This window comes from Nyctibius grandis, chromosome 3, assembly GCF_013368605.1.
Source record: "Nyctibius grandis isolate bNycGra1 chromosome 3, bNycGra1.pri, whole genome shotgun sequence".
In the NCBI taxonomy this organism is placed as follows: Eukaryota; Metazoa; Chordata; class Aves; order Nyctibiiformes; family Nyctibiidae; genus Nyctibius; species Nyctibius grandis.
Window position 1 is genome coordinate 16,190,229 of NC_090660.1, and position 60,948 is coordinate 16,251,176.

The window sequence follows — 60,948 nt, forward strand, 5'->3', positions numbered from 1 at the left end:
GAATATGCAGGTTTACAGACCTGGATAAGTAAAAGATGGCACGTAACAGTGAGACTGAGCTGAAAATGTTTGTGTTGTCTTGATGACTGAGATTGTGGAGGTTTTTGGGAGAAAGGCTTAAAGTTCTGTCTGTGTCGTCTTTGAAGCTGATGGCTAGACACCACGAGAAGATACTGAAACAGGGTTTCATTAGGATGGCAAAGGAAAGTTTCAGTGAAAAAAAATTGTGAAAGGCTAAGGACAGCAGGGGAGAGCTACAATAGCTGCATTTTTATGTGAGATCCCTTAGCAGTAAATGATATAAAGAAAAAAGAAGCAGAATCATTGAGTCCAAGACTAATTGTGGTTGGAAGGCATCTCTGGAGGTCACTTGGTCCAAGCTTCTGCTCAAAACAGGGAGCATATCACAGTCAGATCAGGTTGCTAAGGCCGTGCCCAGTTGGGTTTTGGTTACACACAGTCTCTCTGGGCACCTGTTCGAGTGCTTAACCACCCTCCCTGTGACCAGGCATGAAACTCTAGAGGACCGTGTTGGGTGTTGGAGAATGGTACAATCATTTAATTTTAAAAGGATGATTTCAGCGTTAGGATAAAGTGGCAGAAGTTGTCAGTGAATGAGGTTTCAGAACTGGCAGGTCAAAAGCAATTTTGTATAAGCCCTTCGAGCATGGCACAGAAAGAGTCGAGACTTTTCTAAAAAACTCCCGTGAGCTCTAGGGATAAGAGAACTTAAGTTTTATTTACATTGGTAGATAGACAGTTAATTCTTATGGATTTTGCAGATGTTATCACTTTCAATGGCTAACCTGCCCATATTTCTAACCCAGGTTTATGTCCCCATCTGTCTGAAATGTTCATGGTCAGATACCTTTCCTAATGTTTAAAATATTCTGGGGAATGAGAGCCAGAGTTAGAAAGGATTTCATTTAGCCAGAATGCCTTCAACAGCAGGTCTTCTGTTTGGAGGTTCTTTTTGGCTTTCAAAATACAAGATGATAGTGCGCAACCATCACCCAAAAGCGGTCAATAAAAAAGATTTTGGTGGAAGCAGAGTTAGGCTGACACTTTGCGGTTTTGAAAATTCTACCCATAGATGACAATTGAAACTACTCAGAATATTAACTGTAATGGAAAAAAATGCATAAGTAATAATATTTGAGACTGGGAGTTACATCTCACAATCTAGTAATGCCGTGTACTTGTGTAGGTGCCGGACCAACTCAGTTTTCTCACCTCTATGCCACACACACAGAATGACACCCTGCCCAAGGCAAGGCAGAACTACTTTATTACGTCTCAGGGGGCCACAAATAATGAAACAATAGCTTGAATGTCACAAGTACACAACAAGCACGCAAAGCATGTAGGAGACTTCCAGCTAAACAGCAACCTGGACGTTTATTCAGCTGGTAAGTAAAATTTATAGTAGAAGTAGTACATTTCAGGTCCTAGGGACAGACTTGCTCCTTGTGTAAGTTCTAGATTACCTGCTGGAGTGCACCATAGTCCCTCACAAGTTTGTGCATCTAGGCTTCACTGCCAAGGTGTCAGTGAAATAGGAGTAGTTGTATTTTGAGGTCAAACTCCAGTCAAGCCGATGTTAGGATGCAGCTAAGGCGGGTACCTGGTCCCAGGAGCTGGATAGTTTTCTTCTGTTCCTTAATCTAGAAGAAACTTCAAGGCCTGTCTTTCATTTCCCAGAAGTGTAGTGCTTCTGACTTTGCTGCTGCCGACATAACTGTCACCATTTCTCCTGCATTTTTGCTGAAATAGCAACCTTCTGTCTGGTCAGCCACCAAACTAACATCGCGATAGGGTCACTGAAGGTTCATTAAAGAGAGTTATGTGTCTAAAGCCAAGAAAAGCCAAGGGCCAGTTTAAATGCGACTCTGTTCTGAAGTCACCATGGAAGAATTCCACCTTCTGTAGGAACAGCTGACATCATCACTTGCATTGGTGACCAGAGAAGGGGTTTTCCCCTGATTTTATTTCTGCCCAGCTTGTAGACGTGATCAACTAAAGAAGGCGATATTTGATTCAGTTCAGTGAAAAAGTTCAGTCTTTTGCAGCAAAGACTTCCACAGCTTGACTCAATGTATACAGGAGCACTTCCTTTGCTTCATGTTATATTCCAGTCACTCTGAAAACAGTGAGTTTGCATAGAAAATATTAATGCATAATAATATGATCTTCTGGAGAAAAATTTCAAGAGAGAAAGAAGCCATCATGAGCTCTAGAGATCAGGCTGGATTAATGCTATCATGCTATACATGAAAATAAGCACATTTATGATGGGAAATACTGAAGATGACAGACGTGAAACCCCATTACTGGAAGCACTTTACAGAGTAGAACTGCCCTGGAGATATTAAGTCTGGCTAAATTCATAAAGCTGAACAATACCTTTGGTGAGCTCAATGAGCAGTAAATACTGCTGCATAAAAAAGATCCTTATTTTGAGTCAATGTTGAAGAGCAAAGGAACAGTTGTGCCTGGTCAGACTGGTCAGATGGAATGTCCTTTTAGCCCTTTTCCAGTGGTGGCTGAGAGCAGATGCCTCAGGGGGAATTAAAAGGTAAGGTAAGGATATAGTGAGACTTTTCCAGAATCATCTTCTGGCCTTCAGTCATGTGTAGCTAATGGACTTCCATTGCCAAAGGCTTTCATATTCAGTGATCCTTTATGGATTTTTCCAGTTGCTTATTGACCTCATACAGTACCTTTGTACACACACTCTTTTGCAGCAAGGATTTCCACAGTTTAACTCAATGTATAAAGGACCACTTCCTTCATTCCAGCCTTCTCTGTGCAAGTTTTATCTGATGCCCCTTAGCTCTTGTATTGGAGTTGAGACTAGGGACAGCCATTAGTCCATATCTTACACAGAAGCATGTTCCACAGTTGTGTAGGTAATATATGTACCTGTGAATTATTCTCAAGCTCCAAAGCTTCCAGATGAACAGGTAGTTTGGAAGGAAGGCTTACTGACTTGAGATGTGTTTTCCCCATAGAAATTTTTTTATTAATTTTAAATAATATACTATTTTAATGGAAAATTATTAATTTGGTGGTAAAAGCATTAAAGTATTAACAACACTCATTCTCATCTCTCTTCATCCCATTTCTTCCCATAAGCTGGTTTGGAAAGTAGATATTTTCGTTTACTTAAAAGCCCAACTTTACTTTTATACCGGAAACCAGTTTAGCCAGAAATATTCAGCCACTCCTCTGGAAAAAAGGTCCAAAATCAAACACCTCAGCATGGTTGCTTTCCTTCTCAGTGGCTGAAGCCCAGATTCTTGGAGGGCAAAAATGAAGATAAAAGGCAGACTTTCATAAAAAGGGAAGCAAGCAGTCAGTTGTAACTAGTGTTTGACCCATCTACCCTTCATGTTTTATTCTTCTGTACTTTGGTCTCTGAAGAATGAAAGATAGTAAGGCTTGGAACTGTGATTTGGGAGCAAGAAGGGTACTGGGAGGAGTAGTGAGATGAGTGAGGGACAAAGATTAAAGGGAAGGATCAAAGGGGAGTTGGATAAATATGTACTGCAGAAACAGGGTAATCTTGCTTCCACATACACAGAAAACCTGTGCCTTGGCTGTTCGATTGAGTAATGATTCATCACTGCAACAGAATAAAGAAAACAAATTTATATTTTCTTCCTCATTCTGGCTTTGCCACATGGGCAGAGGAAACCAGCTTCTTTATTTTAAGTTTTAGCATCAAAGTTTTCAGTAGAGAATCAAGTATGTGTTGAAGGTGGCAGACTAACAGCACAGAGACCGAAATCCTCTGTGTAACCACAGAAAGGCTCACAGAGGCAGCAACAGTGTAGACTTCCCAAACATTGACATACAGCAATCTTATTCTGAGGGAATCCATCCATCCCTCCTTCCTTCCTTCCTTCCTTCCACCCTTCCACCCTTCCACCCTTCCTTCCTTCCTTACGCCCTTCCACTCTTCCTTCCTTCCTTCCACCTTTCCTTCCTTTCTTCCTTACGCCCTCCTTCCCTCCCTCCCTTCTAGAAATGGTTGAGCAACCTCTTCTGTGTCAGCAACTTGTCAGAAAACTTTCTGACTTAGGGGCAAGGGATACAGCTCTATTGATTTCAGTCAATGTTGCACTTCATGGACCAGATCTGGCTGACTGTCACCTTTTGGTTTCCAATAGAACATAACTACATTGGGAGTTTTTGAAGACAGAGACATACAGTAGTTTGATTTGACTTAGCAAAATCAGCCCCTTTTACGAAAGGTCTATTTCAAATTTCTTTCAGGGGCAGAGAGGCACTGAATGTGCAGCATGGACAGGATGTCATAGCTCCTGTTCCTCGAGAGTCGATGCTTTGCCTTGTTCTGTTTCCTGACGAACTGCAGAAAAACATTTATTTCCTGTCACGTGTTCTAAAATAATCCCCACTGTCAGAGTGAATAAACCAAAAGAGGTCTGTGTGTTTCAAAGAGCATCCTGCTGCTACATAGACTGTCCACCAAAACGTCAAATGAAAATACTTTTCTTTTGTATGATCACTCCTGTGGGTGTCAGTTATGTTTAAGTGGAGGAGGCTTCAGCAAGGAGAGGGCAAAAGAGCCAGTGGAACAGCTGCTATCTCTTTGTTTGCTGTGTGAACTTTTTTCCCTTGAGCTTCATGGGATTGGTATTTCAACTAGCATAAGCTATTGCCACCTGGACTACCACCAGCTCTGCTGCTCAGCTGTGTGTCATAGCAACACACACAGCAGAAATAAATCCTGGGAAAGTCACACCAGCAACTACCTACCCCAGGGGACATGTATCCCAATACCTACAACTTCTGCTAACCCTCCTCCTTCCTACAGCCTTTCTACTGAAGACTCTTCTTTCAGAAAAGACAAGACACAAAGTGACGTGAAGAAATGTTACTTTGCTCATCTCTTTACGTTGCTTCTCTGTTTCCTGTATTGAAGAGGCCAACATATTTGATTAATATGGATGGCAGCATTTTGCAAATATACCTGTCATAATCCTGCTGACCCCAAGGTGTGGAATGAAGGTGAATCTGGTGAAGGTGTTAAGATACATGCACTGGGTTCATGGAGTTCTTCAGGTCTAGCAAATCTGCAGTTGTTTTTTAGCTCTGGCTTTTCAGGCACGTTTTCTGGGCACTGAATCTCTGGAACCACTTCCAGAAAAAGGGATCTTGTGGTCCAGCTGCCCCAGCTCATTTTTGAAAGCAGTTTTGTTCTAGTAGCTTTTGTCTTTGCTGTTTCTTTCCTACCGTGATATTTTATGTTCAGCCCTGCAAACAACCTGGTGCCATTATGCCACAGCCATCCTATTGTTCTGTGGTGCTTCTAATTTGCATGGAAAATTATTCATGTTAATAACTCTCCATTGTTCATGTCTTATCTTCCTAAGTCATGTCAGAGAGCTACACAATACAAGCCCTGCTGTCAAAAGGCTTCTGTACACTTTAAGGCATGAAGGGATTTGCCTTCATTGAATTCAAATGAATTCAAGGCTTTTAGTGACTGATGTAAAATCAGCCAGAATTCTTAAGATCTTCTTAATTTCTCCTCACATCATGTTGTCCACCTTTGCCTCTGATAGCAGTCTTTGACCCAAATACTTCTGCCTGTGCTACTGCTGAGCCTTGTGTTTCAGAGGGAGACCGCTTGTCGTTCTGCAGGGTGATGGAAGGCGTTCAACTCGCAGTGCAAGGGAAGGGTACTTTCTCAGCTGAGGTCAAGTTAAGATATTGATTACAGATATCACTTCAATTCAGCAAACAATATTTGGCCTACCCTTGCATTTGCTGCACAGGGGTTCGCCTGTTCCTACAAACTGACAGGATAACTGCTGGTCATGTGAAGATACTGAGGCTTTTAGGTTCATTGCCATTTTTCCCCATCTGTATACTTAAGATAATGCTCTGGAAAAAAAATTAATGGTTTTTAGCAGTTAGGTTCATGAACATGTTTTCCTAATCTTCAAAAACTGCTGACATGCTCATATTACAAGAAAAAAGTTAATGTTTGATGGTCATTATCCAAACTAGAGAAGTAACACTAATATAAGATGCAATGTCTTGTACATAACTGCAGAAAACTGTAACATGTTTTTAGAGTGTAAGGGAGTGATTTAAAAAACATCAAAGCATCTTTTCAGTTGCTGTTTAAAACCACTCTTGTTTCTCAGTTTTTAAGCACTATCACTCAGCACTGGTTTTGCTTCCTAATGTTGATTTGCTTTCAGCTGAGCTTTTGTTTCACAAACTTTGTGAAACACACCTGCTTAAACAATTTGGCAATATGGAGCAAATCTGAAAATGGCTCAGTATCTATTATTTCATAACTTGAAACCCAGTCAGGTTTCTTTTGTATTTTAGTACGATATTGTAAGCCACACAGGAAACCTACCTTCATTTCTATAGTGACTTATTCTAGAATATTTGGTCAGATATTATCAACTATATCATATATTAAAATTACTCACTGTTGGCACCACTCCTAAGTACAATCCTGTCTACATGTATTATAGCTCTATTCGGATATTAAAAGAGTATAAAATGAGTTTCATTTTCTGCCAGACGACAAATAAAGTAACCATCAAAGCAGGTGAAATAAGAATGAAAAAAGACACTGTGAAATTTCCTGAAATGTCTTATTTCTTTATTTACAAAAAAATTAGGTCAAGTGAATCTTTTCTGACAAATGGTGTTCCTGTTCCTACTGAAATCAATGACAAAGCTTTACTGACTTCACTGGCAGCGTAAGCTGTTCCTGTTAGGCAGTAAAAATACAAAACCTGACTGTGCCTTCATGGACTTAAGTGTGAATTTGCATTAACCCTACCCAAGTCTAACTAGAGTTTGACTATTGCATTCCCTCCAGGTGAGTTTGACTCTTTCTGAACAAAGTAGAATTGTTCACAGTGAAGAGAGAAAAGTATTTTTGCTTACAGAACCAGGTTCCAAGACATGAGTTAATGAAACAAAACTTAGTAAGTCTACTGATAAGCAGAACATTCAGCCTGTGTCATCAGCATTGCTAAATGTATTTCGGTGGAAATATACTGCCTTTTCACAAGTAGTGCTCTGGCAGACTACACAATTTTCTCAGGTTAAGCGGAAGCTTAGACATAAGGAAGACTAAAAACTTTCTGGTCTCAGAGACAAATACGTCTGCTTGCTCCCCACTGCTCTCCCCATTCCAATTTCCCCCATTATTTGTACAATGGTATTTTTCAGAAATCTTTTCACGGCATTCCCCAAACCCCAAAAGTCTCATTAAAAAGCCTTAGTTTGAAGGCAGGTCCTTTTGTGGATTAGTAACTGGTCAGAGGATGAAAAGCAAAGGTGGGAGCTTCTGATCATTTTGCACAATTAAAGGAAGTTGCAAGAGGAAGGCAGGGGAAGGAGACCGTGCCAGGTCCTGCATTGTCCAACTCATTCACAAATGGGCTGGAAGAGATGGTGGATAGCCAAGGTGGCTGATGATACAAAGTTGTTTCCAATAGTCAAAAACAAAAGCTGCCTGAGAAAGTAGCACAGGGGTCTCACATTGACTGACTGGGTAGTAAAATGGCAGAGAAAATACAATGCTGATAAATACAAAACAGTGCGTATGGGAAAAATACAGCCCCGATAAATGCAAACAGTTCTGAATGAGCAGTTGTCACTCAAGAAAGATCTTGGAGTCACTGTAAATGTTAACTTAAAAACACCAGCTTAACATTCAGACCAGGGACTGGGTGTGCCCTTGGCTCACAAACCTGACCTGCTGGTTGCCAGAAACTGGAAGATATAAAAGGGGAAGGAAACCTCGGTACTCACCTTGTTTCTCATAAGTGTCCACTACTTGCCACTGTTGAGAGAGGATGTGGAGCTATATGGATCTTTGCTGTGACCTAGAACAGCTGCTCTTACATCCTTATGTAAAATGAACTGTTCGAGAGAGTAGGTCTAACCTGGAGTCACAAAGGAAAGTGAAACTATAGAGAAGTATACAACCTGAGAACCAATGTCTCAGGTCCTGCATGTAATCAAGTCCCAGACAAAGGATCAGAACAAACAAAAGAGCCTCAGAAGAGACCATAAGGGGACCCTGAATTAACCCTTGACAGGTTAGAAGCTTGCTGGGTGTTGCTGGTGCTTTAGCACAGGGGATGACTGAGACTCCAAACACCACAATAAAACATCACCGAAACACTTGAAGAGCTCAGAGATAGATGTGAGCAATACGTCCTCCAACTGCAAGGTGTCCAGTAGGTGCAGAATGAGACAGACATCAGCTTAGTGAACAGAGTGTATACAAGGAAGACAGTATCAGCAGTTCCAGTAGTTCTTCCCTTGGAAAAAGACACTGGTTGAAAACAAGATCAATGAGCTGACAACCTGAAAGCAAATGGGACCCATCCCAGACTAGTAATTCTTATCTTCTGTGCCATAACTTTACTGATGACTGTGCCTGTTGTGCTGGACAAGGCATATGGGATATTATAATGTCTGAAAATGTCTTTAGATTAATGACCCTGAATTTACACCATGTTCAGTGGAGTACAGGTTTACATATCAACATGAGATGTTAATCTGTACTTAACTGGGCCACAACAATGGAATAGTTTGTCAGCAGGAGGTGACGTTAGAAGAACAGGGGTTTGCAGAAGTATGGGGAGACAGGTAATAGAGGCAAACAGTAGAATCTGAAGTCCTGGCATTGTTACTGATTCCTGAGCTTGAAATGATTCACATCCCCAAAGGTACTAAACAGTTGCTGAGAGTAGTTGCAATCATACTGATCCAGGGTGTCTCAGGTGGCCATATACTTAGAGAGAAAACACATTTTTTATTATAACTTGCAGAAGGCAGGCAAGCAAGGGGCACTGAGTCTGCTGCTTAACCTAAGAACATGTAAGTGGTTTACACCTATACACCCAAGGAGGCATGTTTCTTGGCTGTAAGCATGCTCTGTGCTCTGCTTCCCACTCATCTCCTGTTCTCTGCTGCCCCACAGACCACTCACAGACAGTCCACTGAAGTGTCCTGGACATGCAGAACCCCAGATGCACTGGAGACATACTGCCAGACTTTCTAGGTAACCAGGTAGCTTGGAGGCAACTTTGGAGGGACTCTGTTGCCACAGTCAGATAACTGCAACAGGCCAAAACAACCAAACCAAGTGAAAACTCTGCAAGGAAGATCAAATAACTAACTCTGGGTGATAATATTGTTGTATCAAGAGCGAGCTACCAGTACAAGCAACAGTGCAAGGGCCTCAAGAGTAACTGAATGTTCTTGGAGAATGCAGTGAATATATTGGAAATGTAAGTCTTTGGATTGTGTTTTTCATAAGCAGTATTTAAGGGCTACTGTCTTAGATTTTGGCTGAGAAAACAAAATATGGAGTAGAGAACTGTAGCTTTAACTGTTTTCAATTTTCCAAACACAGGAGATCTTAAGACATATCCCATTAAGCAGAAGCTATTGGGAAAATGTCATCAACATAAAGATCTCTGCGCAGTGTTTTGGCTGGAGGCAGGCTGTGGTTACTGAATACCACACTCCACACTGAGTATCATGGGATGGTGGAGGGATGGGGAACTACCTCCTGGCACTGAGCACAGCTGCTTCTGTGGCTGATTCAAAGATTCCTGCTGACTTTGTCCGGTCACAGCCTAATGGCTCTCAACTGGTGGCTGAACATCTCAATGATGTTCACCAAGTTTCAACGGGAACTTTAAAACCGGCCTCTTTTTACTCTGAAGAGTTTTCATGGACGGTATAAGAGAAGTTCAATGGATATTATGGTCTATTGGCTTCCTGCAGAGCGGTGTTGTGAAGGCTGTGTTCCCCTAAGATTACATGTATATGAACTGGAAGCAGAGGTTAGGTTATTATAACATTATTTTTCCATTTGAGGACACTTTGACGTGCGAGAAATGAATACATAGTTAGCTTATCAAGGGAATGCATTTGGATGTTTTCGCTCACACTCAGCAATGGACTATTCTTAGTAACTAATAATATACATGTGCCCTGCAGCACGCTTTTTGATAGCCTTGTTTCTCTTCTTTAGGGATCTAATATTTTAGCATATTTACGAAGAATCCTAAATTAAATGTTTTACTCTTTTTATAACATGGCAGTTTCTCACAGTGAAAAATAAGTAGAGATGCTGCTAGAATCAATTTCTTCTTATGTATGCATTTCAGGTGAAAGTGTCAGGCTGACCTGGTAAATATGTGCAGGTCAAAGCAGTATAAATTAAGGGTTAGAACTGACTGCTATAAACATTAAAGAAATTATGTATTTTTTAACCACTTAGTGAAATCAGAATTTTCAAGGCCTATTATTTTTTCTGTCTCTGTTTTCTAAATTTTTAAATGAAGGACCTCACAGCAATCCCAGTATCTGCCCTTCATTTGCAATCCATCACAAGTTTTAAGGTGGATTCTTTTTTTTTTTAATAGCCTGAAGTACATACAAACAAAAGTAGCTGCTGGCAGGTTTAGAGACAGAGAAGTGCAGTAATTTGGTACACGGTTGCCATGGCAGCTAACCTACATCTAAATTATCCTATACGCTTTTCTCAGCCATTCTCTAGCACTGTTCCTCCTGTCTGAATGGTCAGTTTCTTCTTTTTGAAACCCGCGTTCCGCAAAGCCCTCCTTTGTGCCACTTTGGGCTCATCTGCTGGCTCAGCCCTTTCATCCTGGCGTACTCCATATTCTGTTGATATTACCCATTAATGGAAGGGGAAGCGAGAAGAGTACGAGGCAGAAGGAGATTACGGTCTTCCAGCTACTCTGCCTGTTTAGAGCAGCTTCTTGAAAGCTGATTTTTGCTGAAGTAAACCACAGTGGTAACTCCCTTCAGTTTCAGGACTTAAAGCTCGCTGCAACATCACTGATTTTGATGAAATTACTGCAGATTCACAATGACATAATAAAAGCTAAATTTGGCCTTAAGACAGTGAATTTATCAAATGATGAATAATTCTGGTCTGTGGATATATGGCAGTAAATCAGGGTTCTATCTCTTCTGTCCAGAAAACAGGCTTTGAAATGCTTTAGCAATGTTTATTACCAAGTAGAAATATTAAAAGAAAGGGCAATGAGTCCTCCAAGCTCTTTCCCTTCCATTGACCTCCTTCTCAGCACAGTTAGAAAACCAGCCCAGTGCTATTTATGGATTTTAAGCTTTCGTTATTTATTTCTGGTGAAACAGTTGCTTTCTGTCAAATCACTCTGTTTCAGCGGAAAACCATTCCACTGGCTATTTCTGACCAATCATCCTTTTTATCTCCCTTCTTGCCACCTCTGAGAACTAAGTTGTGACGCCGCTTCAGGAGAACCCAGCCCAGGTCTTATCAGTTCCTGACAGATCATGGATAGCCGACGTGCCTTCTGCCTGTGGCTGAATGTGAGCTCAGAGTTTACAGAAAGTGAGATCAGAAGACAAGAAGTAGAGAGTATTTACTTACTTATTTTTAACGTAGTAAGCTCAACATACTGTCAAAGCAGAAGTTTTGTCGAATTTTTTTAAGAAGGTTCAGTTTCAGTATCGGTTTGGTTGCTTGTTAGTTTTCAGGCAATTGCCTAGAAGACGATCACTGCTGCTGTGAAGACTTGGCACTGCCAGATACATTTGTGTGCAAAGTGAAGAAGTGGGGATTACTCAATTTATCATCCTCATATCACAAAGAAGTAGAAAAATCCCCAGATCTGTAGGGTTACAGGCCATGCTAAAGTGATCTCTCTTTTCAGGGATACTGAAAGCTATGAGATTCAGCAAGAGTTTTTTGCTCTTGTTTTCTGAGTTCATTTATTCAGTCCAGTCACCTCAGGATATCTTGCTTTTTAAAATGGACTTTCAAAATATTAAAAACAGTGCAAATACTAAGCCCAAGGAATAAGATCTTGGGAAGTGACAATGAATAAACACTTTATGATGATTTAGGCTTGCTGAAGACCTGCCCCCATAAATGCATCATGTGGTAGTTTATTAAAAAACAGCTGAAGAACTAAAACAGTCAGGTTTTGGAATAACTGGCAAGAGAGGCAGGTCTGGCAACAGTATCAGGATTCCCTCTCTAGACTTGTGGAGAGGAAAAGGAGATACTATACATCATGGTAAATGTTTAAGAGAGAAGTGGATTTCCTCCCACTGCTTTTTAATCTCGGTATGTTACACTCTCCCACTCTAATTTTGCTCTTTCACTGTAAAAGTCTGCATGCATGCAATAAAATTCTAATAAGGGAAAGCACTGCAGGCTGAAGAAGGCATCCTGAAGGGAGACACAAAACTTGAAAATAAAACAGAGAATCACACTTCCCGTTCAGGAGAATGGGAACGCGTGACACTTCCCATTCAAAAAAATGTCAGATGACTAAGTTATACACATGCTTGTATTCCATCTGTATTGTCTGATATAACAATTTCATGTGAGTTGCCCATGCACAGTACTTTTCAGGGCTCTTCGCGAAGATCAGAAATATTGTTGTTTGCATTTTACAGATGGAGAAAATGATTTATGGGGAACTGAACTGACGAGCCCAGACTTCCAGCATATTGACTGCAAAGCCTTCCAGTTACCATGGACCTCTTAGCACAACACAGATGCCTGCAGTTATCAGAGATATTATTTATTGTTTATCCTTTTGTTTCACAAAAATAAACTACTTGCTGGAGTTGCTGGCAAGGAATTCTTTCATTTTGGGGGCAGAATGTGTTTAGTAGTTATTATGGCAAGCTGTGATTCATACCTTTTGGACCTTAGTCATATTTTGCATGGCATGAGAATAAGATATATTGCATTCTGTAGAGCTTTGCCAATGAAATATGAAAGCCAATATCTGTGATAAAGCTCACTGCTCTGCTTTTCAGCAGTATTGAGGGGAAAAGGAGGGGAGAAGTGCAGTACATTGAGTCAGGTGGCTATCCTTCCTGGCCTTACAGAGAGACCACTCTGATGTTTTTGTGGCCGCTGATGACATAACACACACCCGAAACTCTGTGGAGCCTCAGGGAGGAGAAGGTTCAGGAATGGTTCAGGAGCAAAAGCAGTGTCTCCCTGGTGTTCCCCTGTTCCACTGTGAGCTGAGGCAGGGCCAGGCGTACTGCTAAGTCCAAGAGGCTGGTGGGGGTGTCATGTGGTGATCCCAAATGATCCAAGTTGAAGCATGTGTTGGCTTCCTATTGCCCTGCTGGCACGGTTCCGTGGGGGAGACCTGGGTATGCAGAATGCAGCGGGGGCTGGCTCACACTGGTTCACTTAACATGTAGCTCAGCAGTGCTCCCAGGGCCACCCAATTCAGAGCAGAAGTGGCCTAGCCTCAGCAGTCCACGCTGCTTGCTTTCCTCTTACAATCCCAGGATAAGATTATTCAGCAAACCTCTTGCTAGCACCCTGCCTCCTCGCTGGTCACTCGACACACCACTGTCACGGAAGCTGGTGCTAAAGTGCCTGCCAGCTGCAGACTGCTCGAGAGCCTGTCCTGCCTCAGCTGCCCTGGGTTGTGCTCCTCCAGCAGCACTGCTCTTGGGCATGTTCTCTTCCCCTGGAATTCAAGCCTCTGTGGTAATGACAGGGGTGTTTCAAGGCAAGAGTTATCCAGATTCTCAGGCAGTTAAAATGATGCCTTACCTCTTGTCTTTCAAGCGTGTCATTGGCTTTTGTGGGAACATTACGGGTTTTTGAAGACATGGCAATCCAATGACAAGCAGGTGGTCCTGCTCCCTGTCTCCATGTGCGCTGGTCTGACCCCATGGGGAGCGGGCTGTCACCCTCCAGCTTTCTATGGGGTTAGTTCTCTGAATGAGTTCAGTGTTGGGTCAGACAAGTATTGGGGTTGCTTAAGGAAAGGGTTACAGCTGTACCATTGAGGGTAGCATGGAGCATGTGCAACCACGTCTTTGGCAACAGCCGGCATTTGATTGCAGCTGGAGGTTGTGAAATCGTCCCCTTACAGTGTGCTTGTACTGCCTCTATGTAACAGTCCCCTATCACTCATCTATCCATCATTTCAGAGTTCATCCATCAGTTATTTGATACCTGGCTTTGATGCCTGTCGGCTTTACCCTGTTCTCCGTCTTTCACCCTTCCACTGCCTACCTTGGGCTGTAGATGCCCCTGACCTGCCCAGTCCTACCGAAGTGTGTCCAACAAATGACGTCTTGACATGACAGAGCTTTGAGTCACAGGTGACACACGAATACCCGTGTAGTTATGTTTTGTTGATTTTTGTGGGTTTTTTTTTCAGTGTAGTGTTTGTTTATGTAATGACAGTAGGATATTTTAAGTATTTCTATAAAATATTACAAAGTTGCACACTGATGCATGTATAAATGCGTAGGGAACCTGTCGGTGGCTACAGAGCAGCATCCCTCTTGTCTTTGTTTTGCATTTGAGCCACTAAGGATTTCACTTTTTTGGGGGGTGTTATTGGGCTGGTTAATGGGAGAGATCTTATGTAGTAGTGTCCTGTCCCCGTGTATTTAAACTCTGTGTATCCCTTAAGTCCTTGCCTGCACTCCCTATTATATTAACTCTTTGGAGTAAATTTCCTTCACTAACGACCACATCCCCAATCACCACACTTCCCAAAACACGTCCCTGTGGCTAGCGGCATATGACTGTATCATGCCATGTTTAACTGTGCGTCAGGGAGCAAAAGCATGGGTTTGGAAGGACTGTGCGTGGCTTTGAAGCCACACCTGGCAAGGGTCTGCAATGAGCATCTTTCTGTACCTGCGGAGGGGGTTAGCCCTGATGGCCTCCACAGGTCCCTTCCCTCCTCAGCCAGTCTGCGATGTTTCCTTCAAACTATTGGCTTTCTCCTCTCTGTTTGTCTCAGTTAAGGACACGAACATCCTTCACGTACTTGCCAGCCTGCCATGCCAGCAGCGCGGCTGGGATCAGAGAGCAGCAGACCAAGGCGGCATGCTGTGACAGGACACAGGTCGCCTCGCGAGGCCCCGCTCTCCGGGCAGCCCGGGCCTCACGCCTGCGGCCAAGCGCCTCGCCTTGGCCTGACGCCTGGGCACCCGCACGCCGGAGAGACACCGGCTGGCAAGCGGGAGGCTGCAGCGCAGCCCCGGTGCCCGAAGCCTGGTGACCCCGCCAGGCAGGCCACCGCGCCCGCCACGGCCCGTTGGAGGTCGAAACGAAACCGGTTTCGGTACCGCAGAGGCAGGCAGGCAGCACCTGCCCGCTCCGGCACCGCGTGCCGCAGCCCTGCCCTCCCCGGGCGCACCGGCAACGGGCGGTTCCTGCCGGGGAGCCGCAGCGCGGCTCTGCGGGGCGGCACCCCCAGGAGACGATCCCGACCTCGACCCTGACCCCGCCGCCGGCGCTTACTCATCCCCTCAGGAATGGGGCGAGGCCGCGCCGCGCCGGGCGCCCGCTGGGTGCCGCCGGCCGCTGCAGGTGGGGCAGGTCTGCGGCGCGGGGGTTGCCGGGAGGTGTAGTTCCGGCGGGCGCGCGGCGGCCGGGCGGCGCGGCGGGGCGGACTACAAGCCCCAGGGCGGCCCGCGGCCGACGCGCCCGGGCTTTAACCGCACGTGGGGCAGCGGGAGGCAGTTCCTGGGGCCGCGGCCCTGCGGCTCGCAGCTCCCCAGGGCGGCCGAGCGGAAACCCGCCTCCAGCCGCCCGGCAGCCAGGAGAAAGCCCCGGCCAGGGCGGGGGGAGATGCGCCTCACCCTTCCCAACAACGGCAAGCCGCGGCCATCCTTAACTAGCAATTAGCTCGTCCCCAGTCACCCCCGGCAAGCACTGTCCCATGCACGCTGACCCGCCGCCGGCAGCGCGCTAGCCGGCAGCCGACGGCTCCTCCCGCCGTGCTGGCGTGCGGGTCGCTTAAGCCATGGGGAATGGGATGAACAAGGTAACGCCGCTCGTCGTTGTTCCTGTGCGTGAGTGCATGTGCGCGGGCGAGCCGCAGCGGTGGCCGGGGGTGGCGGTCCCTGCCCGCGGGCTGTCGCGGCGCCCCCTCCTTTGTCTCGGCCCTGGGCGGCGGGTACCGCCGGGGCAGTGTGCGGACGCCCGCTGAAAAAGCAAAGGCCAGGGGAGGAGAGGCTTTTCCCTTCAACTTTGGGGGGTCCCCCGCCCCGGGGCGAGGCGGGAGTGAAGGAGACCGTGGCTGCGCCGCTCCCTCGGGGCGCGCCTCCTGCCCAGCCGCAGCGCGGGCAGGGAGGAGGCGGGCGGGCAGGAGGGGGGCCCTGGTTTCGGTGATGCTCGCCCGGGCTTCCCCTCCCCGGGCGAAGCGGGGCTGGGGGCGGCCCCGCGCCCCCAACGGTCGCTAACGGCCACCGTGCCCCCCGGCGCTGTGCTTCGGTCAGCCGCAGCGCCGGGCCCTTCCCCGCCGCGGGCCGGGGCCGGCACCGTCCTCGCCCGTGTGCCCCGCTGGGGTGCCCTGGGGGCGGCTTGGGGCAGAGCCAGCACCGCCCTGACTTGCGGCAGGACCCGGAGCGTTGCGCTGTCAGCCCGGCGCAGCCAGCGAGTGCGGGATCAAACCATTTAACTTCTCCATCGCTTGCACCCCTCGTCCCTCAGACAGGACGGCGGGCGCTGGCCCGCGCCCCCTCTGCGAGCTCCGAGGGCGCAGAGCAGCCGGCGGGTACGGGCTGTCGCTGGAGGGTTGGCCCCGGTGCTGGTGGGACAGGAAAGCGCTTGGCCCCAGTGGAGATAGCAGCAAGGAAGGAAGATGGATCTGTTTTGCAAAGGGTGTTGGCTTTTTGGCAGTGGGGGCTCATTGTAAGCGCCGATTCCCCTGGCATGTGGTGGTGGTTATCTAGGGACAAGTGTGATTTTTCTCGGTATCTCCACCTCTGTTTTAAACCCAGGTTTGAAAGTGTGGTGGTAACTAGCCTTTTATATATAGCTTACTATGAGGAACAGAAGTTGAGTCATCTCTTCTGTCTAACATCCTGCTTAGAGTACTTTGGGAGTAGCTTTGCTGTGAGTGTGGCCTCCAGCAAAGTGGAGGAGAAGAGGCAGAAATAGCTGCTCACAAGTTGTCCAAGTCTGACATCCTTGCCCCTGTCAGTCAGATTGGTGAATGTCCAGAGTGCTTAGCGTGCCACCTGGGAGGTGAAGCCTTTTTATCTTATGGATAGAGACATTGAAATAGAAACTTTAGGCAGGGGAAAGATCGGGCTGCTTAGTCCAACCAAGTTAGCAGGTAGGAGGTAGAACCTGTCTTGGTCCTTCTCTCCATCTTTGATTTCAAAGTCTGGGGATAATGTTGTGATATGTAGCCACTCCTTAGAGGTACCTTCTAGGAGTGGCCAGTTAGGAAGAAACACAGCTGGAGAGACTTCTTTTAGACTTCTGGTATGTTTGTAGTATTTTCCTGTGAGTGTTTGAAATTATCAAAACATTTAGAGGCATGGAATCTGGGATGCTTAGGTTGCGATCTGGGGGGAAAAAAAAAAAAAAAAACACAACAAAAGGGACAATTCTCAACCCTTTGAAGCTTAGCACTCTGCATTACATCTTGATATGGTACCATGTGGGCAGCAATTGGCAATCTGTGACTCTGGGCAATTTGATCATTTTAATTCTGTTAAGTGTTACCCTGACACATACCAACCAGAGCTTTTGGGACAAGCATAGCACTATGATTTTTCTCCTCCCTTTTTAAGGCTATATCCAAGAGGATGAAATGCTCAGCAGTTCAGGAGGAGCTGGCTCCTTTAAGGAGGCTACAACCACGTTGGGTACTGGCCATCAGGGTTTATTTTTGTAGGGGTCCCGCGTGTAGGTCTGGTACTTGCCACCTTCAGAATGTGCCCCTGGATCATCTGCTCCTTTTGATCTTGTGAGTCAGTGAACGCTGGAGGGGCAGGGGGAGGCGTGGAGTCATCAGTGCCGATGTTTCAGGGGTATTTGCTTGACTCAGTGTAGTCGATCAATACAAATTGCCTTAGTTTCCAACTGAAGTGTGTTTTTTTGTGGTAGAGCTACATGCAGACGGTAGGAGAAAATAAACAGCTTATCCAACGGTGGATTACTTCATTTAGGGAATCTCTTTGTACTGGTGCCAGGGGAAGAGGATTAGTGGTGACCTGTAATGGGTATGGTAAGGAAAAGCTCCAGAGATTGCTACAGCTGCTGTGGCTGCTCTTGGATGCTGAGCCTTTCTCAGTGGCATGGTCCCCTCCTAGTTTTCTGTCACATGATATTGATGTATTTCGTAGCAAATAGAAATTGCGCCTAACTTAATGTGGCCATTAGTGCTGATCAAGGGCTGGAGGCCTGGCATTCTTTTTAGGTGGGGTTTGTCTTTTGTTGCTAGTTTTCTCTGTAAAATTAGCTGTGCTTAGTTTTTTTCCTTAAGCCCACCCAAGCCTCCTGACTTTTCCCAAATTAAACTGAAAGCATTGGTTCATAAATACCCTTCTTATTTTGCTCAGAGAAGGAGAATTGGCTAGTGAGTGTGCATTGACTTAGCTACTATTAATTTTCAGTGCTTTACTGTGTGTTTTTTTTTTTTTACATCTTTTAAGTACAGGATGAGTAATGGGATTAAAAATTGTCTGTGTGGCCTGACTTGTCTTCACGCTTAATGTATAACTTTGACTTGTATTCAAAGTTCAAGTTGAAGTCTGTGGTTGAAAACTATAAAGATATTTTCCAGGAGCTGAAGTCTGGCAGCTGAGATGGTGACAAGAGATTGTAGTACTTAGATTTGTTTATCTGTGAACAGGATATGCTTAGTGAGGAGTTTCTCCTGGGTTCTAGTTCTTGTTCATCCTCTTACAGATAACTGCCCATTATTCATGCAGACTCTTCTAAAGGGGCAAGTTGAGTGTTATCTCTACAGAAAGGGCAGATAAGCCATGTTTGTTGTAGGAGTTGATTCATGAGGAACGAAAATCACTGTGGATAGTTACAGCTGATGCAACCAGTTCTATGGAAGCCAGCGAAGCTGCACCAGTTCACGTCAGCGGTGAATCCTTCTCCCTGACCCGTGCCACTCTCCCATACTGCTGGACAAGGTGAGCTCATCTGCTCCTACAGCGCCTGGCCATCTCCACAGAAAGCCTGATGAACTACTTTGGAGCACCCATCAGTACTAGCGCATCTAGAAGCAATGTTGGGCAAGGAGTTAGACACTGTATTATAAACGTGTGTCTATATAGGAGACAGCAGCAAAGTAGCCCTTTACGCCATTTTCCAGTGAGGTGTATTTTCAGAGAGGACTGATGAGAAGCATTAGCAACGGCAGCAACTATCGTCCATTGCAGGGCTCTGCCTTTGTGCAAGGTGGAGAACGTGAGCTGTTCTTGTGCGAGGTACGAACAAAGACAGGCGTTGGTGTCCTTGTCGCTTGGTTGCGCGTTGTTCTGCATCTGTTATTTAGTCCGTGGTCATTCTCTCAATGTTTCAGATGGTATAAAGAGGCTTCTGTTTTTATTCATAAAGCGGTAGTTGAAAAGTTCACAAAAACAACCACCTTATTTTTCTTCTCTTCTGACTCCCACCCCTTCTCTCTCACACGCCCCTAGCAGCCATCAGCCTTCATTTTGCACGGGCTGGAGTTGCAGTTACTGAAGGCAGTGTGAGATGATACAGCTGAAAGTTCCCAGCCGTAGTCTAGTGCCGAAGTATTAGTCAGCACGGCATGAAGATTCACTTCTTTCCAGGTAGCTTTCACCCATAGTAATGTTTCTTGCTTCTAGAATGACTAGGACAACAGGGGTAACATCTGTCCTTCGTTGCACAGTGTCCTAATTTCCTATCTAGCATACAATGTTACTTCATGATGCACAAATGCAAACTTCTGGATTTTTCTTCCTTTGCCAACAACAATCTAAACAGCCTCATTTTTGCAACCTACCAGTGTTTGTTGGTATCTTTAATTTATAATGTCTAATCTTAATGACTGTGACTGGAATTTAAGCTTTTATCCTCTCTTGAGAGCATGTATTTGATGCAGAAATAATGTCCTGGAGTCTAAAATGCTGTAGTCTGCAGTAGTGGTGGTGTGATTTGAGATTTGTGCTGCAGATAGGTAATAGTAGACAGCTATTTAAAAATATCAGAAAGGCTTTTTCCATTCTTTCATTTTTTTAAGCTTGAGGGAGCTGTCTGGGGTGATCTGGTTGGGGAAATTAGTTCATAACTTGACTCTCTTTTGCTTTAGAGCATGTTTTTTGCTTGTAGAATTTGGCCCTTAGCAATGGCCCCTGGGTACTCTGCTCTCTGGAGCACCTGCCGGCTTCTGATTCCTAGCCTGGGATGGTGGCCTTTGAGCTGCACGTCTAGCAGAGTCATTGAGTGTGCTTAAAATAATGAATCAGTCCATGAAACCGTGAGTCTTGTGCATGCGGAAAGGGACAGCAGAACGTTGTAAGGGTTCTTTTCCCGACTCGATACCCTGGCATTGGAAACTGCCCTGCTGATTTTTGCTGTTGTCGTAGGAAGGTTGAATTTCTACAAATGAAGAGGGAAGGAAAGGGGAGAAAGCTGTCTGAGCTTATCTGTGCAAAACTTACAGGCGCCTGTTTGTACAAGACTAAAGACCAGTTTTCTTGTCTAGCTGGTGCTGTCAAGCAGCCCTTAATTTGTAAGCAGTTCAGGGTACAGCAAGGGTCCCAGAGAAGTGGTCTTTCAGTATCGGTGGCAGAATTGAGCCCCGTGGTTCGAGCTGGTGTGACATGGCAGGGAGAGAGAGATCACCCAGAAAAGCGGAGAGGGAGGAATGTTTGCACAAACCAAAGCTGCAGGGAGTGTGAGAAGTGCTGCAGCCTTTCCGTTTTCTGCAAGGCTGGATAAATAACAGTGAACACGACGTTTTTATCGGATAAAAGCCCTGGAGTTAAGGCAGATCAGAAGCTATTTTGCAGGCCCTTCTGCCAGCCTGCTAACCTTTGCTTGGTAAGCTGGGTCACCTTTCAGCAGGAAGGCTGCAGTGAAGCGGAGGCTGGGGTGATAATCCTCGATGAAAAGTCCTTCGTGACTTTCGGAACTTTGCGGCTGCTGGACTGAGCGCAGTGGGTGGAGTTTTCCCTTTAAATAGCTGCGCCCAAGAGACTGTTGCTGCTGTTGTGGTGACACTTGGGTGTTGCTAAGGCTTTAGGAAGTCAGCGCTGACATATCTGTATTGGTGGTATGCTCTGCATGCACTGAAGAAAAATGGATCCTGCAGTTTCACCACCACAGTTGTGGTCTCTTCAAAGGATGTGGGCATGGGTCAGAGACTTCAGGTGGCAGAAAACAAAATTCTTAGCCAGAAAATGCGTTCGGTGTGCCTGGGGGTTTTTCATGTCCTTACTGCTGTTCCCAAATTGGGAGGGTTATGAGAGGGTGGGAGGGGTAGCACTGTAGTGTCAACTGCCTCTGTGTGTGTGTGCGCATGTGTCCTGAGACTGCACAGGCTGGTTCTCAGGCTGACCTTGAAACTCCCCAGTTAAAGTAAGTCCTGTAACTGAGACCTGTGCAGGCTTCTGGGAGTGTTGGGGTGAGTGGGTAGATCTGGGAGAGAAACAGGCAACCTGAGGACTTTCATTAATTCTCTTTCTATGTGAATACACAACTCGTAGTTTGCAGTGATTTCCTCTACGGAAGAGCCCCACAGTGCTGCACCCCTGACTTGCGCGTCTGTGTACTTCAAAAGACGTGAAGAATGCCGTTTTGCAGTGCTTTGTCCAGCTTGCTTTGCAACTTTAGGCAAATCACCTTTTCTGTATGAAGTTTCATCATTAGTTAAATGAGGGTAACTCTTATCCTGCTGCAGGGGGGCAGGGGGAGGGGCGCGTTGCGAGGCCCACCTTGTATTTGTAAACCACTTTTGCTATCCTTGGAGAGCCTCCATTACATGAGAGTCTGTGTGATTAACAACCCCCAGCTGTCAACGAAGGCTCTCAGAGCGTGGCGTACCTAGAGCGGTGTAGTTTGAGAAGGTTGCAAAGAGGCACAAAATGCTGTCAGCGCTTTTTAGATTGCATTTGACAATAGTCTGCTAAAGTAGTATGTTCCATCCTGTATGCAAATTGAACTTTGTCAAATTGTCTTACCACAAGATATCTATATTTGATACTATATTTCTTTCTCACAGATTCTGCCTGGCTTGTTCATTGGCAACTTTAAAGGTAAGATTAGTTTTATCGTTATCTCTAGGATTACTTAGCAGGGGTCTTAAGGTGTTGTTTCGCAGGCCTACGGAATTCTCTGACATCTCTGCAGCTTCTTTAACCCCATCTTGCTTCACTTCTGGATTCACCTGGTAGCACTTAAAGAAGAACTTGTTTGCTCTCTCATCCGTGTGCTGTGCTGCAAGTACTTTAAGAAAAGAAAAATGAACGCCGTCTCCTCGGAGCATGCTTCAGCTGGAATTCCTAAACATTGGCCTGCCTTAAACGATTCCCTGTGCTTGGCAGGCAAGCCTCTGAGCCAGGCAGATTCTTTGTAAGGCGTATTTCAAGACCTCCTTATAAGTAAAGGCTTAGTATGCCTCCTGCTCATTGCTTTCATTATTTTGGTTATTTATAACAACTGCTAAAGAGTTCTGTTATCACTGCTTGCGAGACTGATAGGTCTGCAGATTGCTGTCTGACCTGCGATACTTGCGCTGTCCGTGTCACGGATGTAAGATTCTATGGATTTTTTTTTTCCTTTTTGCATGAGGTTTATTTTTTGTGTACAGAAAGGCAGAACCATATTTAGAAAACACAGGAAACTTTTATGTAGACATCCAAAAAAGTGACCTGTTCTCAAAGCACTCTGTTAGCAGCAGTTCCAGCTGACTGTCCCTACCTCAGATGTAAACCAGTTGTGCCTTACAGTCGTTTTGATATGTGTGGACCCTGTATTTGCTATGCTTGGGTACAACAGCAAAGCAGGACTCATAGGGGCTACTGCGATATTCTGTCCTTCCTGGTCTGACGGATATCACAGCTGATCTGTTGAGATTGGACAACGTCTGCATTGGATTTAGATGGTGCTGCACCTCCTCTCTGCTTCAAGCCCACCATTCCTTCCCCCCCCCTCCTGAAACCTGTGAGTTAGTGGTTTTTGCCTGATTTACCTGCCTCTCGACCTGCTGACCCATGTTGCTGGTCCAGTGCTTGCTGCCCATTGGGAGGTGAAGCCGATCACCTTGTGAGACAGCCCAGAGGTACATGTGAAGTTAAAAGCTGCCTTTTGCCACACTGGGATGCAAACATAAGTACAATGGCTAGTGGGTGAGAGGAAGTTAATCGTGCCATGGTAAGGAAAATGAGAGGATGGAGGTGAGTTTATACTGATGGAATTGGGTAATGATAGGAGAAAAAAGAAAGAAAGCAGGAAAAAAGGAAAATAAGGGGAAGAGGATAGTTTTGAAAACACTTTGGACGCACCACTGCATGGGCCAGTGACTAACTAACTTGGCCACAGCCATGTTGCTTCCTCTTTTTTCTTTCTTTTTTTTTTTTTTTATTTCCTGTCAAGTAATTTAGGAGAGGGGTGGGATGGCAGGTTGTTTCATAGCGGAGTCATTTTCAAGCTGTCTGGCAGGATGGGCCTGGGGAATGTGGCTCTCAATCTGTCCCTCTCGCTGTGGCCATCCTGCTGGTAAGCCCTTGACAGTGCCCCCAGGGGAGCAAAACTCAGCCAGAACATCTGCTTCTTGGTGCAGTTCTGTTTTCAGCTGATGAACAGTTTGACCAGCCGAGGGGAGTTGACCAAGGTTGCGGAGTGAGTCAGCATCTCTGCCGATGCACCCTCTTACTTGTGCTGCTCTGGCCACTCAGCCGTGTGCCTTGCAAATGGTCCTTAAATAGTGTGTCTGGTCACTTCTACGCAGAGAGTAGGGGCGGGCACATGAAGGTGGTGTGAGTGGGCAGTGTTTCTGGGAGTCTAGCTGAAAAAAAGCAGAGGCTGAAATGCTTCAGCTACCTCCATAAAAGAGAGTAAGGATGGGTTGGCTTTAATCTCAGTGTTTGTGTTATGGAGTCTGTTTTTTAAATTGTTTAAAAGCACAAACAAATATTCGTTTATGTATTGCTATGACCTTTGCTTACATTACGTTTAATCATTATGCTCTACCATCATGAGTATCTGGTGTTATAATCTCCAATTAGCTACCATACCTGGAGAGGAAGAGAGAAGATTGATGTTAGAGTACTTCGCTAATACGAAAGCAAGCTTTTGTAATTCTGTCTTTTTTTGCATCCCTGCCCCTCAACACCACCCCTGCTTTGCCGCTTAAGAGTGACTGCAATGAGCTTCCTGTGCAGTGAAGTCATCCCATTTAGGAACAGGCTGTTGGTTAATCACCAGTGTATATTTCTGGAGGCATTTGATTACTATGTTCTGATTTGTGGCACTTTTTCAAAAAGTGACTAACGAATTTTGAAACTGCCATAAAGGGGATCGCTGACTGAGAAATACTCAGCAGCATGTACAGTTGGGATTGGTTAGAGTAGCCTGATTTGGGCAGCTGAAATGGCTACATACTTTTAAAGACATGGGTTTACAAAATTATTTCCTGTAATGCACTTTTGAGCAGTCTCCTGTTTCTTCGCCTTGAGACTGATAGCTTGAATTGAATAAAGTTGCATCTGGACAGTAAGAGGAGTAACACTGAATCCCTAGCATTGTGCGTCTCACCTGGACACAGGGTTTAGGCATCGTGGCACCCTCCGGGTCTCTGCAGAGAGGAGGGAACTTCTCCAGAAGGTGAGTCGGGGGAGTCCCTCTGCATTGCTCTGATCTGCCCTCTGGAGGAGAGCCTCCTTCCTTCCTCCAGGGACTTTTCAGGGAGCCCGGGCAGGCAGGGTTTCCATAGCTAGGTCAATATACTGTTCTACGCACACTCCTGTCTCCCTGCTGCACGGGAGACCTCTGGGGACGCTGACAGACCAGGAAGAGGCACAGTTGTTCCAGATGGTACCTTCCTGCTGAGTGAAAGCAGGATGTTAAAGATACTACACACTGTAATCCTGGAGGGCTGTTGTCTGGAGAAGGCATTCAGCAATTGTTCTGATTGGGGAATTATTATCCATTATTCAGCAATATTGCTGCTTTATATATAGGGTTTCTTACTGTCTTTTACGCCTTATCAACTTAAAACCAGTCCATGACAGAGGAAGTGCAAACTCCTCCACATTTGACTGGGAGATGAACTGAGGCCCAAGTGAAATAAATCTGTGGCAGAAATGGGAGTTGAGCTTGCTCCTTCTGGTTTGTCTGCTGCTGCTGCGCAAACCTTAAGGTGCATGGAATGAGAGGGGCTTTTGTAACCAGCTTAGGGTCTTTAGGGTAGAAAGTTATGTGTAGTCCTGATGATGGAAAGCACTGAAGGTACATACTGAAATTCCCGCAAGTCCACAGGACTTGAGTATGTCTCTGGAAAACTTTCCTGAAAAAGCACAGATCTCAGCATGTGCTTGTTATCTTGCAAGAGCTATAAGCTTGATCCTGCTCATCAACAGCACATGAAAATTGTGGTATGTTCCTGAGAGAGTGTATTTGAGATTGCACAGCTAGAGGGCAGAAAAATTCAAGAAGAACCACAGATGTCCATACAAAGTACCAAGACTCAGTTTGGTCTGAAAGCCCAGAAGGAAACAGAGCTCTTTGGCTTCTTCAGTGAAAGTTAATGAGGAGTTATTGCTTTGCAAATGGGAGGGCAGGGGGCTAAGAGAGAAAAATGAGGGAAGAGAAAGAGGAAGTTAACTCTGCCCAGAGAAGCCCCCTCCCTGGCAGTGTTCAAGGCCAGGTTGGATGGGGCTTTGAGCAACCTGGTCTAGTGGAAGGTGTCCCTGCCCATGGCAGGGGGGTTGGAACTAGACGATCTTTAAGGTCCCTTCCAACCCGTACCATTCTGTGACATGATTCCCACCTCTGGTTTGGGGGAAATTTTGGGTTGTTCCAGTTGTACCTTACAGATGAAATTCAATCCTCTCAAAAGACAAAGAGTTTATTGTGGGATTGCATGCCCATGTGTCTTCTGCACTGGAAATTTGATGTCCCTTGAAAGGCACCTGTGCTCACAATGAAAATAGGTGCTTTGTTCCTTAAGAGACTGATACGACAGGGCTTTTTAGCCTGTTTTGCTGCACAAATAGAAAAAATACCATTTCTTCTGAGAGAAGATTCTAAATGGGTGCTTGTTTGGTTCCAAACTGAAAGGTGTAGCAGTAGCAAGCACCAGAGACTCAAGAGTGTTTCTACCTAGAATATTAAAGACTTTGTGTCCTTCCCTGCTTGTAATCATATTGGGAAGATTCAGGTTTTTCCAATGGAATATTTGGGGGCTTTTTGATTTGAAGGGGAAAGCCACAATATGCGGTTTAATTTCCCCCCCAAAGAGTTCAGTGTTACTGTGGATGAGCTGGAGAGTCTTGGGAAAGTTTCTCTGCCCTTCCCGTTACTAAGTGTGTAAAAAAGGCAGTGCCCACCAAGTGGTTCTGCTGTGTTTCTAGATCCAATTAATTCCTGTTATCAGCTGCTTATTTTTTGGGGGGGAAAAGTTCCCTTTTCTAAGGCATTATTTCAGGTACTGAAAACAGGAGAGGGTGAAGATACCATTGCGCTTTTCAGGTTCATCTTTTGAAGGAAGACATTTTATAGGTACTCTCATTAAAGAGTACTGGACCCTTTTCCCCACTTTTCTCACTTTCCAAAAAGGTCCTTCTGAGAGGCTGGGACAAAATATGTATTAGAGCATCGTCTGAAGTGGGGACAGGAGATGTGGAGTTTTTGTTCATGTGCTTAGTTTCTGTGTGTGTGTGTGTCTCTTGGAACAAAGCTCTCCTGATGGGAAGCCATTCTCAGTAATAGCTCTTAGTGCTCTGAACCACTGGAGAGGAGGTTCTCCTTCAGGTGTCTATCTCTAGTTCTCTCCAAAGCAGAAAATAAAGTGTAGACAAAAAGTTGCTTTATTTAAAAAAAAAAAAAGTCTGATGATGATGAAACCGTAGGCTCTATACATCTGCAGATTGAGACTGAATACTGTTGTATGTACAGGGCTGACTTGCCTTCTCTAGGCACTTACCTTGTTTTTGTATACATAACCTAAAATTTTATACTGAAAACTTAATACTTACTAGTTTACTGTGTTACAGGAGCATGTCTGTCTTTTCAGACTAACAACAGTCAGAAATGTGGGCTTTGGAGGAGGAAGAAGGGAGGATGTCTATAATTTGGGATAGCTGGCTAATGGGAGGAAAGGTGACAAAATTAAAATAAACTTAAACTAATCTCACTTATTTTGTGGAGACATTTAATCTTCTAAATTCACAAGTGAGTTGCAGTTAAATGTTGCAGATCAGGCCCATATCACTGTAACGCCTTTTTTCCCTCGTTCCTGGCAGTATGCTGTTGTATTTTGTTGTTAGCGATAGAGGTGGAAAAGATTCTACAGCTGTTTCTTCCCGTCTAGCTCTACAAAGGGAGAAATCTTTATTCCTCACCTTGCATCTCTATGGAGATACTAAAATATTAAAGTAAGAGAGAATGGTTATATATACGTTTGAGACTTCATCACCCCAGTACTGGAGTTCTTCAGTCATTGATGTGTCTTAATTGGAGTGGTTGGAGCTGTATTGTCTCCCTTTTGCACATGGGGGATGGAAGCACAATGTGCTAGGTGAGCTGCTCCCCAGCCACACAGTAAGGCTTCCCAGAGCTGCAGGGAAACAAATTCTGACCCCCCCACCCCACAGCCTGGTCCCATTTTGATGACTTTGCCATTGCTTTCGCAATTAAGTGTTTGCAGCTCTCTGCCATATGAGTAGAGGCTAAACTAGGAGTCATAGAATGAAATTGAAGAAGCTAAATATAGGCATGGGAGGGAGAGAGGAAGACTTTCCCAGTGTGAATTGTGTCCTTTTGTGTGAGGAGAGAGTTTCCTGAAGGCTTTACTCAAAAATCCACATGAGAAGCGTTTCACTGTGTGAAACAGAATATTAGGTAACCTACTATGAAGAAGAATACCATATCTGAGGGACCCTTTAGGGATGCACAAGATGGACTCTGATAGGTTTCTTTCATCTTTAAATTTGGAAATAGGGTGTTTCATGCTGTGATATCAAAATGTGAGCCTGTATGTGATTGTACAGCACTGTACAACTACTTTACTGTAAAGAAGTTAGAATTGCTGTGGTAATGGTAATTCTTCTGGCTTTTAGCGGTCCTTTACATAACCCCTTAATTTTTTTTTTTGTAATTTATGGTATGAGACCATGAGTGACAGGATATCTCATCTGTACTGATGTTTAAATAGCTTTGTCTGTAGTATCTGTAGAGACTTATGGCAGGTGCCAGGGGAACCAGGGGAATTTCCCCTTTGTAAACTGTTTAAAGTTTAGATACAGATAATACAGTCGTTGGCTGGGAAGCTTTTTCTTCTCTGCTTTTGTGATTTGAATGCTTGTTTCCTAAATATATGGAGGACCTGCTGGTTACCCTGGGATGTAGGTCTAGGATAGCCATTTCCAGCTTGTTTCTAGGAATATCTGAAATCTCACTGTCTTACTGTATAGTTTTGATTTGTTGAAATTTTTTTAGCCTAAGTCCTTGGTTAACTGAAGAACTAAAATCTTTCAGTCCTTTTGAGTTGTACTGTGTCCATTAGGCCTTTCAGAATGATTCAAAGCAGTCAACATTTAACTTGGATCATGCCTCCATTTAAAGCTGTTTGCCTTGTGTGGCAACGCATTTCTTACCACGTGGGTCATACTGATAATTAGAGATTGGGGTCTTGTTTTGCTAGGTATGCATTAGCACCATGAGTTCCAGCCAGCAGCCTCTGAAATCTGCCCTTAGCCTTCGGAGAACAGAAAACAGTGAGTTTTAGGGACACTTAGGCTGGCTTCTGGGCTTCCAAACCCTTGCCTGCTTAGGTGTTCTCTGAGGAATCAAGACTGTCCTATAAACTGTTAAAAAATCTGAAGGTCAAGTGGATTAGAAGACCTCTTCTGGCAAACGTTAGTTTCTTTGAAATGCTCGCTCTGAGATTTTTAGGAAATTTTAATTGTGCTGTGAAGCTAGACCTTAGTTCTGTTTTGGATGGAATTTGTGTTAATTCTCTCCTGAAGGATTAGGCATCTGTGTTGATTGTGCAGGCTTGACCAGTAGCAAGTGAAATCAATGCAGTTTTGACTCTTCTCTCCATTTTATTAGCCTTAGAGAAGCTTTCATAATTAGAGTAGGTTTAAATTTTGTTGCCTGTTACTATGCTCACGTGGATCTTGTCTATGGGGCAGTATAATTAAATGTTCAATTCCTCTTTTTCATGTAGAAAAGGCATTGAAACTTTATAGTAGAGTGGAATAAGATGAAGCAAGAGATGCTAATTGAACTATTGCACGTACATAAAGAATGTACAGGTGATGCTATTGTTATTTTTGTACCTAGAGAGAGCCAGTTTGAAACCTTTGTGGTCAGTGCTCTTTTTTTTTGTGTGCAGCCAGGCTAATGTGAACAGATTGTACGGGCAGATTTGGAAGGCAGGTGTTCACATCACAAAACCACTGCTGTAATTGCCATGGTGTGCTGTGCCATTCTCAAATGAAAAGGTCAGAAGTAAATGGACACAAAACTAACTTTTACCTGTATTAGTGGTTCTTTGAGGTAATTTTCTGGCATGCTAATCATTTAGTATGAGGAAAGTTGCTCAATGATGGCAGATAATCTATTTTACGTTCTTTCTCATAGAAACAAACATATGCTTTTGCAATATCTAGCATCAAATTTTCAGTCGCCCCAGTTTGCTTTCCAGTTTTGAATGTTTGAAACCCCTTGGTTACAGGTCTAGGAACCACCTTTTCATAACTGCACTTCCTTGCTGTAGCGTTTTGCTTTTTCTTATGTTCGATATCTTTATCATCTCATTCTCTCTTCAGACTTAACATTATGGTATGTGTTGCCTAAATGCACATTTTTCCCTACTAGTCCACAGGAAGTAAGAATCTGTTTATCATTTTGGCTTACCCGTTAATACCTCAATTCAAGTGATACGGTTGGCTTCACTTCTCAGACCTGGATATCACAAGGTCTATCTCCCAAGTGAAAATACATCTCCTGAAGGGGGATTTGTGGGTAGAGAGGAGGTAAGCTATTTCTTGTACAGCTCTGACTGCTTGTTCAGATGGCCATCACCTGCACACATGCATACACAGACTTATATTTCAGATGCAAAATACATGAAACTTCTGACTGAAGAACACATTCCTGAGTCACTTAAGCTTGTTCTTTATATAGTATATAATTTGTTTTGGAGTTATAAGTGTGTGTTCCCGTTACCCACTCTGATGATGGTGTTCTAGAACAGCTGCATTTGGGGTTTTGCTTTACTTTATGAAGCTTCAAAAAGAAATGTACCAATGATAAGTGATTTTCAACATGCACAATGGAAAGGGGAGTGGGCTATTTCAAGAGATTAAAGAAATTATCTTCCTTTTTTCCTTTTATTGCAGATGCCCGAGATGTAGAGCAGTTGAGTAAGAATAACATTACGCACATTCTTTCAATCCATGACAGTGCCCGTCCTATGCTCGAGGTAAGAGGTGTGGGGGACTCCATGGTAAATCCTTACTTTGCAGTTGACTGTTATAGTCATCTTGGGGTTAATGTCTTGTTCTGTACAATTGGCATTTTGAGACCGATTTTCTTGTAGAAAAGTTTGACAGCTGTAGTTTTGGGATCCAGTCACAGATTTTTGTTGTTGCTGCAGTTATAACAACAAGCAATCTAACTGTCAGAGGAAGAGAATTACAGTGTCAATCAATATAGCACAATAATGGGATTTAATTTAATAATTAAATTATTAATTATAAAAATTATTAATTTCATTTATAATTTAATTTAATAGTAATTTAATTATTAATTATATAGTAAAGGTAAGTTTCCTTCTGTGTGGAGTTCAAGCATCACATAAACAACAACATTCCTTCTCCCCCTTCCCCACTACCAGCCATCCTTTGTACTTGGGCCCCTTCTTGAATCTTTATAGCAGATGATTGTGTAAGAGGTTTGCAGTCCTTTTCCAGGTAAAATAGCCTTATTTAGGCTTGGGGTGTGGGAGGAACCACTGCTCCCTCATATAATACATCTAGTATAGCAGAGCATCTGTAGGTCTCCAACACTTTAACATGAAGTAGTATTCCCCATTTTCCTGAAAGGAAGCTGATCTGAAGAGCTGAAATGACTTGACTTGCTGTGTCATCTTGAGTAGTGAAAGAGCTGGGACTAGGCTGCAGGTCTCCTGTGTTGGACTGTTGTGCTTTTTTCTTTACACCAGCATACCTTGGCAGGAGGGGAGTTTGGCTGGGCTTTGCTACACCTTAAAATCCTGCTCTTTGATTTATGTTTGGAACTGTTGTCCCCTTAAATTTGTTTGTTCCTTCCCTGCATTCCACTTTTCATGAAATATGGCAAAATAATAGGTAAGGCAGTTGCTGCTGTTACCCCTCAGATGCTGCTGGAAATTTCTGCTTTTCATTCTCTTAATGTAAAACATCTCTAGTGCATTCAGTCCTTAAAGTACAGAATTCTCACCTCTCCCAGGCAAGTCAATAGGTAAGCTGAACAAAAGGTATCCGTAGTATGTCACGATTCAAACTAAAATCACGTTAATGGTGAATTCAGGGCTGACTTTGAACTTAGAAGTGTGCTGAAGCAGAGCTTTAGCTGTTGACTTTGCTTATTAAGTCTGAAACATACTGAATGTCAAGAGTGCTCTTAGTTGAAGAGATAAACAGTTGTACTGAGTAAGGGAGATTTAATGCTTCCTCTAGGGTGCTGTTCTCTAAAATGAATAGAAGCTTGCTTTGTTTTATTATCATGATTAGAAAAGTAGGAAGACTAATTATGGCACAGATCAGCTGCAGCTTCAGGCCAGTGTTTCTTGTGGTGGTGGTAGTTTTGGCAGCCCACATGCCACCTCCTCACTTGTGGTGCATCTGTTTGTGAGGCTGCATGGTAAATAGATCTGTGAGGTTTTGTGGGTTAAATATACCCAAGTCACCATTTCTTCCTCTAGCTACCCCACAAAAGACACATTTACCCAGATCTGTTCCCAATCTGGTTCACAATAGTGTCTCAAAAGTTACAGTGGCATGGGAACAAGTAGTGGTTGGTTGAGAATGGACTTGCTTCATTCACCCCTGCTTCTAAAAGAAGTCTTTCTCCAACTGTGCCTTCTATTTTCTCAGCATGCAATATACTCCTTTATGTGCTGGTGGCCTGGAAAACAACTGTTAAAACTTCTCCCCAGTTCTTAAAGTAATGTAAGGATTGGAAGTTTGGGAGCTGAGCTGATTCTTAATTACTTTATCATTCATGGTCTTACTGTGGTGCTTGTGTGCAACTAAATGCTTGTTTAGGAACAAGGGCCTAGAAAACGTCTCTTAGGTTGTGTTACTTCCTTTGTTATTTACATCTTTACCAGGTTGTAGGTAGATTTGTTTACAGCTTGTGTATCCACATTGTGCTTGGGGCTTGTTCTCAAGTCCAGTGAATTTGAATGGGAACGCTTTCCCTATGCGTCTCCCGCTTCTCCCTCAGATTTCACTCGTGGAAAGTGAGGGCTTACATTTGTGTCCAGAAATTCATTTGATGTTATTCAGACCTTTAAACATGGAATTGCAGTGATATGAGAATCTTTTTTCCTGAGATTCCCTGTTTGTGTGTGTATTTATGTGAACACTGATCATCTGTAAAAAGCTGCCTTTTCTTGAACTGCAGTAGTTGCATTTGTCTTTTGCTAACAATATTTTATCTCAAGTATTTCCTAGTCAACCTATAGGAAATGCTACAAATAATTAAACTAAACTTTCTGTGCAAGCTGTGAAAGGTAAGTGCTTTTAGACATCGAAAACTCTAGTAGTGTTGTAGTAACATGTTATCAAAGAGAATTTGGCCTTTTTTGGCTGTCTGTGGAACAAACGAATATGGATGCATACCTTAGCTCTCTAAGAGGTCACAGATTACCCACATCTTGCTTGTCAGATTTTGAAGTTTCAATAGTGACTGTTTTGATGCAATAATACTTCTGATACAGCACTTAAAGCTGATGTTGGTGGGTAGAGAATGAAAATGACCAAATCTGGCTTTGGTCAAGAATGCAATACTCAAGAAATAAAAGCAAACATGAGTGTATGTGGTGAAAACCAACTTGCTACAGATTGTAAAATTATTTTCCACTGTAGTAACTTATGGCATTGCCCCCTCTCTGTGATGTTACAGAGCATTTTTACTTGATTGTTTAAAATACTCACAGTACCTTTTAAAAAGTGTGCTTTCCTCTGTGCTTTATATACTGCAGTATTTGGATACATGTTACTTTAGTTCTGTGTAAGTTGGTAAGCTATTAGAAAATGGTTGAAGAGTTTCACGAGAAAGTATTATATTGGTTTAGGTCTTATAGTGTATGCCTGTTGAGAAATAAATTTAAAAAACCTCAGTGTTTTTGTACTGAAATTTGGTTTCAGACATTATCCCAACGATCATTTACAAACCCTCATGGATGTCTGATTTATGGGTGTCTCGTAATCAAAGTTTGGCTTTAGGAAGTTATTGCATACTTTCAAGCTGGAATAAGGGGAAGAGTAGGTTTAAAAATCAATTGGATTCTAAAACTTTTTATATCTTTAGACATTGGCAGTGTGCATTAAGTACAAGACACAGAATTGTTTTGTAAGGCTTCGAGTGATTCAGACTGGAACGAATTTGCCAAAATCTGGCCTGAACTATCTTGCAGTATTGCCCATTAGTTCTTTTTGTATGAACTGTTTCAAGGAAATTTGTCCTCTAATAAAACCAAGCCTGAAATTAATTTATATTTAGAGAGCATCCTAAGCTATTGTTCCAATGAAGCACACCATTGTTATATAGGATTTTAACCACTTAGGTAAGCATCTCGTAGTTTAAAAATGCAGGTTTATAACTCTGTCACAAAAAACTATAGGTAACTGGTGGCATGTCCGAGAGAAAGGACTGCATGCTGTATGGAACAAGGTTTGTTGTTTCAGGTGTACGGAAGTCACCCCCTAAGAGTGGTGTCCAACATCATCATGTGTGTGCCCGTAGAGACGCAGAGGCAATAGCCTTGGTGAATCAAGTTGGCTCCTCCAGAGCACTTTGGACGGCTGCCCATGGAACACTCACAGATGTTTTATAAATCCACACAAAAGCCATATACAGAGGAGAATAATTAGGTTTCTTGCCACCTGCTTTCTAATCTATTTCTCAGCTAGTTCAGGTTTTAAAATCTCTGTTCAGAATGTGAGAGATACTGAAAGGCTAATGGGGAAACATATCTCAGAGTGTGCTTTAAATAATAGTGTATCTGTTGGATCTATCCAACAGGTTGTCATCTGTCTGTGCTTCTGCAAGGCCTTTGACACAGTCCCCCACAACATCCTTTTCTCTAAATTGAAGAGATACTGATTTGATGGATGGACTGTTTGGTGGATGAGGAATTGGTTGGATGGTTGCATCCAGAGGGTAGTGGTCAAGGGCTCAATGTCTAGATGGAGATCAGTGATGAGTGGTGTCCCTCAAGGATCCATATTGGGACCAGTACTGTTTAATATCTTCATCAGATGACATAGACAGTGGGATCGAGTGAACCCCCAGCAAGTTTACAGATGACACCAAGCTGAATGGTGTGGTTAATGTGCCTGAGGGAGAGGATGCCATTCAGAAGGACCTGGACAAGCTTGAGAAGCGAGTGCCTGTGAACCTCGTGAGGTTCAACAAGGCCAAGTGCAAGGTCCTGGACCTGGGTCGGGGCAACCCTCAGTATCAATACAGCCTGGGGGGATGAAGGGATTGAGAGCAGCCCTGCGGAAGAGGACTTGGGGGTACTGGTGGATGAAAAGCTGTACATGAGCCAGCACTGTGCGCTTGCAGCCCAGAAAGCCAACCATATCCCGTGCTACATCAACAGAAGCGTGGCCAGCAGGTCGAGGGAGGTGATTCGGCCCCTCTGCTCTGTGCTGGTGAGACCCCACCTGGAGTACCGTGTCCAGCTCTGGGGTCCTCAGCACAGGAGAGACATGGACCTGTTGGAGCAGGTCCAGAGGAGGGCCACAAAAATCATCAGAGGGATGGAGCACCTCTCCTGTGAGGAAAGGCTGAGAGAGTTGAGCTTGTTCAGCCTGGAGAAGAGAAGGCTCTGGGTAGACCTTATTGCGGCCTTTCCATACTTAAAGGGGGCTTATAATAAAAATGGGGTCAGACTTTTTAGTAGGGCCTGTTGTGACAGGACAAGGGGTAATGGTTTTAAACTAAAAGAGGGTAGACTTAGACTAGATATAAGGAAGAAATTCTTTACAATGAGGGTGGTGAAACACTGGAACAGGTTGCTCAGAGAGGTGGTAGATGCCCCATCCCTGGAAACATTCAAGGTCAGGTTGGATGGGGCTCTCAGCAACATGATCTGGTTGAAGATGTCCCTGCTTACTCCAGGGGGGTTGGACTAGATGACCTTTAAAGGTCCCTTCCAACCCAAACTATTCAATGATTCTAGGATCTCTTGGTAGAAGTCTCATTTTAAAGCTAGGACAAATAGCTGTGGGGTTGGAGACCAAAAGGCCCGAGGTCTGACTGTTGTGATATCCATATATTCTAACCAAGCTGGTGTGGTCAGTCAGAACCCACAGAGAATGTGGAAGCACTCTTAATGAATCCTGAGCACTTCTTCCCCCTGTTGCTTTAAAGGGCACCAGCTGAGTGTTACTCTACTGCATTAGATCTGGAGTCTAATAATTAATTTTGTGCCAGTTGATCTAAGTGAAGTAAGTAAAGGCAAATCTTGGTAATCTTGCCAGGAGAATCTGGTTGCAGGTCCATTGAAGCTAATAGTGTTTCTCTGTGGATTTTCCAGGTGTTTGACTCTGTTCTGGGGGATGTTACATGGAGATGAATGTGGGTCCAAACCAAACAGGGTGTTGATGTGGACTGTGCAGCTGCTTGAAAACAGCTGCATCTCATTCTGGAAAGCGTGTGATGTGGTGAATAGTCACGTCCAAGCAGCTGAACTTGCAGCATCCTTAATCCTCTCTTACCATTTCTCCTGCTGTCCCCCCAACCACATACACTTAAATACTGGCAAAAGCAAGAATGCTTCCTCTCCTGCATTGGGCAGGGATGGCTGTGTGTAATGCAGGAAGGAGTACAGCGTGAGTCCTGGGGGAGGAAGGAGTGCTAGAAGTTCTTTTGGTCAGACAGTCACTCAAGCCATGTCCCAGAGAGGTGTTATCTGCAAAGAGGCAGGGATGGATAGACATTCCATGGGTCCTCATGTGGAGAACCCACCTCAGAGAACAGCATGGTATGTGTGGCTGGCAAATGACATCACGCAGGTTCAGACTGGAAGTAAGCAAGGCTTTAGTCGTGAGGGTGAGTAATTGCTGAAATACATTGCCAGAGGCAACAGTAGGTTTCCTCGCGTGCTCTGTTTCTGTGTGGAAGTTTATTCAGGTAAGGCTGGCTTACAGAGGTCTTTGAGCTTTACACTTTACAGCCAGAGCATTTCACAGTCCTTGGTCCATCTGAGACGCTTTGAGGTGCCAGTTGTGGTGACTGTTGTGTGCATTGTAGACACCTGTCCATCAATCAGGAAATGGACTGAAACTCCCAGCTTCTTTCACACGGTCCACCGCACATTTCTCAGTTACTAGTAATTTTGCTGTTGCTCTTGACCTGCACCAGAGGTTTGATCTAGTAAATGTATGAATCCTGTTACCAGTTGCCTGTGGTTGTGGACTCCTTTGGCATTATTTATAGCATTATCATGGTCAGACTGACCACTGCTGCATTGCAGGAAGCTCTGTATGCTGCACTTGTCTTGGAGACATTGTAACGATCACAGTAATGTAGACCTTAAATCAACAAGAGTTTACCTGGGTAGTCCTGTACTGTCCTCTGCCACAAAAGCTTTCTGTTGTTCACTCTGTTTATGACAAATTGCATCAAGAGCAGGCTTTTGCATGTGTACTGCTTCTATGTGCATGTCAGTTTTCTTTCTGTTTTCTGTTGCTGCAGAATTTGTTTTGTTTTTATTTTTAGTGTGTTGTTTTTGCAGATGAGGAAAGAGTGTATCAGTATATGTGATAGTTTCAATTAAAGTAATTCGGATGAAGGATAAGTGAATGAAATCCCAACAAAACCTGCACAATTTTTTGGATTGAGACATATTATCATCTCTGCTCAGTACCAAAGCTGTTGTAAGTTTTAAACATCTCCATTTCATGTGAATAGCTGATCAGTGTCCCTGTGGTACTCATGTACCAGATGGTTCTGTTTCAGGTCTTACCACATGTGGGATTTCTTCCCGAAACAAAAAGAGTGATCTTCAAGCACGTATGGAATTTTTTGAATATTGCAATAATGTCTTCTGGTTGCTGAAAAAATATCTGTGATGCCTATGAAACATTTGATCTACTTTTTCCTCTAACTTTCTTAAAATATTAGCTTTATAGATTGTGGTTTTCCCCCCTCATTCTGCATAGTTAACCAGAGGACCCGCAGAGGACATTTATTTATTTTTTCTTTGTATTCTGATGCCATTAACAATATCATCTTAATCTGGTACATGCTATCTCCAGAGCAGTGGTTTTCCTCCCCATTTTCCTGAATTGTTGACTAAATAAGTGTTGATAGGGTAGGTGGGTGGAGGGGTGGGGAAGGCGGAGAAGAGCAAATTGCTGAATGAGCTAAGCATCTTTCTTGTCCAGTCTAGTAGCTTGTGCAGCCAGCACAACTTAAACGAACTGTATCTTTGAAAGTGAAAAACTTCACAGGCCAGGTCATTTTATAAAGAATTTCAGGTTTGGTTTTTTTTTCCTTGCAAATTTTAAGATTTTAATCGGAGTAGAAATAGGGTTTCAAATACTCAGTATCAAAGAACTGAGTATTTGAACTGAAAGGGAAGGGCACACCTAAAAAAATCTGTGCTGATCTTTTAGAACAATCTTTCATACTCCCTGACTAAACAGTGAAATGTATTAATAGAGTACAGGCAACAAAAAGATGCTGTAACTGGAACAGAACCAGTAAGTGTGAGGAATAGAAGTTGTAGAAAAATAAGGATGGTACTGAGAAGCTGTATAACTTCTCTGCACCAGTTTTATTTATGCTGAATACTGTGATATACCTGTTTTATAAAGTGTTAAGTATGAGAAAGTTGCAGCTGGGGAAATAGCAAGAGGAAGTGCTGGATCAAGTTTATGAATGAAAAAAAAGTGTATGGCTGGCTGGTAAATCCAGACCTTTGGAGGAAAGTGAAGAGCTGAATGACTGCACACCTATCAAAAACTGAGAAATGTCTCTGAGATAAATGGTCATAGCCTGCAGACCTAGTGTAGATAATGCATTCGTATCAGCTTGCATTGAGATCTGGAGTCTCGTTCCATATTTTTTAAGCCTGACTGGATGTTGTGAATCTTAATGCAGTTTTAGCTGGGCATGATAGTCTTGCATGTTTACAGATGATCTTTAGACTACACATGTGCAGTTTTTTAGAAAAGGAAAGCAAACTAAGCTGTAAAGGAACTGAACTGGCATCTCTGGCACAATGCAAGTAACCTGCTTAGCATAGTTTGTGGATAGTATTTTTGCAGCTATTCTGGTTTCTGCTATAGAAACCTATCCTATCTGCTCTTAGCACTTAATGTGATGAGGTTTACTATGGGGGAGCTTTTACTGAAGCTTTGAAGGGGAATAGCCTCATCTCCTTTTAGTTTTCTAATTCTTTCTTTCCATCACCAGTTTGTGGAAACTTCTTTCTCTAATGGTTGCACATTCTGGACTGACTTCATTTTTTGTGTGTGTGTGTGTATAACAGGGATTACCCTGTGCTAAAACAAAAGAAAAAAATCCTGTGTCATGCCCCAAGCTCCCCCACTGATAACTCTGGAAGTGCTGAAAGCTGCCTTAATGCTTTCTTCTTTGGTTCTGTAATCCAAAGGAATATCCTCACACAGACAACAGTCCAGAAAGCATTTGTTTGGACTCAAAAGCCTGTCACTGCTCAACACAAAATAACTAAATAGGGAAGTATTGGGAAACCAATCAGCCCTACTTTATTAAAAAAAAAAAGCATATGCTAATTCTGGACAGATGCTGCTCAGCAAGTGAGAACCGCCAGTCTATTAAAACTGCGTTACGATACTGGATAGCATACAGAAGTCTTGAGCTGTAGGAGGCCATTCGTATATGAAAATTGTGTCTTGATGACATGATGAGAGAAGTCCCTGCTGGGCATTGCTGGGCAACATGTTCTCTGCACAGGCTCTGCTGTCTTTGGTATCCAGCCCAAAGACTTATGGGAACTATTAAAGGGGAAGATGACAAGACAGCCTTCAAAATCAGAGTTGCTAATATCATATTGCAAGGTCATTGTTGTTGTATAAAGATCAGCTCTGCAAATTAATAATTTAGTCAAGTCAAACTGTTGCATTTCCATCTATAGCACTCAGCTGTTATATCACCAGTGTTGGAAGCTGTCAATTTTCAGCCTTTGTGTTACTATCAAGAGGAAGTATACAAGCACTTCTTCTAATAAAAAAACTTAACTTTCTTCTATGATGTTTCAATGCCTTTTCATGGTAAGGGTTTCCCCTTATGAGATGTTTCAGAAGACCGTGCTGAGCAAAATAGCTACCATTTTTCTTTCGGGTGTAGTTGCACCAGAAGATTCTCTCTAGTTTGAAGTAATGCCCTCTAGTTTGAAGTAATGCCCTGTCTGGCATTTGCTCTGCTTGTGAAGTTGGGAGCTCTGACTAATTTTTCAAAAATTCCATTGGTAGCCCACTAAGAAGCCTCCAAGAGACTTCCACAAAGAGGCTTTTAAAGTGCGTCAGGCCATACCTTCTTCATGAGGTACCCTTGGCAGAAGCTGCTGTGGTGATGCGCTAAATTAGTTCCCTGTTTGAATTGCTCAGCACGCACTAGCTGTGTCAGGGGAAGCACGTTCCTGTAGTGGCAGATGGCAGGGAGGAGAAGATGAGGACCATCTGAAGCTTTCAATGGAGAGCTGTTTGCAGGAGAGATGTTTAGACCAGTAAACGCCTGGTGTTTCTCATTGCTTGGATACAGTGTTGACCAGGACAGAGCAAATGCTCTGACTCGCTCTGTGCAGAGGAGATGATGTGGAGGAGTGTGTTAATCCATGCTTGTAATGTGAGCATGTTCCAGAGGTGTAGTGATCATGTTCCATCATTCCCTGAAAGAAAGAGGCGGGTGGGATGTATTGTTTTATTTATGAGACGCTGAGATCCCCTTAGGGGTTCAGGGACCAAGTGTGATAGGTAGTGCTCAGATGTTAGATATGCCCTGACATGCCTGGGGGCTTGAATACATCATCTAGTCAAGGCCAACTAACAGGGTCCTTCCTCTCAGCTGAAGTATGTAGTCCTGTAAATATTCTTGGTGTGTCCTAAAGGAGATAAGCCACAATTCAGTATAAACTCATTAGTGTTTTCTCCCACCTTGCATTCCTCCAGGTGAGCCAGGTTAGAATTGGAATTCAGGGTTAGAATTAGAAATAATATGTGCAGCTCTTTGTGCAAGTAAAGTAAAATCCTTAGCTCTTCAACACTTCCCTCTTAAAATTTTAGAAAGGGTGATAGAGAGAAAAGATGGGGAAGGAGGGCTTTAACAGGGCACTTTATATTTGTGATTGGCACATTCCAGCCTTAATGATATGGACTTTTCAAAAGTGTCACTGAGACTACTTCCTAAGAAAACCGTGAACAAATATTGCAAAAAACCCCATGACTTGTAAAAACTACTGTATTATTCAATATAACACAAACCAAATGTATAAATTCTATTGCAGGAGCATTCCACTTTCTGTTGTTCATATTCTTCATGTAATTTCAATTTCATTTATAATATTTTTCAAAACCAAACCCGAGTGTGTTGTTCACTAAAGTCAATTAGTGGTTGTTTTTTGCTGAAACACAAATGTATTTTCTGAGTCATTAATAAAATCAGCACCAATGGTGATTGCTACAGAAAGTAACTGAAAGGACAAACAAACGGTTGAACGGTTTTCAGTTTAGCAGGTTCAGTTTGGTGCATTACTGGACAAAACCCTTGATAAACTCTTGTAGGTTTGGCTTGAGGAAGCTTTGTGCTGGCTGTTTCCCAGTTTAGCTTTTTTGCTGAAATGCACCTAAACAAAAATAAGTCCTCCTGCCCTCATCTGTTGATGTGACGACTCAAATTAACACATGGTTTTTGACTAACCTGAAAGAACTTGCCAGGTGCTGGAGGTTTTCTATTTGCATCTGGGTTCACAAATTTAAGTTTAGGGGTTTAGGTTTAAAAAAAATTTCTTGGAAGTCGTTTATGGTACCTTTACATAAATTTAAATAGAGAGGTTTAATGCTAAAAATACAACCCTGCTCTTTTTGAACTTTTTTGTTTTTACAACCCCTTCCCCCCACCCCCTGCCCTTCGAGACAAAAATCTTGTAATTTGAGGTTCTTTCCCCCTCTCCTTGCCTTTTAACATCAGAAGTTCTAGATTTAGGTTTCCAGTGCTAACTAGAACCTCAGAAATGTATATACAGCAGTGGCGGGGACAATGTTCTGAAGAACATCTGTAAAAAACATTACTTGGAAAACCCACTAAATGTGAAATAATGAGTAGCATTTTTAGTCCTTCCTCTTATTCTCATGCATATTGTTTTGCTAGAGTACTTTTAGATAAAAATCACTGGACAGTTTTCTTTCATGGATAAACTGTATATTAGTATGATTTAGGGTGTAAACAAATTGAGCATCATTCTTAATGACTTCAGAACATCATTGATCATTACAAAGGAGCAAACATCCATATAGGTGCTGCATTTGTCTCACAGTACTTTTTGCACCTTACCCTGTTTGGAGTCAAAATTATTCTTGGTATCGTGCAATTAAATTTGTGCGTGCTCTTTAGAGATCCTATTCTCAATCACTGACCCGTTATCTGACATGTAGCACTTGTAGATGTGTCATTTTGCTACTGCAAAATTCTACATGTTCTACTAAAAAAACCCAAATGCCAGTTTTTACAAGTTTAGTTAAAATGAAACTGGAGTTTTTTAAAGAGATTATAGGTAAGTAGAATAGAAACAGAGTGTTCCTTAAACTGGACTGTCACATTTCCTGTGCACTTCATGAAATCCTGGATTTAATAACAAAGATTTAATTATCTTTTTTAAAAGCTAATGATATTAGGAAAGTGTGGTTCTATAGCCTTACTGGCTTTTCCAAATGTGAGATAACTGTTCAGTTTCCAGTCTAGTAGACTGACCTCTAAAATAGTTAGAAATTTGAAAATGACTGCAATTCCGTGAGCACCTTATTAACTGTGGTGTAAAACCTCTGCATATATATGTGTGCTCCTAAACCTTTTTGGTTTTAATACGTAGATATTAACTGCAGCAGGACTGACTTAGTTCTAGAATCTGTGATGAAATTGTGCAAGTGTTGTCGTTGTTTCTCAAATAACAGTGAATTTTAGAAATTTTACTTAACTCTCTCTTGTTTCAACTTTGACAATCTTGAAATCAGAATACTTGCTCTAGTTTTGTTAGCTCTCACTGTATCGGTTTAACTGTAGCATTTAGTTTCAGGGCCTAAGAGAGACAGAAATCTAGTTTTGGTGGTTACTCTGCCTGCTGAAACAGAAAACAGAAAAGTAAATTATATTTTATTTTACTGATTTTTTTGGGGGTAATCTTAACAGATTAAATACACCGAAAGAAATGGGAGTGCTGCTTTTATTTGATGAGGGCATCAGTTAGGATCATCATGTGAATAATAAGGAAAAAGTTCAGAGAAGTGTGTGTGTTGGAGGGTAGGGGTGTTTGGTGGTAAAGGCGATTGATGGAGAAAGGAAAGTGAGCAATGATTTCAAAGTAACAACTGGAAAGTAGTAATGAACCGAGATGAGCAGAAGAAAGCTGTATTCAGCATCTCATTGACCTAGGAGCTTGGATGTGAACACATTCCATATGTGTGGAATGTTTTATTACCTGAGAACATGCATAACTTCTGTTTAATTAAAAAGGTTGGATTGATTTCTTTTTTTTTTTTTTTAAATGGGTGGTCTGGGAAAAAGCTTGTTTGGAACCATAAGACACGACTGACAGCTGTCAGCTGAAGAAATGTTTGAATAACAATATATTAGCAGCAGTCTTCAATAAATAAAGTGGATGTATTACTTCATGTAGGATTTAATATTTCTCTTTTCATCAGTTTTTATAACTGCAAGCTTTTCTCTTTGCTTTGAACAAACATCATGTTTTGGGATGAGTAGCTATTCTGTGACACCTGATTTAGTGTGTGTAGGTGAAGTGTTAAAGTACCTGTTTTGAGTTGTTCTCTCCTTCCTTCACTGAATAATTTTTAGAGAATTGTCATTCCTAGGGAACAAAACTAGTTAATTTAGAAGTAAATTAATAAATAAAATAGAGTTCCATGTGATTGACGTCAAATTTGTATTTGTCTTGCCATCTTTATTAATGTGCAACTTTGGTTCAACTTTGGGTATTGCATCTGCAACCAGATTCAAGTTTATTTAATGAAACAGTGGACTAGGTACTGATATGGAGCTTGTTGAAATTTTCACGAGGAGCTGGTCTGTTTGACTCTTTAACAATCTTTTGATTTAGCTTACTCTGGTTTAGTCACCGTTTCAATGATTGTTGCCTTCTTAACATCTTATGCTTTGCAGTTTCAGAATGGCGAACAAACTGCTAGGTGATAAAACAGTGATGTCTCTCTCTTTCTTGCATGCTAGTACCCCATCTAAAACGTTGTAGGTACTTGTTCGGTTGGCATAAACTGTTCTGCTTTGAAAGGTCCCTTTGGGACAGTTCTTAGATGTTATCTGCAGGGTATGTGCACAGGAAGGACAGCAGTGTCTTGGGGCACAAATATACAAATAATACTATGATCCTGGGTAGTTATATTTAAAAAACAGTCACAGACAGCAGGGTTCAGTAATTTAAGTATCTTCCTGTTGCCATTATGTTTAAAAAAGAATGTCTGTCCAGCATATGTGAGGAAAAGCTGATTCCAGCAATCAACGTACAAATATCTACACAGAAAATGCTCTGAGTCTCATTTATGAATACCTGCCCCATACAATCTTGTGTCGTTGTATTTCAGGTATCCAATTATGATGGATGATATTTGATCGTATTATTATCATTATTATTTCAACCAAGAGAAGCAAAACTTGATGGCAGGGTGGGATCCTCAGGAGTTACCAACTCTGGCCAAATTGTGTTTGTGTTGAAGTCACTGAGAGTTTCACTGTTGATTTTTGTGGGAGTCAGGTTAGGTCACTGCACAATACTTTTGAAATCCCACCTCTAACTATTTCCGAGTTGAGTGGGTGATTATTTCCTCACAGGGAGGAGTCCATCACCACAGCCTTCCAAAAACACTGTACAAGTGACATGCATCAGTCAAAATACCAAATTCCAGTAACTGTAACCATCTCCTGTCTGAGAAGCTACATTAATCAGGCTAATAGGCTGGTGCTGAGCATGTGTGAGCACAGTAGTGAAAAGTATGCTGTTGGCTTTGCTGGAAGTTGTGAGTGGTGAAGACCTCCAGGATCAGGCTCTGGAGGAGCCGTTCAGTACCACGTGTAGTCTCTCATAGGCTAGTTGCATGCTTGCTTGCGGTAGTGGGAACTAGCCAGCCATGACAAAAAAAGAACATTGTGGGTCTTAAACTTGTGCTGGTGCTACTTCTGCTTTTAAAGTGAACACGATCTGAAAGCCCCTCAGCACTCAGCCCATGAAAAGCACTCGGCATGTGCCGTAGCTTCTGAAATCTGTGGAGCAACTTGCGTCACTGCATGCTGGAGGAGTGAACCTTCTCGCATTCAGTGTGCTCTGGAGTTAACCCATCTCCTACCTTCAGTTTTCTTCCTGATTTTTCCCTTGGTGGTGCAGAGTTCGTGACATGGAGTTGTCTAGAGGTGTAGGGGAAAGAATAGCATGTAAATTTACTTTCAAGTCACAGGCCCTCCTTCTACTGGAGTGACTCACTTGAAGTGACACTAGTGTCCGAGATAAACCTCTCTGATGCATCATACAAGATGCTTATTATCATAGTTAATCTGTCACAATATAATTATCATCCTTGGCTCAGCAGCCTATCAATGTATGTATTACTGCTACATCATCTTTCTAAGTGAACGTATCTGTGCAAGCTGTTGTGGATCAGCTTATGGCTGTGGAGCCATCCCGGTTTCCCACAGCAGGCATCCCTTCTGATACACGTCAGGAGGGACCGTTACTTGTTGAGGCAGCAAGCGGCTTTGGTTTGCAAACTGACTTCATTCTTATTCTCTCCCCTCAGCTGCATTTTGCCTTGCAGCTCTCACGCAAAATGCCACGTGCCGTCACTGTCTTGGTGTTGCCCTCATGGTGCCTTCTCCCTCGTCAGGCACTGCCATGTCTCCATCTCCACGCTTAGCACTGTCTACAGAGCCTTCCCCACTCCGACTCTGCCTTCCCCAAATCAGAAAGCCATAGACAGAAGTACCTCTCCACCAGTTGTGGCATGCTGGGGATGGCCTGTCAGAGCGAGGAAGTCTGGTAAAGCATGGTGGGGACAGGGCAGGCTCTCAAAGCTGTGTGGCTGTGAAGACAACACTGACTGTAGGCGTTCTGCTGGGTTGAGAAAATGGCTGGTGCCATGTGTAAGTGGTGGTGAAGAGATGGGGGTGAGGTATCGCTGCATCCGTTCTGACATAGTGACGAAGTTCATGCATCTTGCAGAGGATTAGCATGATGGTGTGTCAGGGGTCAGGACCCCTTATAAAAGGTATTGCTCTTTGGTGTGAGATGGCAAGTGAAGTAACAAGTGTGTGTAGGGGGAATAAAGAGGGGTTTCTAAGCCAGCAAAGCAAAGGTGGTGGTGGAGAAGATGCTGCCTCAGGTAGCCAACACAGCTGAGCAATGAAAATTCTCCCCCCCTCCCCACCCCAGCTGGCAGATGAAATACCTGGTAGATGCATGTTGTGTTCCACCTTGTTCGCAAAGGATCTCTTCTAGATAAATGTGCGACTTTCCATGTGTGTTGTTGAACATGGAGGATTATTAAAGGGGTTTGCATTGTTACAGAAAGATAAACTAAGGTGCGTTTTATGGTGGACCTTTTGCTGTGAATCCTTATCTTTACAAGTACATCTGAAAAATTCATAACTCTGCATCTGAGATAAGTCGAAAGGCTTCCAGTAAATGATTTAGTTTTTGTGTCTGAGCTGCAACCTATATTCTTGGAAGTCCTATTTGAGAATTTAGCTAAATATGCTTTCAGAAGTGTTCTTTTCTTAACAGTCATAGGAGCAAAACAAGCTTTGAAAATAAAATGACAGTTAAAATGAGCATTGACAATGCAAAGCAGTAGTGTATGATTATACTGTTGTTTTAAATATACCCAGTAACATTTTTAATACATCAGAAATGGTTATCTAACTTCCCTAATTCATCTTGTAACTTATTATGATAGCTGACTAAGAAAGTGAGGCTAACTATGTGGAAGAAAAGTATGAGTTTTATGGTTGTCCTTGAATTTTCCCAAAAATAAAAAACAAAAGCCATGACACAAACACATTTCTTCTCTGAAATGCATTTTGTTTGGTTTATCAACTAGGTAAAGAAAAATGATCGTGTGGGATCAAAAGAAATTGCTTATCACAATTTTAGGTTGTAGCATCTGTTCAGAGAAAGGGAAGGGCAGGAGAAGATGCAACTTAGTTTTACTAGAAATGTAAGAAGAATGAGGTTTTGAAAAAGAGGTTTACACCTTTTTAGTAAAGATGCTTCTGTTTTAAAAAGGGATAAGCTCATGCTACCGGGCTTTGGGATAAGCATGACTAAGCTATGTGCTGGTGTCTTAGCAACAAAGCAGATGTGAAAACAGTGTTTTAAAATCTGACTGCATAGAGATGATCTCTGCTTGTCTGAATAATGTCATGCCTTCCTTAAAGTCAATAAAACTGCACCAGTCTAGAGCAGGACTAGCGCGGTGGTAAATGTATTTAACTTGAATATTTTCTTCTCATTCCTTTTTGCTTCTTTACACAGGGAGTGAAGTATCTGTGTATTCCTGCTGCTGACTCACCCTCGCAGAACTTGTAAGTTTTCTTTAAAAAATAGATCACAAAACCCCAGAAATCCCTCAGTACCGTGGTGCCTGTTTTACAATGAGCTGAAAGATCTGATTCTCATCTCTCACAAGTATTACACAAATATGGTTTTTAATCCGTTAAGAAAACAAAGTAACACTATCCCAGCCACTTTGGTTCAGACCCTGCTTTTGTGTGTAAGGGTTTGTGGGAGGGTCAGTGTGTAAACACTCTTCATTTGTGGCCTTAAACTTCAGGAATTCCTTAGTGAGTCTGCTCTTAATTTAGTTGCAGTTTATTCTAGCCGCTGTTTTTGTAAATCTTTTTGCTTGGCTGTTCTTTTTTTGTTAGCTTTATCTCCGGCCATTAACAAAAAGAAAACACTTGAAAGAGGTATGAAGCCTGGTGCTTCAAGGGTTGAAATAAATTCCTCACAGTGGGCCTTCAAGGTAAAGTCCCAGTGTGCAAACTACCCCTGCAACTGTCTGCTCTGGACTTCTTGAACCTGCCTCAGAAGGCCCTGCTGTTCTTAGTAGTAAGCTGGCATGGCGGGGAGTTTCTGCCCTGCAGTGAGTCTTCGCTTGAGGGTATATGTACTGAAACTGGGGTGTCCCAGCCTCGCTCTTTCTCTTCTCTGCTAACGTTCATGAAAAGCTAATTGACTTGCCCTTGGTTTTAATGTTTTGAACCATTAAGCATAGCAAGTCTTGATTCCAAAGAGAAATCAAAACAGGTTTTGTAAGAGAACTTGGATGGTGACCAACTCTTTCTTCTAGAGCTCACTGTTTATGTTGGGGAAAGGTGAGGGGGGTTTCAGCCACATCCTGCTACTAAGTTTTGTAGAGAAGCAAGTAGCTGAAAGAGGCCTGGTAGGCACGGAAGGAAATGCAGCAGTGCTTTTCTCTCACATCACAGCAATATTCCGGCTCATGCTTTCGGGGGATATTTTTAGAGTACGTGTTTCTCGTACCCTAGAAAGATTCCAGCGTGGCATTTGATGTGTGGTGATTTGCTTTTTCGTTCTGCATTTCTGTTGTGATTTTAGGAGAAGGGGGAAAAAACCCACCACACACACACAATGCCCCTCCTTCCCAACCCACAACAAAAAATACCTCAAACCCCTAAATTTCAAGGCAGGTCTGTAATGAAAAGGCAGACAGCTAACTGCCTTTGTCATGGACAACTTTTGTGGCCTTAATACTTAAAATAAATAAAAATAAATCAATGTAAAAAAAGTCGTTTAGGAAGGGAAAAAAAATGAGACTAGAGGGAAACATTCACATGTTGTCATATTAATTTTTTGTTGGTATTCTGAGATCTGTAGCATCTCTGAAAACGTTTGGCAGATCTGCTTCCTTTGTTAATAGAGTTCTGTATCAATTGGGAATGGAAATAGAAAGGATGTCATTTGTGATGAACATTAATCAATGCACAATTTGGCCCCTCTCTCACTGTTAAATAGCAAGGAGTTATATTGAAAAACCACCTCCGGTGCTTGAACTGTCTGGCGCAGTACCAAAACTCTTAAAGCTTCAGTAAGAAGATACAATATTTGCATGAGTATTGTTTCTGTTATGCTGCAGGCATCTAAAATACTTGCTTTGGTATCAGGTGGTTGCAAGCCAACGTCATTACTTCTAATACTGATACATTTTATCACTTAAAATAAAACTTGATGAGTAACCGATTTTTCTTTTTTGCTTTATACAGTCCAGATCTTCAAGTAAAATCAAATCATGATGCTCACAAGTAGCGATGTTGCTTCCTTTGCACATACAATCTTCTGAAAGCAAGAGGAAGCTGCCTTTGTTCAGTCTGTGAGGTCTTAATTCACTTCAGCTCAGTTTTTGTGAGGGGAAACTTATGGTTTCTTATGTGTGTAATGCATGTTTACTCCTAGTAAGCTTGTTTAGTGGAGCTCCATTTCTCAGATGAATGAATTGCCAGGGAAATACAGCAGGGATTCCCCTGTTAACATGTGGGTGTTCACTAAAGCGTCTCAAAACCTTGCTTCTACTCCCATGTTCTGCCCCTACCAAGCACAGGAATCACGCAGTTGCTTTTGAGACTCGAGGTGCTTCCTAGATCTTTGTTGCATTTACGTTGCCAAAGGAAAGAAACATCAAGATGCTTCTTCGTATCTGATTTGGATGCTTTCTTTTTAAACTTTATAATATTCATAGAAGTCTGACTATCAGCGAATGAATATGTAGATCTGTTATTATAAATCTGCCCTCAGCCTAGTTTTGGATTATCCAGCTTGCTAATGTGTAAGTTTAGATAACTTTTACAACATGCTGGTAGAGGCACTCTACTGGTTCTTCTTCCTGTGGTCTTCTCCCACTGTGAAGACGATGCAGTTCAGGACCCAGCTTTAAGCTGGGAGATGTAAAAGCCAGATATCATGTAATAAATTGTCTTGAAGTAACTGTTCAGTCCAGCAAATAGGCTGCAAATCAACACATTTGTCAAGTGCTTTCCTGTTACACATGATAATCAACTGTTTTGTGGTTAATGTAAGACTTGCCATTCTTTGTGTCTGGCACTTGCCACACAGCTAACTGGTCCTCAGTCTTAGTTTTCACGTAAATATGGTTTGTACCATAATTTTGAAAATGAGCTTAGGCAACTGTGTCTGCTGGAGCCAGCAGAAACCCCGATACCATAGGATTGTGGAGGAGTACATGTCTCTTTTCTCTGACTCAAGGTGAGGAGGGGCCATGGTTCTACAGAGCAGCACTAATTCTAAGCTTGGCTATTTCTCTTCTTGTTTTCATGAATGCCTGTAAAGACTTACACTTCACGGTGTTTCAGCAGACTGAGTGTCAGCAATAAGGAAGGGTGAATAAAACTGAGTGAATGGAGTTCACTGCTAGCTGTATTTAGTACCTTGCAAAGGTGTTATGCTCATTCACAGATATTTTTCTTAACCAAAACTTGTGCTAGACCATTGAAGTGAATTCATTGGTGCTTGAAGCTATGCTGTTGGCCAAATTTTCTAGAGAGAAAGAGAAAAGATGGGTGTATGAGAAGACTGGGATGTTGTCAGTCCAGCCCTAGCTGTGTTTCATCTGACTGAATTTGTTCAATCTCAGATAAGTGCTCCTTCATTGAGCAATAGCAATGCCTCTTGCACACACAGCCCAACATCTCATTTGTCCTCAGAGTTCATTTATGTGAAGCTGCTCGTGCCCCCCAGGCAGACCTGAGCACCATGATTTGTTAGAACTCAGCCAGTGAAAGTGTTCTGGAGTGGCAGTCTGAGTAGAAATGCATTTGTAGGGCTTTGTTGCTCTTCTTCACTTATCCCACATACTTGATTGGTTGGTTTCTTGAGAAACAAAATCCTGAGTTGACATGCTGTCCTAAAGCTGGGGATTGCATCATGCCTTAAGATTTTCCAAATAAGTCACTCAAATCTTCTCCAGCTGTGTTCTCCATGTTGTATCCAGTGATGCAAGAACTGCTTTGGAGAATGAGTCCTGGGCTTTGGGATCCCTCTTTTTGGATATTTCAGCTTAGACATCATTGCCTATGCAAGTTCCACAGACACTGTCACTCTATTGCATCATTCTTGTCCTCCTCCAGGTCTTGAATGTTTATAGTATCAGCAGCTGCACTGTTGGGCAGGAAGGGAAGCTTCCTTTTATGTGGGTATTCCTGATTTTTGTGTGGCCGCTGGTGCTGGGCTGAGGTTTCTTTTTCTTTTACCCTTGTGGTATAATATTCACCCTGAGAGGGGAAACATCTTGAATACAGGACGTTATGTTTCATGGGTGTTGAGCGCAGTGTGCTTTCAGGTTCATCTTTGCCAATAAGCCTGGTACTGACTGCCCCTGAAGAAGCTCTTTCCTCTGTCTATGCGTTGCACACATTGTTACTGCTTGTGAGCTTAAATTGCAAGAGCACTCAAAGGCCACAGTGAAATCCAGCTCTATTGAGCTAAGAGGTGCTGCTTGCATCTGCGATAGATTGCAGGCAGCCCCAAAGGCTTTGCAGTCCAAAAGGCAGAGGCAGGGTGAGCAGCTTGGGACTGGGACGCAAAGAGGCGATGCTGCAGGTTTACTGAGATGATGACAGCTGCCCAGTTCCTTTCCTTCAGACTTTCCCCACTTAAAATGAAGAGGCATGTGTAAAGGACAATGAGAGTACAAACCTTAGGGTTTGTAAACTGAGTATCTTCTCCACATTTTCTCTTCCACTGCTTTAAAAAAGGTAAGCTGTAGGCAGGGGTTGACTGCCGTCCTGGATAAGAGCACGCGGAAGGGGTACTGCAGTCTGAAGGGAGGAGACTGGAAGGAGCTGAAGCAGCCAGGGCTTGAATTGAGAATTTTTTCATAGCAGGGACAAAAGGGAGAGATTTTATGTTGCAAAGAAGAAAGTCATAACGTTTAGATGTCTCCTAGTACATGGTTTGAAGGAGGAAGTGAAGTCAAAGTTAAGTGTAAGTTTGGGTAGCAGGTAGCGGATGCTTCTTTGTGAGAGACAATATACCCTGGGAACTGTTCATGTAGTCATGCTGAGTTTCATCTGACATCTAAGCATATGCAAGGACATGTGAGGTCAAGTTACTAATTTAAAGAGGAATAAAACACAAACTGAAGTACAGACTTGACAGTCATCAGAATAAAGTATTTGTTAATGTTTATCACATCGTAGTGCCCAAGATACCAGTTTCTTCTTCAGGTAGAGTGGAGAATAACTATGCCAGTGAGTTCTGCATTTCATTGGCAGACACTAACTTTTACTTTGTAAGACCTATATTCAGTTCTAAATTCTAGAAACAGCATTAAGTGAGCTTTCGGATAAATTTTTCTCTTTCTAAGTAGTGATTTTACTAAATAGACCACTTTCTTTATTCCCCTTCTACTTCTGTTTTCAGGGCAAGGCATTTCAGAGAGAGCATCAAATTTATCCATGAGTGCCGTCTTACAGGTGAAGGCTGCCTAGTTCATTGGTATGTATACCACTTGCTAAAAAAACTTCTTAAGGGTTTCTCTACCTTGATTTCAATGTTCATCATTTTAATAATAAGTTAACGTTCATCTCCATTGTATAGCAAAATCCTCTTGGACTGAAATGCCCCATTTATTTGAAGAGGCCCAGAAGATTTGCAAATGCTATTAAAGCCTCATGCTAGGACTTTTGAGTCACAGGGGTGGGCAGCTGCCTGGAGATAAAAGGAGCCCAAGAAATTCTTCTTGACCTTCTCTTCTTATCACACCTTTTTGTAGGATTGATTTGACTAGAGATGCACTGACTAGAGTCATATTATTTATTTCCCATTATTTTAATCACTGTATTTCTAAATATGATTTCCAGAATCCTAATAATTTGATTAGTTTCTGTAGCACCTATTTTGGTGACTTCAGAGTTGTTAAAAAAAATTCCTCTCAACAGAAATTGATTTTTTTTTTTTCCCTTTTTTTTTTTCTTTAAACTGCTGAAGCATTCAAATGTTACATTTGTTAATAGCAAGTCTCTGATTGGAGAGATGCTCCTGGGACTGTAGACAATAGAAAAGGAGATCCCACCCTGGGTTTTTTCTTGCTCTCTGCTATTGGTTGTAGTCTTTGTGCTGTATGTCCAAGTGACATATCTGAGTATATCTGGAATCAGAGTCATCTCATGATTTGAACACTGGACTTGTACACAGGCCCTGAGCATAAATCCTCGGTTTGCTACTGACTCATGATAGGGCTGTGCACGAGTCATTTGGTCAGTCTCCATGTATGTAAAACAGGGATAATTAGTCTGAATTCTGATAGAGCTTTAAAAAAAACATATATTTAAATTTATGAAGCATTTCAAAAATGTAAAATGTTCTCAAAATGCCAAGTGAAAGAGTCTGGTACAAATATAACTCAAACACATTCTTTATACTCACAATAGTAATAGTTGGGAGTTTTTTGTCCAGTGCTGTCAAACCAGTAATAGCAAATGATTCTTAGTTTATCCCAGCATTTCATGTGGGGAAACGAGTCCTGAGAGTTGAAGTCGCACAGTGCATGGATAGCAGAAAGAGGAAAAGAACTCAAGCAACCAAACATATGTACTTTAACAGTTCAGTTAAAGTTCATTTTGATCCCATGAATTTGAAGCCTTTATTTGTGGTGGAGAGGGAACAGTCTTATTTCTCTGCTCAGATCTATATAAGCAGAAGAAAGAAGGTGACTTATTTCTAGCTTATTAAAAACCAAATCTCACTTAGAATGTGTGCACTGTCCCCTGCTTTTGTGAAGACTTTATAATTATTTCTTGCTTTCCAGTCTCATATGAATTACCACTCAGAACCCACTTTCTCAATATTGTCACAGATTTGTTCTGATACATTTGAAAAAGCAGCACCAAAACCCTTTAACTCAAATATTGTAATATTTCTTCCTCATGGCAAGCAACACAGCAGTCTGCTGTGATGTTGGGAAGCGATGCCTTTAACTGTGATAGATGAAGTACAGCACTACTTCAGTTTATTGCACCTCCTTTTCCATGCAGCCTTGCAGGTGTCTCCAGGAGTGTAACATTGGTGGTTGCCTACATCATGACCATCACAGACTTTGGTTGGGAAGATGCACTGTCTGTTGTCCGTGCAGCGAGATCCTGTGCCAATCCTAACATGGGCTTCCAGAGGCAGCTACAGGACTTTGAAAAACATGATGTTGATCAGGTAAATGAGCTACAAACAACTGAGCTGTGAAACACAACTCTAAGTCACATCATGGGCTGCTTCTCATTATTTTGGGCCCTGGGTGGTTTATCTGACTCCCTGTTTTTGCTTTGAGGGAGTGGCTTCTTGGCCAAGCCTGGTCCGCTGGGGAGGTGCGGATAGAGATGAAGGTATCAGAGAATGCTAGATGGGAGAAGAGGTGAAGCACACATCTAAACACCTCCTGCCCAGCTGTGCTCTCAATCCAGTGATTGCTTTGTGTGTGCTAAGACACAATACAAGACTGATAGCTTTAGAGGGGTAAAAACTAAAGTGAGTTGCTCAGAACACAGCAGAAAGACCAACGTATAAGTACCAGTTGCATAAAAATAGTGGGTTTCTCCCCAACACGTTCATTTGGAATAGTAAGCAGGAAAGAAATCATAATCAAAAATCTTTGCTATCCAGGAGTTAAACTAGGTTCTCATTATGACTTACGTATCGTGTTCCCCAGCCTTCTGTGGCTGAGACTTAATAAATTTTCTGATGTGTAGAACAGTCTCAAATCTGACCCTTTTTTCTTAGCCTTTGAAGGCTTTGTAGGACTAGGAGAACTGAGGGAACAGTAAGACTGCAAAGTGGTTTTCATAAAACAAAAATTAGTTCCTTACCCCTAAAAAGAACCATCCCACGCAAAAGACCTGCTCCCTGTGGGTGATTGGTGACTTCCACTTATGTTAACAACCTACTCTGGCGGTCCCCACCATTTTCCATTGCTCAGCATATTGCTGTTCTCTGGGGTTTTGTGCCTATTGTGCTTATTAAAAATCAACAACAGAGGCAAACCAAAATCGGAAAGCAAAATACACGAGGCAAAGGACGTTGTGTTTTTTTTATTCCATCCCTGTCGTTCTGCTGCAGAAAGCTCTGAGTTTAGAAATTACCATTTGTTTTGCATGATGCAGTTTGCAACTGTAAATATTTGCGTTTTTTTAATATTTAACTGAATGTTTCCTGGATCGTTTGGAACTGGTGTAAATGGTAGAGTAACTGATTTTTAAGAGACAAAAGTCAGAGGGGGACTTTCCAGACTTGTCTCCTTCCTCCCTTACAGTCATTTCTACTCTAATTGGTCTGGGCTAACAGCAATGACAATTAAGGCTATATGCAAATAGCCCGATAAAGACAGTAACGTCTCTCTTTTTTTCATCCACCATGGACGGCACATTGTGCCTTTTTTTCACTGAGGGGGAGGCAGTAGGTTGCAAAAAGAAATATCCACCTGTAGTCACTGGCTGGGCTGTAGTTTCCTACTGCCTCTTAACAGCAACCACATCCTTAGCAGGTGTCTGTTTACACACCTGATTTCAGTGGAATAATGCCATCTGCCAAGGGCGTGAACTTTTTTCTGATTTCAGCAGCATGGGTGTTTTGCTGTGCCTCTATAGGGTGGTGTCCTGGGGGGGTTTCTGGAATGGGGTCCTTTAGATCTTGGTCTTACAGGAAGGGGTTTAGTCACTAAGGTCACAACACGGTTTGCGCCAATTCCAGACTTCCACATGGTGGCCTGAGGCTTCAGCTTTGACTCAGGACCTTACAATCTTTTAGGAATGGGTGGGAGTAACTATGTTGAGGTCTTGTCTCCCAGTGTCCTAGTAAATGACCTTTATGGATAAAGCTGTCCAGGAGCCCCAAACAGAACAAAGCTATGAAAGTTAAGGCTTGAAGGATGAATGTTATCCCCACTGGGACAGCACAGTTGGGGTCTGTGTCTATTTGCTGCTTCTGCAGGGAGGAGCAGCAAGATTGTCAGGAATGACTAAGTGGAGTCAAATTCTCAGCTGGCAAAGAAATGACAGAGAAGGATGTGATAAAGGTCTGTAAAGTTGAGTGGAATAGAGAAAGTGAACAGGTGTGATTTATACTCTTCCCTGTAATGTGAGATGGAGCTATCACTTGGCAGGTCCCAAGCAAGGAAAAGGAGGGGGTTTTATACAATATGTACTTATGGAGCTTGTTGGCATCCAGATATCTTGTGGTAAAAATCTGTGGATTCAAAAAGTGATCTCGTGGCAGAAAAATTCATTTGTTGGTATCAAACACAAAGATACTGCCTCAGCCTCCCAAAGTACCTGAGCTGAAAATTGCTGGAAGCTGAGGAAATGACCAGGGAAAAGGTCCCAGCATTATTGCCCTGCCATTGCCTGATTCTTTCCTCGGCGTTTACATCTGGCTGCTCTCATACCAGGATACAGAGCTGAACTCTGACCTTCAGCTGGACCAGATACATCTGTTACCATGTACCGTATTCTGTCATTCATGTCAGTAACATATATGGGGTTGTATTCTGTAGCTTTTAAAGCTCCTGGACTTTTTCTTCCTAGAAGATAACTTTCCTGATACCTACACTACATTTTTTAACTACTGGTGTTTGTGGGCTTAGGATAAAAAAGCCCACGAGAGTGGTTCGCTTTTTGATCTTCAGCCTTCTTGCAGCCTGTTGTGACTTGGGCAAGTTGGCTGATCGTATTAGCTTCCACTCTAATTCATCTTATTGTTTGTATATGCAACAGGAGGAGGGTGCTTTTAAGTCCAGGATGTCCTTGCCCAGTAGGTGTTCCTTACTCTGTATTACTCCAGTCAGCCAAACTGTTATGCAAGTGTGTCGTTTTAGGGGATGTAAGGGGTCTCACTGATGTCACATGTGTGTTCCTGTGCCTATGTATTCTGTGCTGCTATCGAAGGACATACAATATTTGGAATGCTTTTCTTTAAACTGTTTGTGTTCTTAAAGGCTTTTGAAATTCTGTAGGGCAGGAAGGAGTGTTACTTCTGCATTAGTGTCATGTTATTGTTTCATCATGTTGTATCTGTATGTTCAATTTCTACAGTTCAGGCAGTGGCTGAAAGAAGAATATGGGGAAAACTCTTCTCAGGATCTGCAAGAAGCCAAAAATCTTCTGAGCAAATATAAAGAGCAGGCAGAATTGCAGCAGAATACTGGGGGAAGACAGTGGAATAACAATTTCTCATCTGTGTCATCTCTCTCATATAGCAACTACACAACAGAGACCTAATCGTAGGAGGCTGATTTTTTTTTTTCTTTCTACCTTTGAAAAACATCTTGCCATAATTTCTATCCCATCTTCAAGACTCTCAGCAGTAATCACACAAACAGTTCATTTGTAGAAAGCTTCTTGATGAAAATACTACATTATGTGTGTGTGTATGAGTGTGTTTGACACAGTTTTATAATTTGGGCAGGATCAAGCTCTCTGTATGCCCAGAGACATGATCCAGTTACTGTGGCTGAGCCAGTTTTGTCAGCCAGCCACAGCTATTATCCCCTTATGCCCACATTGCCTGGCATTTGCTGTGAGGTTAGTTCAACTCCTTTTGTTGTAGGCTAGCAAAGGGCTCTGAGAGATGAAGTCTGGTGATTCAAGCCGTGGCAGTTTGACATCTCTGCACTATTAATGTGGCAAAGATGTTAGTGCATCTGAAGATGGGAACTCAAGTCTGTGTCTCTGCTGCTCCCTTCTGCAGTCCATTGGCAAGTAATACTGTGGAGGTGGGCTTGAACTTGAATGCTAGGCTGCAAACTGGAGCAGGTGAGATATGGGTACATGCACCTTTCTACCAACAGTAGCATCTAGGAGAGAAGTGGGACAGACAGCTCTGAGTAATAACATCTTCAACTGTCACAGTTGTACTTGCTTCAGTGCACGTGAGACAGAGTTGTCGGTAGAACTGCCGCAGACCAAGAGCACTGAGACTTACCACAGCTCAGCTGATGTGCAGTGATTGAAGCCGTGGTCCCTTGATTGTGCATCTTGTCTCTCAACATAAGCTTCTCTGGAGAGTAGTTTATCAGGCCTCCAGTGCCGCTGAACTTCATTCCCCATGGAACACGTGCCTCTTCAACACATGCCCCTGCGCACATGATAACGTGTCTCCAAAGAGTAGGCTCGGTGTGAGTGCGAGCACCTGTTTCTTTGCTTGTGCTGTGGTTTGCTCTTTGACTTCAGCTACCTCAAAAATGCTGTTCTTGTCATTGCGGTTGTAAATGCAACCTTGAAAATTGCCTTGTGTAATCTTAATCTGACACTGAGTGAAGTAAGTGGGTGCGTGTGTGCGTGAGAGTGTGTGTGTGTGTGTATGTGTATTTCACAAATGTCTGTATTTGAGAAGTTTAGTGTTTTCTTTTAAAATTGCCCATATTTCTCACTGGTTTAAAAATTGAGTTGTTTGAATTCAACTTTCTGCCATTTTAAAAGCACTATATATTTTGCTGTGATCAGATTTGTAGGAATGCGTTTGTAAAACATTTTAAAGTAGGTTAAAACTAGGGGCCAGACTTTTGCTCTTGGTAACATTGTGTGTTTCTGGAATGGAGCCGTTGCCTGACTCAAGTGTATTCTAAGAGTGTAACTTCAAATATGTCACCAGGGATGCTGGGTTGTGTATTGATTTCTGATGGTGTCATGGGGGGGTGGCACTGATGCCAAGATCATGATTTCTTGTCTTTGACTCAGAGGATGGAAGGCCTATTTTTCTTGAAGATTCCAGAAAATAAAAAATACCTCGCAAACAGCCAGGGCAGAAAAACAAAAACAAACCCCTCATTTGTTTAAATGTGATGTATATCATGCTAAAAGCTGAGCACTGAGCGAGAAGCAGTCAGCATACTAAATAGACTGCTGTCTCTCTCAATATCTTCTGCTATCTCTCTCAATATCTTCAGTAACTCTGACCTCCCATCCCTTCCTAAAATTCTTCTTCATGTGATTTTGTGCTTGCTTTGGGTAGCAGTGAATTCTGTGGATGGGAGCAAGGCTTTTGGCGTTAAGTCAGCTCTAGCTGTTAAATATCTGTTGTTAAGTATCTTCAAAACATATATGTGATGGCTTGTGAAATATGGATCTTGCATATCAAGAATTGTCAAAAAGGAAAAAAGGGAATGGGGTGGAACTGGCCTGACCGTTTCATCTGAGTCCAAGCCTGCATCAGGGTTCTCATTGCACTAAGTGCTTTAAGTGTACTGAACACAGCGAGAGCAGGGTAATCATGTCTGTTGCAGTAGGGGATGCTGTTGGATTTGGGAAGGTGCTGGAATTGACTTTGTTTTCAAGCTTGTAGCTAAATGAACCACTATCTATTTGGTATATCGAGCAACTGCTCTGTGTTTGCCTGGTAAGAGAAGTATTTAGCTCTTCTTGAAGATGTTGATCTGTAAATAATTGCCTGTTTAGGAATTCCAGCACAGCAGTGCCCACATCGGCAGTCCCCTCTATGCCCTGAGGGTGGACATGGTAATTGGAAAACGCTTTCCTCGGTAACAGGGTCTGACACGCTTTCAGGATGCTGGTCCATTTGTTCAACCCTCTACTCATAATAGGGTATGTAGTGCAACTTCAGCCTGTCCCCAAAGGGCAGCTTTGTCAGAAGCATTCTGCCCGTGCTCTTGCAGGTATCCAGTCAGTCTGTCCTGTAGCTGACTGCCAACACTATGTATCCCATAACACTTCTGGCACTCTCGTCCTTGTGGTAGTAACCTTGCAAGTGCTGGTAAGTTGGCAATTCTTTTTCTGTTCTGACAAATACAAGGCACAATGGAAGAAGTGTTAATGTTTGTGCGTCCAAGATTATTCTGTACTGGATTTTTTTAATAGTTTGGTTATCCCCAAAGAGTCAGTCCCACAAATAGGATTGTTTTAGAACTGAATTTGGCTTTAGAGCCATATAGCCACATCAGTGTGCATTATGCTGCAGCTTGAAAGCAGATACAGGGTAAAGCAGGAAGATGGAAGGAGTGCCATATTGTCAGCAAGGGGAAGTGTTAATCTCTTTTTAAAAGACAGAAGAGGTGCTTTGTGTAGTCTCCTGCTTGTACATCTCGTTTAGTGGTCTGTATGTACTACATACTGCATTTAAGAGTGGTAAAAGAGCAACAGCAGTCTAAGAAAACTTGAATCTGGTTCGTCCATGTAGAGAGTAGAATGATAGTTTCCTCCTTTGTTACCACAAGGTGCAGAAGAGAGAGTGGCTACAGTTCCCATCTTTGGCCTTTTAGAAAGGGAGAAGAGCTAACACAGACTGAGAATGTGACATGATTCGTCTTCCAACCAGCCTTTCAGTGGCAGTTTGTAGGACTTTCCAGCTATCTGGAACATGACTAGATAACATGACTAGTCCACCTCTTAGTAGTTGGCCTTCATAGTATAGACGTCGCATTCACTTATTTTGTTTCTGTACTTTGAAACACTGTCCTCATTTTCATGTTCACTGGAAAATGTATAAAGTTTCTAATACCTTATTGAATATCCAGATTTGAAATGTATAATCGATTTTTTTGGGGCTAAACTTGATATCCATGTGTGATTATAAGCAAGTGTTTAGTGTTATACAATGTAGGTAACGGGTAAATGCGTTAGTATTTATTACCCTGATTTTTAACCTGGAAAGAGTTGCTTCCATATGTTTTGTGGTTAAGTGGGAAGATATGGCAAATCATATCTCTGTTTTTTAAAAAGGACAGTAATAACGTTGGTTGCTATAATGGCCACTGCCTATGAAGAAGTCAGTGAAAAGTTATAGTAATTACTTCAGCTAGTTTAAAAATTCTAAACCTGGTAAGCTGCTTGATTCTGTGTCTTCCTCTTCCTGGGCATCTTAGCGAAGCCTTGATTGCTTTTTCCAAATGTTTGTATTTAATACGTTCTACGGTTTTTTTATAAATAAAAGTAAATGTTAACACCTGATCTGCTTGTGTATTTCTTGAAATAAATAATGGTCTATGGAAGGTTTCTACTCACTGTTTGTATCCCTGCAGGCACAGTAAGAGTACAAGACAAACTCATTTTGATATTTCATTTTTCTCCTGCGCACAGACTTTTTGAGACTTCCCCTGTCTTCTCCAAGTTCTTCCAGGTGAGTTCAAGACTCTGCAGCACAAGCATCTCTTGATAGTCCCACAAGAGGATGTTGCATGTTGCTCTCTTACTTATTGTTGCTGGCCCATCATTGCAACAGGGTATGTGGTGAATCCAAATAATTTATTCTTTTGAAATACCTTCTTTTCCATAGGACACTAGTTTAGGGCTTAATTAGCTGTAAAACTTAGCTGGTTTACAGACTGCCAAGACTCAAGGCTGTCAGTAGTGGTTTGTCAGAGGAAGCTGATGTAAGTGGCAGATGATAATTCTCCGGGGGGAAAAAAAATTAAAAATTTGCAGTA

At 42.7% G+C, this 60,948-nt stretch overlaps 1 protein-coding gene across 1 annotated transcript; it reads left to right on the plus strand.

Annotated features, from left to right (window-relative positions):
- Positions 1 to 15,579: 15,579 nt before the first annotated feature.
- DUSP22 (dual specificity phosphatase 22) lies at positions 15,580 to 60,463 on the plus strand. The gene is made up of 7 exons (XM_068397123.1): positions 15,580 to 15,866; positions 22,044 to 22,077; positions 30,391 to 30,473; positions 47,025 to 47,074; positions 51,948 to 52,022; positions 53,561 to 53,732; positions 56,603 to 60,463. The coding sequence occupies exons 1-7, from the start codon at positions 15,846 to 15,848 to the stop codon at positions 56,786 to 56,788; spliced, it is 621 nt and encodes a 206-aa protein (XP_068253224.1). The 5' UTR covers positions 15,580 to 15,845; the 3' UTR covers positions 56,789 to 60,463.
- Positions 60,464 to 60,948: the final 485 nt, after the last annotated feature.

What these genes read in the sequence shown, in the direction of transcription:
- DUSP22 (XM_068397123.1), top strand. Translation starts at nt 15,846, where the DNA reads ATGGGGAATGGGATGAACAAG. An exon ending in GTGCCCGTCCTATGCTCGAG is followed by an intron (nt 30,474 to 47,024) that starts GTAAGAGGTGTG and finishes TTCTTTACACAG; the next exon opens with GGAGTGAAGTATCTGTGTAT. An exon ending in GACTCACCCTCGCAGAACTT is followed by an intron (nt 47,075 to 51,947) that starts GTAAGTTTTCTT and finishes TTCTGTTTTCAG; the next exon opens with GGCAAGGCATTTCAGAGAGA.